We start from the raw sequence: 61984 nt of genomic DNA, 5'->3' as shown, positions 1-61984 counted from the left end.
CGGGGGTTCGGGCAACCTGTAGTGCAGTTTTAGGCGCTGCCTTCCTCCAGCCTGCAGGGGTCACTGTGCTCTGGAGGCATCCTTTCCTCGCCGTCAGTCCCGGAAGCCTGTGATCCTGGCCTGGCCTGGCTATGCTGTGTGTGGCTGCCCCTCTGCTCCTGTGAGCGGCCTCCCACTGCCTGAGCTCCAGACCCCCAGCCGCCATGCCGGGTCCGCAAGTCAGGAGCAGAGCTCGTGTGTAAACCGACGTGAACCTGAACCAGGGGTAACCGGGGGCACTTTTGATGGGACGACACATTGCCTTACCGGGGAGCGCTGACTGGAGGGGAGTATGGAGGGGGCACTGACTGGAGGGGAGTAGGGAGGGGCCAATTCACGGCCGGACTGTGCCTGTCGCTAATTGGTCGTGGCCAGCCTTGTTTTCCGTTACAGACACACAGACGCATAGACCCTTAGACGATTATATATATTAACATATACATGCAGGCTGTGCAGCTACACGGACATAAATTAAATATAGCTCTATCTGAACGCGTAGCATACAACACAGCCCACACAGTAGTATACAGCACAGCCCACACAGTAGTATACAGCACAGCCCACACAGTAGTATACAGCACAGCCCACACAGTAGTATTCAGCACAGCCCACATCTCCCCCTCTCCTAGAATGGCCCCACAGTCCATTAAAAAAACAACACATTCCTCACCTCTCCTCGTGCCCGCGTTGCTCCTTGCTCTTGTCTTGGCGGCTACCGCTGTGCTGCCTGGGACACAGTGAGTGCGCGATTATGTCATTGCGCACCCGAAGTGTCAGAGGCAGAGTGGGGAATGATGGGAGAGGGAGCGTCAAGTGATGCTCTCTCCTCCATTATTGATTTGAACTGTATTGGAAGACGCCGGTAGAGTTCAATGCGGCAGGGGAGTCGGGTACCCGGCTCCCTCTCCCTGAAGCCCCGACTCCCGTGCCCCGGCTCTCCGCACAAGCTGAACTCTGAGTGCTCGCACACAATAGGTCATCACAGGCTGGCGTCTTTGCAGCCCCCTCTGCCCTCCACTCTTTGCTCTCTCCCGGTCCCCGGCTTCCTCCCTGTCTCCTGACAAGGCTTACAACCTATAAAGTATGGTGGAAAAGACAATGTATAAAGGGGTTAAACACAGCTCTGGCGGTAGCAGAATTATTGACGGTTGTAGGCTTTTCAGGTTGTGCTTGGAAGCTTCAATCATGGAGAACAACATTAGAGAATATGCCGAGGTAGCAATTTCCCAAAAAATGGGGGATTCATGGGAAAGATCTTAGAGTAGATTGTGTGATGAGCAGACAACAGTAAGGCAAACTTGATTATTTCAAATATGTCCACTGTAAATCTATCAATGGCCCTTCAAACAACACAAAAAAACACTGTTCTGGTATGATGATAATCATACGTAATGAGGAAGAGATCCATTAAATTGCAACACAATAAATCTTTATTTAGAAATTCTACTAAAACATAATTAAAAATCACAGAGTTCCCAGTCAGGGGACTCTATACTAACCAGAATAATAAAGGCTAAATTGCTATATGAATATAGAAGAACATTCAGTAAGAATAGAAAGCTAATAAAATCAGCATCAAAAGATCTTCCACATAATTATAACAAATGGGTCAGAGAGTGCATCAAAGCATACGCACTGAATGCCATCAAACAAAGAAAAGCCTATAGCAATAAAACAATGCCAAACAAACCTGCTGTCAATATAATATACACACAAAGCACAAAATCACTTAATGTAATGATGTGGGCGCATAAAAAAATACTAGAAAATAGCTGTGTTGTTACTAATACCTTCCGTAATATGGTAAGTCTACCGAGATTGTATCCAGAAAAAAGCCTGGATAGAGAGGCGTCCACCTCACCCAGACATGTGTTTAGCCTCTTGCTTCTTCTGGGGGCATCCAAAAACTTGACAATGGCCATTTCAGGCAATTTGTATGAAACAAATGAAGAATTATACAGATTTGCAAACTTTTCTGAGTTAAAAAATGCTCTGAAACGGATTCTTGCAGAATGAAATCAATTTGGTAATCCCTAATTATTATTATTCATTTTAAAGCGCTGTTAATTCCCGGGTGTTGTGCTGTGCATGAACATGAAATGGGTTCACACGCACAATATATAAAAAAGCAGTTACAATTAAAGTGAACTAAAAGTCACAAACTGGCTCAGAGGTAAAGAGGACCATGTCCTCACAAGGCTTGCAACCTATAAGGCATTGTGGAAAAGAATCCGGTATATAAGGGGGTTGAAAAGCGGTAGTTGGGTGGTAGCAGAATTATTGACGGTTGTAGGCTTTTCAGGTTGCATTTGGAGGCTTCAATCATGGAAAACAATGTTACAGAATATGCCGAGGTAGCAATTTCCCCCAAAAATGGGGGATTGATGGGAAAGATCTTAGAGAGGATTATGTGATGAGCAGACAAAAGTAGGGCAAAGAAGGAAGGAGATCTTGTAATTTGTTTCAGTGGCTAACCAACCAAAAAAATAAAACAAAAAACTTTCTAGTGGCTCTTCCATCATCTGGGGATCACATACATCTGGTAGGTCCTTGGTATTACTCCATTTTTATTTGGTTCTGGGGTGATTTCAATATCTTCTTTGTCCATTACTGATTTCAGGTTAAATTTTTGCAATATGGTGGTAAAAAAGAGGAATATTTCCATCCGTGCCAGACCTTCTCCGATGCAACTCCTTTTGCCTGTAGTAAAGGGGTACCAAGTAACGATAATAAGAAAATCTGACATTTGTTGATATGTACTAAAGCAAAACGAGATCACAACTTTCATGAGACCTGGACACAAGTATTAATAATTTGTATTGTAAAGTGCAATACTTGTGATGAGATTTATCATCTTTTGAGTTTGATCCTAAAACAGTGCGAGATAAGACATTTGCCCCAACTGTATTACAAGACTTTTTTTTACTCTTTATTTTTGTTTTACAGTGAAAAAATTATTAAGGATCAAGTCATCGCACAGAGATTTCATATAAGTTTTGAAAAGTTCCCATGAGGAAACGAAACTGAACAATGAAAATACTCCCTTTATCATAACTACAAACTTCTGTCATGGTTTTCACTACTGTGTCCTTTCCGACGCCCTCTATATTCCAGTTTACACTGCCTTGCCTCTTCCATCAGTATCTATTGTTTAGATTTCACTCATCTTCTAGTGCAGTGTTCTCCAACTCTGGTCCTCAAGAGCAACCAACAGGTCATGTTTTCAGAATTTCCTTAGTATTGCACAGGTGATAATTGCATCACCTGGACAGGCAAGCATTCAATCACCTGTGCAATACTAAGGAAATCCTGAAAACATGAACTGTTGGTGGCTCTTGAGGACCGGAGTTGGGGAACACAGTTCTAGTGGCTTCATATTGGCTGCACTGCTAGTAGTTTCCATCGAAATCTACATAGTTCTTAAACAGGCAAGTACACATTAGTCAAGGTAGGCAATGTGGCAGCTACTTTTAGTTGGATCCCGTTACATCTACTACCCATTTGTTACCTCATTGAGGTCCAACCAGGACAATTCCATAGAGCAGTCGCTGGTGGACTATATAAATTCCTACTAGAAGAAGACACTGGTGTTAAAAGTTGGAAGTCATGTCTGAATTATGGCTAATCTATGAGACAACTCTGGTCACTTATCTCTGCTGGAAATCAATGCCGTTTTCAGAAAACAAAATAGGATTTCAGAACCAAATTCTAAAACTAGTGCACGGGCATAATGTGTAAACCCATCCTAAATTTACCTTACAGGTATTCGATAGCCAATACTTGTCTCATTCCTGGGTAAATGAGATGTATGATGCTTTGACAGAGTCAATGATTCTACTTGAACCTCCTACGCTACCGTCAGTTGACAACCACCATGATACTCTGTTGACAATTTTTTGTATGATCAAAGAGGTCAATCAGTATCGTGATTAAATTGTGCTGGAGAAATATCTGACAAAAGTAAGGAAGCCTGTGAAATTTTAACTAATGTAGCAAAAACATTACCTAATGAAAAAGGCACAAACGCTTCATTCTTCCGGAAGCTGCCATCATCGTTCAGAAAGTTTGTGGGATCAAACTGTTCTGGGTTCTTAAAATATTTGGGATCCCTCAAGACGGATGTCAGCATGGTAACAACTGTAGTGCCCTGCAAAACCAGAGAGTGAACTTTAGCTTAAAAACTTGACAACACCATAATTTTATAGGGTTTCTCATCACATGACGTTTTTCCTTTTTTCACTGTATTTATTGGTTACTCTCGTATTTAAGGTTTAGCTTCTTTGAACTTCATAAAACCGTTATATCTTTTCAGTATCAGTATATGTTATGGCTATATTTGGGACCCATAGTAAACATAAAAGATGCTGGGACCCAGTATTAGGGTAACAATTTATTGTTTCTGACCTTAGGAATGTGGTATCCTCGGAAAGTAGTATCTTGACTGGTTGCATGTGGAAGTCCCAAAGGTGCGATGGCTGCAAACCTCTGAATTTCATGTATAACGGCATCTGTATAAGGCATCTGGACTCGATCTTCTACAGAAGGACATTGATTCTGACCAATCACACGATCCATCTCCTCCTGAATCTTACCTTTGTGGACACATATACCAATTCATGGTTTGAACGGTATAAACAAAATATAAAATTGCTCTGTTACATATTATTGTTATGGTACACCTCTTATAGTAAAACGCAAAGGACATGGCACATGGAAGGTAGACATTCTGAAGTGTCCAAATCTACAAGGCTCTAGTTTGATTCTAACAGAAACTACCATTTCCTGGATTACCCAAAATAATTGAGGAGACATTTTATATTTAGATTTTTTACAAATTTAATAATGTCATTTTTATTCACATCTGATTATTTTCTAGGGACCCTTTTAATAAATAGGAACTGTCTATGTTGGAAAACCAGTTAACATATACCCTTCCTCCCCAAAAGAAGCCAACCCGAAATGCGCGTTGGGATAACCTCTCTCATCGGGTTGTATAAGAGAAAGTTGTTCATCTGTGTATTAACTGTGGCATTAAGCTTTGGGGATCCGGATTTTCTAACATGTGTTTCATATTTCATAGCCCCTATATGGGTATTGTCTTTAACTAGTATACTATTTCCTCTGATTTTTCTATGAATAAATCGTACACTAATACTCTGCAGGTATTTTGAGTTGTAAGGTTGGTTCTATATGTATTCAATGGTGTAAAGTTGTTCCTACATGCTTCACTCTGCCTACGTGTTGTACTCTGGACCATTAAAATAAAATACAATCTCTGATTATCTGGAATAATACCTTTTACCCTATTTGATGGGCATTATGAGTTTAATTCCATTATAACACTGGATCTCTCTTTTATATTTGTATTGTTAACTTAATCTAGGGCTTTGTATCCCATTATATTCCATTATGCCATCCTGGCCATTTGTACACAGGTGTCCATACATGGCAGTGTACACATTTTTGACTACATATTATTTAGACCTAGCCTTTACCTTTATGCTTCTTGTAGCAATGGAGTGTTTGTTCTCCCTGTTATCCATTTTAAAGATTTTATATACGATTATTCTCTCAATAAAATTTATTTCTATGTTTAGTCGCTTTGGCTTCCATGATTTTTTATTTTTTTACTAGATGGTGGCCCGATTCTAACGCATCGGGTATTCTAGAATATGTATTTATGTATATGGCAACCACATAGTATATAGCAAAGGCCACGTAGTATATAGGAGCCATGTAGTATATAGCAGACAAATACTACGTGGCCTGTGCTATATACTATGTGGCTGCTATATACATACATATTGTAGAATACCCGATAAGTTAATACAGGCCACGCAATATATAATAGTTGCCACGCAGTATATAACACAGCCAAGTACTATATAACACAGCCCACGCAGTATATAACACAGGTGACGTAGTATATAACACAGGCCATGCAGTATATAACACTGGCCACGTAATATATAGCACAGCCCACGCAGTATATAGCAGCCACGTAGTGTATAACAGTGCCCACGCAGTATATAACAGTGGCCACGTAATATAAAGCACAGCCCATGCAGTATATAGCAGCCACGTAGTGTATAACACTGCCCACGCAGTATATAACTGTGGCCACGTAATATATTGCACAGCCCACGGAGTATATCACACAGCCCACATAGTATATAACACTGCCTATGTAGTTTATAGCAGCCACGCAGTATCTAACACAGCCCACGTACTATACAGCAGTGTGGGCACCATATCCCTGTTAAAAAAATAATTAAAATAAAAAATAGTTATATACTCACCCCTGGGATCCACCGAAGCTCCGGCAATACGCGCGCAGCTGTTGCCATCTTCCGTTCCCAGGATGCATTGCGAAATTACCCAGATGACTTAGCGGTCTCGCAAGACTGCTAAGTCTTCTGGGTAATTTTGCAATGCATCGCCAGGAACGGAAGATGGCGACAGGCGCGAGCGGCTCGGCAGACTACGGAGAGTGAGAATAGCAGGTTTTTTGTTTATTTATTATTTTTAAAATTACATTTCTTACTATTGATGCCGCATAGGCAGCATCAATAGTAAAAAGTTGGGGAAACACAGGGTTAATAGCAGCAGTTACGGAGTGCGTTACCTGCGGCATAACGCGGTCTGTTACCGCCGGCATTAGCCCTGTGTGAGCGGTGACTGGAGGGGAGTATGCGGGCGCAGGGCAGTGACTGAGTAAGGAGCCGCCATTTTCTTCCGGACTGTGCCCGTCGCTGATTGGTCATGGCTGTTTTGCCGCGACCAATCAGCGACTTGGATTTCCATGACAGACAGAGGCCGCGACCAATGAATATCTGTGACAGAAAGAAGGACAGACAGAAAGACAGAAAGACGGAAGTGACCCTTAGACAATTATATAGTAGATTAACCTGGACACAGCATTTATGACTAGTAAATCCTAAACCCTCTGTTAATATGCTAAGACGCACTTACTTTCCACGTCTGGATATTTGAGCAGGTAGAGTAAACCATACTGCAACGTTCTGCTTAACGTTTCTATGCCAGCAAAAAAGAGGTCGATGACCGTGCCAAATAAATTGTCAAAGTGAAATTCGGTTTTCGTATTGCTCTTCTCCTGCAAAGTCACAGAATATTTGTAATTTTCTGGTATAGACAATGTGGTTGGATAATTTTATAATCGGCTTTGTAGATACTATGGAAACTATACTGTGCTCAGAATTATTAAGCAGCTTGATTCCTCACGCAAAATTAGCCCAAATGAGATTCAACTGACTCTGCATGGTCAGTACAATAACTCCATTCACTTCTAGGATTGTTACCGCCAATAGGTGGCACTAGAGTTCATGTCCTATTCCTCTCTGAAGGGTCAATTTGCATAATTAATTTCCCAAAGGAGCATGCATGGCTTATAAATCTCCCTACATTGACATGCTAGGCATGTCACTCTCTACAAGGAAAAATATTACCTCTTAAATCCTAGTTTTAAACATCTCATACAGCCAAATGTGATCTCATACTTTGCACTGACGAGGGGCAATACCCCGAAACACAGGTCTGTAAATTGAGATTCTGGTTGGGTTTTTATACCAAGTCACGTGGCAAGGCTCGTTAAAGAGTCCATATTGATTTTATGATTGTCACTTCCAATATCTGGCACTTGACTTCAAGTCCTCTTCCACTCTAAAGAGGCTATTTGCATTTCAAGTCAAACATTGTTACCAGTCTCCTGAAATTGCTAAGATCACAGAACCCTCAAAGGTATTATTGCAAATAGTAAACAGGGATGAATAGAGGTATAAATAGCAATGAGTAGCTATGACCCTTAAAACAAACGTTTAACAAAGAATCTAAAAAACATCTAAAGAAACCCTCAGTACACAAATGAAATAGACAATAACATAGTCTCAAATATAGATAAATGGATTTCTGGTTTGATAAACCAAATCCTTAAACAGTCAAAAGACTCCGATAGAAGGTCACTCCCTGTTTCTTCCTAAAATACTCCAAAGTATGTGGGGATAAATTTCACAATCACAGAAAGGACAAGTGGACTAGATTAGTTCTATGAGTGAGGTTCCAGGTACTACCACACAAGGCCTAGGACGACCTATGTATCCGCTACAACATCCCTACTTACAAGCGGAGGTTGGAAACCTAAGCAACTAGCCTACAAGTGTGGAAGTAATGCAGGACACCACAAGATATATCTGCCTGAGGCAGAGGAATAGAAGCAATGTGTATTAACATGCATCTTGACGATAAGTAACATTCGCCTTGATATATCATGTGGTGTCCTCCATTCCTTCCCCACCTGTAGCCTAGTTGATTATTGTCTAGTCTAGGTTCCCTACAGATTAATTAGCATAGGGCCTATAGGACAAGTGAGGGTGAGCTGCTGTGGAACGGGGGTGCCAAATATCATTTTTAGGGTGCTAACCTCCACTGGTAGGTAGGGAGGCTGTAGTATTATTAAAGAGGAGAAAGTTGGACCTTTTTGGCCTGAAGATGGAATCATAATCTACTACCAAACCTACTACCAGTTTTTTGAAGACACTTTTTTCAAGCTGTGGTACAGGGAAAACTCTGCGACTTTCAAGGAAACCATCATTTTTATGCAGGGCAAAGCTTCATCACAGCAGCAAAGTCTCCATTGATCGGCTGCCAGTAAAGACCTGAAATCATCACACTAGCGATTTTTTTATTTTATTTCAACACTGGAGTGCCCCTACTAATATAAGTTCCCTGACCCTGGTATTATACTCACCAGCCGCCGCCTTCAGTTGTTTCCAGTGCCCCTCCAGTCCCACGCTGTCACCTTGTGACCACAATTTATGATTGACCGTAAATCAGAAAGTAATGGTCACAAGCTCTCAATGAACAACGAGCTGACAGCACTCAATGTCTGGATGCATGTCCAAATGCTCCAAGGAACCCACATGGAAATCATTAGCCGGAATAAAAGTTGACAGCGTCCAATCAAAGGTGTTCAAACAAAGAATAGAGTTTTATTTCACCATCATGCAAATACAACGTTTCGACCTATTGAAGGTCTATCAAGTGCTTGATAAAGACCTGAAATAGGTCAATACTTTGTATTTGCATGATGGCGAAATAGAACTCTATTGTTTGATAGAACACTCTGGATTGGACGCTGTCTAATTTTATCCAAGCTCTCAACGTGAGTGTATAAGAGCCTGAACGATGTTCTCATAGACTTATATAGAAAAGTCACCTCCGGCTCGCTCAAGCAGAAACTCGAACAATAAACCAGGTCGCAAACTGCTGGAGACTGACCAGAGTGGCACCGATAACAGCAGAAGATGGTGAATGGTAAGTATAAGAGTAAATGCAGAGGCCTTAAATTAACAGTACCACTCCAATGCTGAAATAAAAAAAATAAAAAAAACCAGAGTGGTGCTTTAAAGATTAAATAGTTGTTAATAGTCATTAATGACACGGCCCCTTCCTCACTTGATCTAAACCCTATTGAGAACTTGTGGGTCCTTCTTAAATGGGAGATTTATGGTGAAGCAAAACATTCACAGTGCTTGAGAGATTATTATGGTTGGTGTAGCCCAAAAAGTTAACAAATCGACAGATTGAGAAATTGACAAACTACATGGATGGAAAGTTTATGACTGTTAGGTCAGTTTCACATTTGCGTTTAAAAATGCAGCGTTTTAAACGCAAACACATTTGGTGAAAAAACGCATGTAAACACATTTAAATGCTGCGTTTTTTTGACGCATGCGTTTTTGCATGTTTTAATACAAATGCGGCGTTTTTACGCGTTTACATGCGTTTGCATTTTTTAAACGCATGATGAGAAGAAAATCAACAAGAAAACTCACTATTAACAAAAATAGCTAGGGTTAGGGTTAGGGTTTGGATCCCTAGTAACCCTAGGGATCCTAACCCTAACCCTAACCCTACCCCTACCCCTAACCCTAACCCTAGGGATCCTAACCCTAACCCAAAGGGTTAGGGTTAGGATTAGGATCCCTAGGGTTAGGGTTAGGATCCCTTTGGGGTTAGGGTTAGGATCCCTAGGGTTAGGGTTAGGGTTAGGGTTAGGGGTAGGGTTAGGGTTAGGGTTAGGGGTAGGATCCCTTTCTAAATTTTATGGTGTGGGGTGGCTTATCAGTGTGTTTTCTTATTTTTTTAATAAAAATGCATGCGTTTTTAACGCAACCAAACGCATGTGCTTAAAAACGCATGCGTTTACATAGAGAGCAATACATTTTTTTGCCGCAAAAAAACGCCGCTAAAAATTACTACATGTTGCATTTCTGCAACACAGCGCATGCATACAAAAGACGCATGCGGCGGCAAAACGAGGCAAAAAGCATGCAAAAAAGCATGCATTTTTAATGTTAAGTATAGGAAAAAAACGCATGTTTTTTTGCGCAAAAACGCAGCGGCAAAACACGCAAATGTGAAACCAGCCTTATTGAAAAGAATATTGGTCACTGATGTTTTCTTTTGCAAATGTCAGAAATGTGTTATTGTACATTGAGTTGTTTAGTTATTATTCATCCTTTAACAGATAAAAATAATTCAGATGGGAAAATTTGCGTTTTTCATTTAGTTCCATAATAATTCTGGACACACAGATATTCTCTAAATATTGGATTGAACGATAGTTTAATTATTTTTCATTAAACTGCAACGCTATCAAAAATTCAAATTCAAATTGCCTAATAATTATGCACATAGGGTAGACTACCGGTATTTCATTTTTTATGAAAATCTTTATATAAAGTTTTATACATCACCTCTTCCATCTTCATTAGAAAGCAGTCAATTAAATCCCGTGGACAATTTGGGTCAAGAGTCGCTTTGTGATCTTCCAAGGACTCTGCAACAAAATGTTTTAGCTTCTCCAAATTTGTAAATATCTTTTGGTGGGGTCCGGGAAGAAGACTAATAAACTTAGGGAAGACATTAAGAAGCTGAAAAGTAGTAAACAAGAGGGTCACTAAGCGCCGTATAATAGATACAGCAGTTGATATTTGATCATTTAGCAATCCCTTCTATAGGAAATTGGTTCAACAGAGAGTTTACCAAGAGTTAAGAAAAATGTTGAAACTTACCATTCCCCAATTAGAAGACATAACTACGAACATTTCTTTTAGAAGGTTGAGAATGGTCATGAATTTGACATCTTCATAGTCAAAACGTTCTCCAAACACAATAAAGCAGATAATATTGGAGACAAACAAGGTCAGGAAATCTGTTGGGTCAAACTGGGAGCCTGCAAGAAGATGTTCATATCTGTTGAATCAATGACCTAACACAGATGTGTCATTCTTTATCTTTGCTGTTGGCTAGACATCCCGAGAGATGTGAGACCTGAAATGACCACCACCAGAACTCATGAGATGTCTATGTATGGCTATCCAGTTCTAGTGATATGTAGTGCCGCTTTGATATTTGGTTACCAGTTTGTTTTCCGTGAAATTGGTGTCTCTAATTGGAGATCATTTAGATTTTTTCTCATATCTTACTCTTACATACAGGCTGTACCTGGTACTGCAATTCAATCTCAATGTTCTCCTGAATAGTTGGGGTTCCGCAGTTAGGACACCCACAGATAGCACAGTGATGGATAGGCCATCAATGTATATTCTTGGGAAAAGCTCTGTAATGTTCCAGATAAATGAAGAAACATACAGTATATTATAAACCAAAATGTGATAATATAAAGTATTAGATTTTATATGGAGTATTTTTATAACATGATATCAGATCACTCCAGAATCCAAAATTGATAAATGTAAGTCATGCTTCAGCCTCTCTTCTCCTCCTCCACTTTTGTTTACTCACTTCCCTTCTTCTCAATTTCTTCCGTTATGTAATGAACTTCCTCTTGTATTCGTTCTTCAATGCTTCTCTTACCCATTCCAAAATTTCTCAGGGTAGAAAGAGAAAACCGGCGTAGCTGTGTACATCTCTCCCCATTGCTTAATAACACTCCTGAGATTAGGAGACAATAAACAAAGATATATACTGTACTTTAACAACAAGTAGCAATGCATTAACGCTTTCGCAACCTCTGAAGTACCTATATGTCATGGCTTGAAAGGGGTTCCCGACCCATGATGTACAGGTACGTCAATACGATCAATATCGATCGCAGCATTTGAAGGGGCTCTTCAAATGTGACATGGCATCTGCAATCTATTCCAGTCAATTTTGCATTCTAGAATTCAACTGGCGCGCCTTCCCTTCTCAGCCCTTCCGTGTGCCCAAATAGTCATTGTCTACCACGTATGGGGTATCCATGTAATTAGAATGAACTGCACAACAAATTGAATGTCCATTTTCTCGTGTTACACATGTAAAAATGAATTAAAAAAAATTGTGGGAAAAATGTATTTTTTCATTTTCACAGCTCAAGTTATAAAATTCTGTGAAGCATCTGTGGGTTCAATGTGATCACTACACCTCTAGATAAGGTACTTGAAGGGTGTAGTTTGCAAAATTGTGGGGTTCCACTGTTTGGGCACATCAGGGGCTCCGCAAATGTGACATGGCATCAGCTATTTTAGCCAATTTTGTGTTCCAAAAGTCAAATGATACTCCTTCCCCTTCCAAGCTCTGCTGTGCGCCCAAACTGTAGTTTTCCACCACTTATGGGGTATCGATGTTTTGTCCATTTTCTCCTGTTACCCATCTGACAATGCAAAATTAAGGTCTATAGTAACATTTTTGTGGGTAAAAGTTTAATTTTAATTTTATAGCTCTATATTGTTTTAATTCCTGTGACGCCTCAAAAAGGCTTAATAAACTTTTTGAATGAGGTACTGAGTACTTTCAAAGATTTTAAGAATTTTTAAAATTGGTGTCCCCTTTTGGTATTTTTTGTCACATAGGTCCCTCAAATTCTCTTAAAGTTAGATATGGTCCCTAAAAAAATGATTTTGTAAATTTATTTGGAAAAATTAGGAAATTGATTATACATATTTAATCCTTCCAATTTCCTAACAAAAAAATGTTTAAAATAATGAGGCTGATGTAAAGTAGACATGTGGTAAATGTGATTTATGAACTATTTTGTATGGTATGTTTATCTGGTTTCAGGACATAAAAATGAAAAAAGTTTGAAAATTGCAAAAATTTTTGACATTTTGGCAATTTTTTTGATATTTTCAGAAATAAATGCAAATCAAATGGTCCAAAATCGAGCAATATCATAAAGTACAACATGTTGCAAAAAAAATCTTGGAATCACTGGGATTTGTTGAAGCGTTCCAGAGTTATTACCTCACAATAGTGACACTGGTCAGAATTAAAAAAAAATTGGACTGGTCAGGAAGGTGAAAACAGGTTTTAGTGTTAAACCCTTCCAGATGCAGCCACTTGACGCTTTGAATGTTTCAATTGATATGTCCATTTGATAGCTACAGGTATTTTAGTAAAGAGCATAGGCTAAAGTGCAAAATTTTGATGGAAATTCTAGGCACAAAGTAAGACTAACAATAGGTGGCCTTGCAGCGCTGGAGTCATGGGTTCCAATCCCACCCAGGACAACATCTGCAAAGAGTTTGTATGTTCTCTCCGTGTTTGCGTGGGTTTCCTCCGGGTTCTCCGGTTTCCTCCCACATTCCAAAGACATACTGATAGGGAATTTAGATTGTGAGCCCCATCGGGGACAGAGATGACAGTGTGCAAACTGTAAAGCGCTGCAGAATATGTTAGCGCTATATAAAAATAAAGATTTATTTATTTTTATTTTATTTTGTACATTTTCAGAGAAGAAATTCGAGAATTTATTCAAGTAGAATTGGATTTTACTGGTATTAGACAAAAATTCACATTAGCCGTGACATTACGTTCGCATGTGCACAACCGTTCCATTGGAGCCATAAGTTTCAGTCTAATGTGAAGAGGCCTGAGGTTTCAGCATTTAAGGAGGTGACCAGAAGATGCGACAAAAAAATGGATGAGGGACTGTTCGGAGTGGAAGGCCTGAATAGGTGAGCATGTGTTTTGTTTTTTATATTATGGGCCTAACTGACACCAGTTCTACATTGGGGATGGCTATCAGTCAGGACCTCAGGGGTGAGGTTACAGATGCTCCTATGCATACCCAGGGTGGTGAATGAACCAGGGCTGGAGCCACCCCCCTTGACTCAAACCGGAGGGAATAAAGCTCATTTTGCCCCGCAGTTTTCAGCTAAGTGTGGGCACCGGGCAGGTGAATAACAATTAACCCACAGATTACCCACATATCCACAGGCTAATAGTGTTTTTCCTGGTGTGATGCAGTGACCCATGTTACAGCTAGGGGGCACTGTATGTTCTCCTCAGAATATGCACGGAGGCCTATTGAGGCCATGGGAATGCATGACAGCTGCAGACGTAACTGTGATAGTCAGACGGTAACCAGTGTCATTGTGAATGGCCGGTATGTGTCGCAGAGGAGATCCTCTGCAATGTAAGCCTGGAATGTTTTTGTTCTGGGACCTGTAGTCACACAAGTGATTGTGTAGTTTATAATAAGGGAGGCTTACAGGGTTAGTTGGAGAGCTGGGCGGGTCTGGCTAACCACACACACCTCCCACCTGTGGGAGAGGCTAGAGTGATAAAATGTGACTGAGGTTTGGTCACATGGTCAGTGTGCGAGGTCCTGGATGGCCTGTGTGTTGGGAGTAGGACTGGATTCCTGAAGAGCACATGGAGGTGCCATGGATCTGAAGGCTTGTGTGTTGGGAGGTCCTGTGTGTGGACCGGATCCGTGAATAGCAAACGGAGAGGCCGCGTACCTGAAAGCCTGTGTGTTGGGTGGTCCTGGGAGTAGGACAGACATCCTGAATAGCACATGGAGAGGCCGTGGACCTGGATGGCCTCTGTGTTGGAATGTCCTGGGAGTAGGACTGGATTCCGGAAGAGCACAGGGAGAGGCCATGGTCCTGCAGAACCTGTGATGGCTACTGTATTGGGGAAGCTACCATTCTTCTGTGGGTCTGGAACTGTTGGGTTGCCTGGTGAGCAAGGTATTGTCCAAGACGGTGATCCCAGTTAGGCAGCTTCCCTGAGAGAGAGGACTGACGAGGAGTCAGCGTGTGGAGCAGAAGCTCCAGTAAGGTAACTCCAGATAAAGGGGATTATGGGCAGAAGAGTATCTGCCAGCGGAACAGATTGTTAGTACCTATGATGCTCCATGGAATAATAATAATAATCTTTATTTATATAGCGCCAACATATTCCGCAGCGCTTTACAGTTTAAAGGACTGTCTGGTCTCACACGGTAACTGGACAAAGTGAGGTCAGGCGTGTTTAGAGACTGTAACTTAATGTCATGCTATGTGAGTAGAGACTTTGATACGGTGCACGGACACCCCCGGGAACTAGTCAGATTAGGACTGGCTGGTGTAGTGTCTGAAAAGTGATTGAAGCCATGTACTATGAACTATATGTGTGTGATGTGTAACATGGCGGTTTATGATGCCTAAATAAAAAGCATGGACTGTTTAATGGAGAAAAACATGCATGTGTGACTGAATCCCGTTGCTAAGCGAGTGTCCCCAGCACATGCAGTAAGCGCTGTCTTACACTGGTGACAAGGTCCCCTTAAGACAATCTAGTAGAAATGAGTGAATCACTTAAAATTCCCCCCAAAAAATGATTTACAGCAAAGAAATTAAAGAAAGATTTCAACAAGTGAAAAATCAACTTATATCTACCGTATAGTCCAAAGCAGGAATAAATCAAGATTAATTTAAATTTGATGCATATTATGGGTCGTCTATTAGCCAGAAAAATACATCTATGCCAGCCAGGAGCTGATTTCAGCCAAAACATCTGTCAGCTTTCCTTCCTATACTTTTTTTTTTTTACATTTTTTTGAAGGGTGGGTAGTAAAAATAGCACTTTTCAATTGTTCTTGTGTTTGTTTCTTGGGTTTTTCTGATTGATATTCACTATTTAGTATAAGTGACATTTTGATTTTTTTTGGCTGATCAGTAAGATTACAATAATACCAAATTCATATACTATATACATTTTATTTTTTTGCTCTGGCTTTTCTGCTTTTGCATTATCTTTGCCTGAGAGTCTTGGCTATTTTTCTATCAAAAACTAATTTTTCACCCCAGCTATGTAATTTTTTTTTTATAAGGCAAATCATGATACTGTGATATGTGTAAGAACTTGTTACTCACCTTAACTGTGATATGTTTACACAGGATCCTATCGACTCTGTGTAAGAACTGTTACTCACCATAACCATTAGTGATCAGTTGAGTGAATTCCAAGTGACCTCTCTTGCTGAACACATCGCCATTGTCTATCAAAGCCTCTTTCACACAATCATAACCAATAAGGACCACTGCAGGAGCGCTGGACAGGTAGACGGTGAACACCGGACCATAGGTCTCACCCAACTGGAAGAGCAACATCAAATCAATACGAAATTCACCCATCTACCCTATAGCACTATTATGAAAATATTGGCACAAGGATCACAAATTTATAACTAAAGATATTTTTGTAATGTATTTATGAATAAATTAGTTTAGCAGTTTATGTGAATGCCAGTATATCATAAAAAGAAAAGCATATAAAAAGTTACATTGCTACTGGATGGTTGGGAGGAGGGAGATGAAGCTGCAGTTTCTCTATGATATGCATAGTTTGTATGTTAGATGATTGTATAAGGGAATAGTGCAATGGAGCAGCTTGGAGTTTATTACTATAACACTTTTATATTTTTACCTGTGAAGCATTGTTGCATATGTTAGTGTGTTAGATATATTGTAATTAGAGAAAAGCAAATCGATTTAATGGCCATTAAATTCATGTAAAATTTTTAGGAAGTTGGTGACTTTTATTAAGACACCGGTCACTTTGCATGAATCATCTAAAATGGCCACCATTAGTTTACAGATTGTAGAAGATTGCATCAGCCTTGTAGTTGTCACATCACTCAGCCATTTAGGAGGGACTATAATAGCCTGTATAAAAGCATAAGCAGGGAATGCAGCCGACATTTAATGTTGAATCTGGAGTGTGAGAGGACGTCACATCTCATAAGTTAGACATACAGTAGTAATAAAGAGAAAGCCATAAAACACTGTAAAAACTTTCTCATTTTTCTTCAAAAAAAGGGGGGTGTTCTGGGTTAAAGAGGGTCCTTCCTTGAATGGATGAGAGGTGTTCCTGGGAAGGGCAAGGCAGACTAACCTATCCCCAGGAATGTTGCCAACTATATGAGCAGCAGTGCCAATAAGTGGGGTTAAGGTTAATCCCGATAACTCAGTGTGATTGTCACTTCATCTATGTGAATGCTGCAAAAGCTTGAGAAACAGTAAGTGGGAGAGGGACAAGATGGAGATTGGGGCAGCATTAAAGGGACAGTGCAAAAGGGGGCACATAATATTGAGGGCGGAAGTGGCAGTGTTGGTTCACTACAGCATGGGGGTTGTGTGGGGAAGTGGTAGCATGGGTGAGAACAATGTGATAGGACAGTGTGAAGAGGAGGCATCATTGGAAATGGGTGTGTGCAGATGGGAAGAGCACAAGGGAAAACTATGGAGAAGGGGACAAAATTGCAGTTTTATTCGCAGACATTACATATCATGAAAAATTTTCTTGAAGTTAACAACCCCTTAAATGTCCGCTGCTGCCTATGCACTGCTGCTGCAAGTGCTCAGAGGGTGCTCCTAGTCTAGCGCAAGGAACTGGCATCAGACTCAATGGCAAGGTGGCTAAAAACTATAGTGACACGTTTACGGCCTACAAAAAACGCAGCCATTAAAAATGGATTTTGAAGCTGAAATATTTTTTGGTATACCTTGTGAATGAGGACCTAGTGATATCAGAATGAAGCAGAAGAGTGGGATACTAGAATCCGTGTTACTGATGGACTTCTTGTGGAATAACAGAACAAGCCAATGGAGAGTTCTCAGATGAAATGTTCCGGAACGGATACCTTATAGAGAATACAAAAAGGTGTGTGCGTGGGGGGTATTCCACATTGATTGAATACAGAATGCAGGTAGGGTTACAATGCTGCTCAGTCACCTTACGGAAAACAAGGTTACTAGGGGAAAATGAGCTGGCTTCCTCCTTGGAGCCACCGACGTTCCGTCACGGATGTATTGAGCGGCTACAGTCACTCAGCACAAGCTCTAGGTTTGTCCAGGTACCTTGAATGGCAGCTTGCTCTGTACAGATGTATTACAGAGCGTACGGTCAATCAAAGAGCAGGAATTGTGACTTCACCAGATCCGTGCACGCCCACATGACTGAACGTCATCAGCTTCCAGAAGAAATAAGTCTTTTTTTCCAGCAGGTGATTGGATAGCATTGTAAAGCTATTATCCCAGCATCTTACACCTAAATCTGCAGGTTAATAACATTTTCGGGTCATGACGGGCTCAAATTGTATTTCTAAGATCTCTGCTCGCTGTCATTCAGTAGGAAGCGCCATTTTATGCTTCCAGTACATACAAACCTCACAGGCGTACCTCTCGTTACCGGATAGAGCTCCGATAGCCTTACTGCACTTGAGCTGGATTTATCACGTCCCAGTAAACTATGATTAAGAACAATCGAGTATGGATCACACCATTTTACAAAGCGTTAACGCCGCTCGCTGTCGCTTATGAATAAGTAAACTTTTGGACCTGTATCCTATGATCACCGCAAAGCCTGATTTTTTGTGATTCTCCCGCTACCAGATAAGATCCGAATGGTGCCAAATTAAAAGAATTTTACTGTATGTGATCAACGGAAATATAATAAATGAGGATTTTGTACTGACATTAGTGAGATCGTGGGTCATAATATTAATACTGCAGGACATATAGGGACATAGGACGTTTTTGCATACGTCATAGTACTTTTTGCATAACCTAGTGTGACGCTCGTCACAACTCATGGCCAGGCCGTGAATCAGCACAGTTAGACTTTCGGGGTCAATACCAAAAATCATGTAGTAAACCAAGGGAAAATATGAAGTCGTAAGTCAGGTCACATGCCAGGGTCAGAATACCAAAGAAATGGCAGATAAGCAAAGGGGTAATAACAAACGGGTAGTCTGAACACAGTCCAAAGGTTAGCAGCAGAATATCAGATGCAAAGGGGCAATAACAAATGGGTAGTCTGAACATGGTCCAAAGGTCAGCAGCAGCAGCACAAGATCAGAACTTACAGCACAGGGTACAGGCAAACACCAGAGAGCACTAGCTTAGACAAGCTTTTGACTGGCAAAGTTCTGGGCCAGACAGCTGCCATAAATAACAGGGCAATTTCCAAGAACATGGAGCACCTGTGGAAATCTCTGCCACTTCCAGTTAGATAGTTCAACCGAGCTGTCAATCAAATCACCGATAGCCCAGCACAGGATAGGATGACAGATCTGTCCATCACAGAGTCCCAGACAGTCTGAGCAGAGGAATCGTGACACCCGGACTCACCTTCATCAGAGACATAGGAATTTCTTTAGTGTTCAAATCCAGCAGGCTGCCCAATAAGGGCAGTGGTGGAGGTCCGGGAGGCATATTTTTCTGTCTTAGATTCCTCCTCCATGTCAAGAAATACAGAACGAGGCTGATCAAGACCACGAGGAGAAGAGTCCCGGATACTCCCAGTTCCATTGTGGCCAGTATCCTTTCTGTGTGAGATCTACTCTCAGGAACACAACAGACGGACAGGAAGTTTACATCTCTCCCTAGAAGGACATGGAATTAGTATAGTGTCATATGGGAACATTCATCATTTGCACTTTTTTCAATCCTTTTTTTTTCCATTTAAAGTTTATTTACGACAAATTCAGCAAAGTGGCATCCATGGTTTTTCATGAATTTTTGTGCAAAATTAAAAATGTACTTTTCTTTTCTTAAACCTTTTTTGCAACTCTTTACTGCAAAAAAAGTGTCACACAATTCGCTGAATATCGTGAAATTTAGGGTTGAGCGAAACGGGTCGTTAATTTTCAAAAGTCGCCGACTTTTGGCAAAGTCGGGTTTCATGAAACCCGATCCGACCCCTGTGCGGGGTCGGCCATGCGGTACGCGACTTTCGCGCCAAAGTCGCGTTTCAATGACGCAAAAAGCGCCATTTCTCAGCCAATGAAGGTAAACGCAGAGTGTGGGCAGCGTGATGACATAGGTCCTGGTCCCCACCATCTTAGAGAAGGGCATTGCAGTGATTGGCTTGCTGTCTGCGGCGTCACAGGGGCTATAAAGGGGCGCTCCCGCCGACCGCCATGTTACTGCTGCTGATCTGAGCTTAGGGAGAGGTTGCTGCTGCTTCGTCAGAAGCAGGGATAGCGTTAGGCAGGGTCCATTAACCACCAAACCGCTATCTTCTTTGTTTGTCCACACTTTTTATTTAATTTGTGCATCAGTCCACTCCTTATTGCTGCCTGCCATACCTGGCTGAGATTACTGCAGGGAGATAGTAATTGTTGGTCACTCCCTGTTTTTTTTTTTTTTTTTTTTTGTGGGAGATTAAGATTGACATTTCTGCTAGAGTGCCATCCCTGTGTGTGCCATCTCTCAGTCAGTGGGCCATAGAAAGCCTATTTATTTTTTTGCTTGATTTGGGTTCTAAAATCTACCTGAAAAAATCACTACATCAATCAGTGGGAGAAAAATATTGGCCTCAGGGCTTGTGTGCCACTCCTGACTCCTGTGTGCATCATCACTCACTCAGTGAGCCATAGAAAGCCTTTTTTTTTTTTGCTTTATTTGGGTTCTAAATTCTACCTGAAAAAATCAATAAATCAATCAGTGGGAGATTAATATTGGCCTTTGGGCTTGTGTGCCAGTCCTAAGCGTGCCATCTCTCTCTCTCAGATAGTGGGCCATAGAAAGCCTATTTATTATTTTTTTTATTGGGTTTATAAATTTTCCCTGAAAAAAAATAAAAAGTGGGAGATTAATATTGGCCTCTGGGCTTGTGTGCCAGTCCTGAGCGTGCCATCTCTCTCACAAATAGTGGGCCATAGAAAGCCTATTTATGTTTTTGGTTGATTTGGGTTCTAAATTCTACCTGAAAAAATCAATAAATCAATCAGTGGGAGATAAATATTGGCCTCTGGGCTTGTGTGCCACTCCTGACTCCTGTGTGCGTCATCTCTCACTCAGTGGGCCATAGAAAGCCTTTTTTTGTTTTATTTGTTTTCTAAATTCTCCCTGAAAAAATCATTTTATTTTATTTGGTTTCTAAATTCTTCCTGAAAAAATCATTTTATTCTATTATTTTTTTTCCTAAAGTCTCCCTGAAAAAAAAAAAAAATCAAATCAGTGGGAGATTAATATTGCCCTTTCTGCTTGTGTGCCAGTCTTGACTCCTGGGTGTGCCATCTCTCTCTCTCTCTCCAATTGTGGGCCATAGAAAGCCTATTATTTTTTTAGCTTGATTTGGGTTCCAAAATCTACCTGAAAAAATCACTACATCAATCAGTGGGAGATAAATATTGGCCTCTGGGCTTGTGTGCCACTCCTGACTCCTGTGTGCGTCATCTCTCACTCAGTGGGCCATAGAAAGCCTTTTTTTGTTTTATTTGTTTTCTAAATTCTCCCTGAAAAAATCATTTTATTTTATTTGGTTTCTAAATTCTTCCTGAAAAAATCATTTTATTCTATTATTTTTTTTTCCTAAAGTCTCCCTGAAAAAAAAAAAAAAATCAAATCAGTGGGAGATTAATATTGCCCATTCTGCTTGTGTGCCAGTCTTGACTCTTGGGTGTGCCATCTCTCTCTCTCTCTCCAATTGTGGGCCATAGAAAGCCTATTATTTTTTTTGCTTGATTTGGGTTCCAAAATCTACCTGAAAAAATCACTACATCAATCAGTGGGAGATAAATATTGGCCTCTGGGCTTGTGTGCCACTCCTGACTCCTGTGTGCGTCATCTCTCACTCAGTGGGCCATAGAAAGCCTTTTTTTGTTTTATTTTTTTTCTAAATTCTCCCAGAAAAAAATCATTTTATTTTATTTGGTTTCTAAATTCTTCCTGAAAAAATCATTTTATTCTATTAATTTTTTTTCCTAAAGTCTCCCTGAAAAAAAAAAAAAAAATCAAATCAGTGGGAGATTAATATTTACATTTGTGCTTCAGTGACAGTCCTGCGTGTGTGGCATCTCTCTTATTTGTTGCCACCAACAACAGAGTGTGTAACATTGTGCCTGATTTTCGTTGTGGTCTCACTCACCTGTAAAGGGGTAGCTAAATCATACTGAAGTTATAGCTCACCGTGTAAGTTGTGTGACAGCAACAAATACCGATAGTTTGTTTACGTTTTTAAAACAATGAGGAAGTCTGGTGGAAGAGGTCGTGGCCGGGGGCGTTCATTGTCAGCTGGTAATGAGGGTAGTGGTAGTGGTGGAGCATCAGCTGGTCGTGGGAAAAAAATATTGCACCTAAGTCTGGAGCTGTGGAGCCAGGTTCGTTGTCTGGCTACGCAAGGCCTCGAACGCTCCCTTTTCTGGGAGTAGGAAAACCACTTTTAAAGCCGGAGCAGCAAGAGCAAGTTTTGGCATATCTTGTTGACTCAGCCTCTAGCTCTTTTGCCTCCTCTCGTGAAACTGGTAAATGTCAAAGCAGCGCGTCGTTAGTGGATGTTCACGGTCAGGGACAAGTCGCTTCCTTGTCCTCTTCAGCAAAAACAACAACAGAGAAGAATGCAGCAGGCGACACAACGGGTTACTCCATGGAGCTCTTTACACATACCGTCCCTGGCTTAGAAAGTGAAGCAGTTAACAGTCCATGCCCATTACAAGTTGAATCTGACATGGAGTGCACTGATGCACAGCCACAGCCAGACTACTATGCTGGTCCTTTGACTCAGACCACAACATTGCCCTCGCAGGGTAATGATCAAGAATCAGACCCTGATGAGACTATGTTGCCCCATCACGAACGCTATACCACCGACCGACACGGTGACACAGACGAAGTTGCACACGAGCTACAAGAAGAGGTAATAGATGACCCAGTTCTTGACCCCGATTGGCAGCCATTGGGGGAACAGGCTGCAGGCGGCAGCAGTTCTGAAGCGGAGGAGGAGGGGCCGCAGCAGGCATCAACATCGCAACAGGTTCCATCTGCCGGGCCCGTATCTTGCCCAAAACGCGTGGCAAAGCCAAAACCTGTTGGAGGACAGCGTGGCCATCCGGTTAAAGCTCAGTCTGCAATGCCTGAAAAGGTATCCGATGCTAGAAAGAGTGCAGTCTGGCATTTTTTTAAACAACATCCAATTGATCAGCGCAAAGTCATCTGTCAAAAATGTTCAACTACCTTAAGCAGAGGGCAGAATCTGAAAAGTCTCAATACAAGTTGCATGCATAGACATTTAACCACCATGCATTTGCAAGCTTGGACTAACTACCAAACGTCCCTTAAGGTTGTAGCACCCTCGGCCAATGAAGCTAGTCATCAACGCAACATCCCTTCCGGCAGTGTAGGGCCACCATTTTCTGCACCACCTGCAGTATCTGTGCAGGTTTCTTTGCCAGGCCAAAGCAGTCAGGGTCAGGGAATCACCAGTTTCGTAGTAGGAAACACTGCATCTAGGGCACCGGCGGCAACAATACCATCTCCCACCGTCTCTCAGTCTGCCATGTCCACCGGCACCCCCGCTAGTTCCACGATCTCCAGCTCTCCAGTCCAGCTCACCCTACATGAGACTATGGTTAGAAAAAGGAAGTACTTAGCCTCGCATCCGCGTACACAGGGTTTGAACGCCCACATAGCTAGACTAATCTCGTTAGAGATGATGCCCTACCGGTTAGTTGAAAGCGAAGCTTTCAAAGCCCTGATGGACTACGCTGTACCACGCTACGAGCTACCCAGTCGACACTTTTTTTCCAGAAAAGCCATCCCAGCCCTCCACCAGCATGTTAAAGAGCGCATCGTCCATGCACTCAGGCAATCTGTGAGCACAAAGGTGCACCTGACAACAGATGCATGGACCCGTAGGCATGGCCAGGGACGTTACGTGTCCATCACGGCACACTGGGTGAATGTTGTGGATGCAGGGTTCACAGGGGACAGCAAGTTTGGGACAGTTCTGCCTAGCCCACGGTCTAAGAAACAGTTGGCTGTAGCCGTTCGCACCCCCTCCTCCTCCTCTTCGTCCTCCTGCAGAAGCGAGAGCTCGTCCACAGACCGCAGTCGCACAACCACTCCATCCGCAGCTGCCACTGTTGCACACCAGGTCTCCCATTATGGGGCAGCTACTGGCAAACGTCAGCAGGCTGTATTGGCTATGAAGTGTTTGGGCGACAACAGACACACCGCGGAAGTTCTGTCCGAGTTCTTGCAGAAAGAAACGCAGTCGTGGCTGGGCACTGTAGATCTTGAGGCAGGCAAGGTAGTGAGTGATAACGGAAGGAATTTCATGGCTGCCATCTCCCTTTCCCAACTGAAACACATTCCTTGCCTGGCTCACACCTTAAACCTAGTGGTGCAGTGCTTCCTGAAAAGTTATCCGGGGTTATCCGACCTGCTCCTCAAAGTGCGTGGACTTTGCTCACATATCCGCCGTTCGCCCGTACACTCCAGCCGTATGCAGACCTATCAGCGTTCTTTGAACCTTCCCCAGCATCGCCTAATCATAGACGTTGCAACAAGGTGGAACTCAACACTGCACATGCTTCAGAGACTGTGCGAACAGAGGCGGGCTGTTATGTTTTTGTGGGAGGATACACATACACGGGCAGGCAGTAGGATGGCAGACATGGAGTTGTCAGGTGTGCAGTGGTCGAAGATTCAAGACATGTGTCAAGTCCTTCAGTGTTTTGAGGAATGCACACGGCTGGTTAGTGCAGACAACGCCATAATAAGCATGAGCATCCCCCTAATGCGTCTGCTGATGCAAAGTTTGACGCACATAAAGGATCAGGCGTCTGCAGCTGAGGAAGAGGAAAGCCTTGATGACAGTCAGCCATTGTCTGGCCAGGGCAGTGTACAGGACGAGTTAGCGGGCGAAGAGGAGGAGGAGGACGAGGAGGATGATGGGGATGATTATATTTTTAATGAGGAAGCTTTTCCGGGGCCACTGGAAATTGGTGGCGCGGCAAGGCCGGGTTCTGGTTTTTGGAGGGACACAAGTGACGTGGATTTGCCTGAAACTGCCCCTCAACCAAGCACAACCGCAGATTTGAGAACTGGAACTTTGGCCCACATGGCGGATTATGCCTTACGTATCCTCAAAAGGGACACACGCATAACTAAAATGATGAACGATGACGATTACTGGTTGGCCTGCCTCCTTGATCCTCGCTATAAAGGCAAATTGCAAAATATCATGCCACATGAGAACTTGGAACTAATATTAGCAACCAAACAATCAACTCTTGTTGACCGTTTGCTTCTAGCATTCCCTGCACACAGCGCCCGTGATCGTTCTCACACGAGCTGCAGGGGCCAGCAGACCAGAGGTGTTAGAGGGGCAGAAATCAGAACTGGCGTTGGCCAGAGGGGTTTTCTGACCAGGTTGTGGAGTGATTTTGCTATGACCGCAGACAGGACAGGTACTGCAGCATCAATTCAAAGTGACAGGAGACAACATTTGTCCAGTATGGTTACAAACTATTTTTCATCCCTTATCGATGTTCTCCCTCAACCGTCATTCCCATTTGATTACTGGGCATCAAAATTAGACACCTGGTCAGAATTGGCAGAATATGCATTGCAGGAGCTTGCTTGCCCAGCAGCTAGTGTCCTATCAGAAAGAGTATTCAGTGCTGCAGGTTCAATACTAACAGAAAAAAGGGCTCGTCTGGCTACCCAAAATGTAGATGATCTAACCTTCATTAAAATGAACCACAACTGGATTTCGAAATCTTTTGCCCCACCTTGCCCAGCTGACACCTAGCTTTCCTATGAAAAGGTCTTGCCTGTGGACTATTCTGAATGCCTTTTCCAATCTCGTAATTTTCTGCACCTGATTGTCCAGCATACGACATGTTTACACCTCACTAAATGGCCAAACTCCCCACACGGGGCCGTGGTATCGACACTTGGCGACAGCACCCGTGAGAGTGCTGTTTGTCTGAAGAGGTGGGTGTGCCCGCTTTTGGTCGACGGCACTGCCACTGGGTCCCTCCTAGTACAATAAAGTGTCTCTGGCGGTGGTGGTGCGCACCCAACGTCAGACACACCGTTGTAATATGAGGGGCTCTGGGCCTGTACCGCCGGCCACAAGACAGTTCCCCCCCCCCAGCTCAAACAGTGCTCTACCACTTGCAAAATTATCTCACAGCTCCACCAATGTTTAGTCTATGCGCTGACATCCTTCAATGCCTGCCACTGACAATACCATTGTATTGACATTTTTGTTATGTTAGTCCTTCGAAGCCTGTCTGCGGTCACTCCTTCCACTATGCCTCCACTGACCACACCACTGCTGCCCGTGTACCCCTGGAACCAATTTAAAATTGCCTACAGCCATGTGTTATTATTTTAGGCCTTCGATGCCTGTCTGCGGTCACTCCTTACAATATGCCTCCACTGACCACACCACTGCTGCCCGTGTACCCCTGGAACCAATTTAAAATTGCCTACAGCCAGCCCAATTTTTTTATTTTAGGCCTTCGATGCCTGTCTGCGGTCCGTTCTTTCTACTACTACTACACTGACCAGGCCACTGCTGCCCGTGTACCCCTGGAACCAATTTAAAATTGCCTACAGCCATGTGTTATTATTTTAGGCCTTAGATGCCTGACTGCGGTCACTCCTTACAATATGCCTCCACTGACCACACCACTGCTGCCCGTGTACCCCTGGAACCAATTTAAAATTGCCTACAGCCAGCCCAATTTTTTTATTTTAGGCCTTCGATACCTGTCTGCGGTCACTCCTTCCACTAGGCCTCCACTGACCACACCACTGCTGCCCGTGTACCCCTGGAACCAATTTAAAATTGCCTACAGCCATGTGTTATTATTTTAGGCCTTCGATGCCGGTCTGCGGTCACTCCTTACAATATGCCTCCACTGACCACACCACTGCTGCCCGTGTACCCCTGGAACCAATTTAAAATTGCCTACAGCCAGCCCAATTTTTTTATTTTAGGCCTTCGATGCCTGTCTGCGGTCCGTTCTTTCTAAAACAATCCACAGCGAGGAGATTGGAACAAAACAAAATCCTCTAAACTGCATGCTTGCAAATGCCAGAAGCCTGACAAACAAGATGGAAGAACTAGAAGCAGAAATATCTACAGGTAACTTTGACATAGTGGGAATAACCGAGACATGGTTAGATGAAAGCTATGACTGGGCAGTTAACTTACAGGGTTACAGTCTGTTTAGAAAGGATCGTAAAAATCGGAGAGGAGGAGGGGTTTGTCTCTATGTAAAGTCTTGTCTAAAGTCCACTTTAAGGGAGGATATTAGCGAAGGAAATGAGGATGTCGAGTCCATATGGGTCGAAATTCATGGAGGGAAAAATGGTAACAAAATTCTCATTGGGGTCTGTTACAAACCCCCAAATATAACAGAAACCATGGAAAGTCTACTTCTAAAGCAGATAAATGAAGCTGCAACCCATAATGAGGTCCTGGTTATGGGGGACTTTAACTACCCGGATATTAACTGGGAAACAGAAACCTGTGAAACCCATAAAGGCAACAGGTTTCTGCTAATAACCAAGAAAAATTATCTTTCACAATTGGTGCAGAATCCAACCAGAGGAGCAGCACTTTTAGACCTAATACTATCTAATAGACCTGACAGAATAACAAATCTGCAGGTGGTCGGGCATCTAGGAAATAGCGACCACAATATTGTACAGTTTCACCTGTCTTTCACTAGGGGGACTTGTCAGGGAGTCACAAAAACACTGAACTTTAGGAAGGCAAAGTTTGACCAGCTTAGAGATGCCCTTAATCTGGTAGACTGGGACAATATCCTCAGAAATAAGAATACAGATAATAAATGGGAAATGTTTAAGAACATCCTAAATAGGCAGTGTAAGCGGTTTATACCTTGTGGGAATAAAAGGACTAGAAATAGGAAAAACCCAATGTGGCTAAACAAAGAAGTAAGACAGGCAATTAACAGTAAAAAGAAAGCATTTGCACTACTAAAGCAGGATGGCACCATTGAAGCTCTAAAAAACTATAGGGAGAAAAATACTTTATCTAAAAAACTAATTAAAGCTGCCAAAAAGGAAACAGAGAAGCACATTGCTAAGGAGAGTAAAACTAATCCCAAACTGTTCTTCAACTATATCAATAGTAAAAGAATAAAAACTGAAAATGTAGGCCCCTTAAAAAATAGTGAGGAAAGAATGGTTGTGGATGACGAGGAAAAAGCTAACATATTAAACACCTTCTTCTCCACGGTATTCACGGTGGAAAATGAAATGCTAGGTGAAATCCCAAGAAACAATGAAAACCCTATATTAAGGGTCACCAATCTAACTCAAGAAGAGGTGCGAAATCGGCTAAATAAGATTAAAATAGATAAATCTCCGGGTCCGGATGGCATACACCCACGAGTACTAAGAGAACTAAGTAATGTAATAGATAAACCATTATTTCTTATTTTTAGGGACTCTATAGCGACAGGGTCTGTTCCGCAGGATTGGCGCATAGCAAATGTGGTGCCAATATTCAAAAAGGGCTCTAAAAGTGAACCTGGAAATTATAGGCCAGTAAGTCTAACCTCTATTGTTGGTAAAATATTTGAAGGGTTTCTGAGGGATGTTATTCTGGATTATCTCAATGAGAATAACTGTTTAACTCCATATCAGCATGGGTTTATGAGAAATCGCTCCTGTCAAACCAATCTAATCAGTTTTTATGAAGAGGTAAGCTATAGGCTGGACCACGGTGAGTCATTGGACGTGGTATATCTCGATTTTTCCAAAGCGTTTGATACCGTGCCGCACAAGAGGTTGGTACACAAAATGAGAATGCTTGGTCTGGGGGAAATTGTGTGTAAATGGGTTAGTAACTGGCTTAGTGATAGAAAGCAGAGGGTGGTTATAAATGGTATAGTCTCTAACTGGGTCGCTGTGACCAGTGGGGTACCGCAGGGGTCAGTATTGGGACCTGTTCTCTTCAACATATTCATTAATGATCTGGTAGAAGGTTTACACAGTAAAATATCGATATTTGCAGATGATACAAAACTATGTAAAGCAGTTAATACAAGAGAAGATAGTATTCTGCTACAGATGGATCTGGATAAGTTGCAAACTTGGGCTGAAAGGTGGCAGATGAGGTTTAACAATGATAAATGTAAGGTTATACACATGGGAAGAAGGAATCAATGTCACCATTACACACTGAATGGGAAACCACTGGGTAAATCTGACAGGGAGAAGGACTTGGGGATCCTAGTTAATGATAAACTTACCTGGAGCAGCCAGTGCCAGGCAGCAGCTGCCAAGGCAAACAGGATCATGGGGTGCATTAAAAGAGGTCTGGATACACATGATGAGAGCATTATACTGCCTCTGTACAAATCCCTAGTTAGACCGCACATGGAGTACTGTGTCCAGTTTTGGGCACCGGTGCTCAGGAAGGATATAATGGAACTAGAGAGAGTACAAAGGAGGGCAACAAAATTAATAAAGGGGATGGGAGAACTACAATACCCAGATAGATTAGCGAAATTAGGATTATTTAGTCTAGAAAAAAGACGACTGAGGGGCGATCTAATAACCATGTATAAGTATATAAGGGGACAATACAAATATCTCGCTGAGGATCTGTTTATACCAAGGAAGGTGACGGGCACAAGGGGGCATTCTTTGCGTCTGGAGGAGAGAAGGTTTTTCCACCAACATAGAAGAGGATTCTTTACTGTTAGGGCAGCGAGAATCTGGAATTGCTTGCCTGAGGAGGTGGTGATGGCGAACTCAGTCGAGGGGTTCAAGAGAGGCCTGGATGTCTTACTGGAGCAGAACAATATTGTATCATACAATTAGGTTCTGTAGAAGGACGTAGATCTGGGGATTTATTATGATGGAATATAGGCTGAACTGGATGGACAAATGTCTTTTTTCGGCCTTACTAACTATGTTACTATGTTACTATGTTACTATGTTACTACTACTACACTGACCAGGCCACTGCTGGCGGTGTACCCCTGGAACCAATTTAAAATTGCCTACAGCCATGTGTTATTATTTTAGGCCTTCGATGCCTGTCTGCGGTCACTGCTTCCACTAGGCCTCCACTGACCACACCACTGCTGCCCGTGTACCCCTGGAACCAATTTAAAATTGCCTACAGCCAGCCCAATTTTTTTATTTTAGGCCTTCGATGCCTGTCTGCGGTCCGTTCTTTCTACTACTACTACACTGACCAGGCCACTGCTGCCCGTGTACCCCTGGAACCAATTTAAAATTGCCTACAGCCAGCCCAATTTTTTTATTTTAGGCCTTCGATGCCTGTCTGCGGTCCGTTCTTTCTACTACTACTACACTGACCAGGCCACTGCTGCCCGTGTACCCCTGGAACCAATTTAAAATTGCCTACAGCCATGTGTTATTATTTTAAGCCTTCGATGCCTGTCTGCGGTCACTCCTTCCACTAGGCCTCCACTGACCACACCACTGCTGCCCGTGTACCCCTAGAACCTATTTAGAATTGCATAGAGCATCCTTTTTTTAATAGTAGGCGCACAAAGTCTGTCTGCGGTTCACTATTGAAATTGTCCTCCACTGCCCAGAGCACTGCAGCTTGTGTACCCCTGTAACTTTTTTCTGCTGCAGTGAGCCACATTTTTGGTTTGAGTCCTACTACCTGTGTCTGTCTGCGCCACTCAATTCAGCTGTGTTCCTTTGAAAAAAGCTGAGCGTCAATAGTCTTGTTTTCAGCCTCTAGGAATTTTAAAACTGCATTGGGTGTACAACTTTGGTAGGGCCTACTAACGGTGTCTGCCTCCCCAAGGTGTTCCCCAGGTTTCCTCTCCATTGATCAATCTTCATGCTCTCGTTTAGTAGTTGTTGGAAACTACGCTGCATTAGGCCTACAAATTGGGTATGGGGTGTAGAGAGATGGTGTGTTCCACTCCAAGGTGTTCTCCAGGTTGCCTTTCCTGAGCTTCAATCTTCATGCTCTCGTTTAGTAGTTGTTGGAAACTACGCTGCATTAGGCCTACAAATTGGGTATGGCGTGTAGAGAGATGGTGTGTTCCACTCCAAGGTGTTCTCCAGGTTGCCTTTCCTGAGCTTCAATCTTCATGCTCTCGTTTAGTAGTTGTTGGAAACTACGCTGCATTAGGCCTACAAATTGGGTATGGGGTGTAGAGAGATGGTGTGTTCCACTCCAAGGTGTTCTCCAGGTTGCCTTTCCTGAGCTTCAATCTTCATGCTCTCGTTTAGTAGTTGTTGGAAACTACGCTGCATTAGGCCTACAAATTGGGTATGGGGTGTAGAGAGATGGTGTGTTCCACTCCAAGGTGTTCCCCAGGTTTCATCGCCATTGGTTCGATCTTCATGCTCTCGTTTAGTAGTTGTTGGAAACTACGCTGCATTAGGCCTACAAATTGGGTATGGGGTGTAGAGAGATGGTGTGTTCACCTCCAAGGTGTTCCCCAGGTTTCCTCTCCATTGCTTCGATCTTCATGCTCTCGTTTAGTAGTTGTTGGAAACTACGCTGCATTAGGCCTACAAATTGGGTATGGGGTGTAGAGAGATGGTGTGTTCCACTCCAAGGTGTTCTCCAGGTTGCCTTTTCTGAGCTTCGATCTTCATGCTCTCGTTTAGTAGTTGTTGGAAACTACGCTGCATTAGGCCTACAAATTGGGTATGGGGTGTAGAGAGATGGTGTGTTCCACTCCAAGGTGTTCCCCAGGTTTCCTCTCCATTGCTTCGATCTTCATGCTCTTGTTTAGTAGTTGTTGGAAACTACGCTGCATTAGGCCTACAAATTGGGTATGGGGTGTAGAGAGATGGTGTGTTCCACTCCAAGGTGTTCCCCAGGTTTCCTCTCCATTGCTTCGATCTTCCGGCTCTCGTTTAGTAGTTGTTGGAAACTACGCTGCATTAGGCCTACAAATTGGGTATGGGGTGTAGAGAGATGGTGTGTTACACTCCAAGGTGTTCTCCAGGTTGCCTTTCCTGAACTTCTATCTTCAGGCTCTCATTAAATTGTAGTTAAATGGAACAACTGCATTTGGCGTACTAGTTGGTTTGGGGCCTACTATCGGTGTCTGCCACTCCTTGCTGTTCTCCTGGTTTCCTGTCCTGAAATTCCATTTTCAGGCTCTTGTTAAGTAGTTGTTAATGTTAGACTGCATTTGGCCTACTAGTTGGGTTGGGGCCTACTATCGGTGTCTGCCACTCCTTGCTGTTCTCCTCAACTGAACAAAGCTGGGCCGCCTGTTTACTACGGTTGCCAATTTTGAACTGCATGTCGACTACTTACTGATTTGGGCCTACTCTCTGTGTCAGCCTCTCATTCCAGTTGTCCTCCACTGCAATGCCCCCTGGTTAGTCCTGTGTTACCAATTTTGAACTGCATTTAGCCCACTTTATTCTTTGGGCCTATATCTGTGTTTCCTCCTCATCCTGCCCATTGCCCAGCCAGTGATAGATGAGTCTGCTGGTACATTGACCCATAACGCAAAATTCCCCGTGCACGCTACACAGCAAGATTGTGACCCTGCTGAAAGTCAGGTTCCTCTTCCCGCATACCATACCACCTTACACGGGGACAAAGAGGTGCAGATGAAAGTGCAGGTTCCTTCATCAGGTGGGGGGAGGAATACTAGTTGGCGACGTCACTGGCACAGGGCCTCTCATAGTACGCAAAAGTGTTGCTGCCGGTGGGAGGCGCCCCCGCCGTGCAAACACACCGCTGTACTTTGAGGGGCCCTGTGCCAGTGCCAATTCCAACGAGTGGGCCCCCCTGCTTGCTCAGGATCACAGCACTTGCAAAGTTTAAATACTTACCTCTCCCTGCTCCACTGCCGTGACGTGGTCCAGATTTACTGGGCCCACTAATTACTTGAACCAGCCCTACCCCCCACAACTTTAGCCAAATGACCACCAATTTCAAATGCCTTCCAATTATTATAAAGTAAATTACGATTGACAAGCTTCTTTAACAAGAATGGATGTTTTTGCCATTAAAATGGGCAGTGTAGGTGTTTTCCTGGCCTCCACTCACTGCCGACTATGCTCCCCCATTGACTTGCATTGGGTTTCGTGTTTCGGGCGATACCCGACTTTTCGCGATAATCGGCCGATTCCACTCGACTCGACTTCTAAGATAGTCGGGTTTCGCGAAACACGGCTCGACTCTAAAAAGGTCAAGGTCGCTCAACCCTAGTGAAATTTGCTCAAAAATAAACAGTGAACATAAAATAAAACTCCTGGGAGGGAGAAACTAGAGTAAATTTGTGCCAAAGGTTCAACTTTTTAAAAAGTTGCAGTTCATAAATCATCCAAAAATATCTGGAAAACCCAAAACCTTGTTAATAATGGTGAACATACAGGAAAAAAATTAAAAAAAAGTTGAACAAGTGTTCCTGGAATCCGCCTGTAAAAGGCTCCATATGCACATACCATTAGCATGGGTCATCAATATTGAAAACTAGAGGGTGGCCCGATTCTAACGCATCGGGTATTCTAGAATATGTATGTAGTTTATTTATGAAGTTTTCAGAATAATGCAATTTATACACAGGATTCGGCCGGCCGGGCACGACCAATTAGCGAAGCCTGGTTCAAATTCCATACCAATTCGCGGCCGGACTGCACCGGTTGCTGATTGTTCGCGGCTGGGCGTGACCAATCAGTGAAGCCAGGGCCTGCTCCAGATTTTTGAGGGCCCCGGCCGAAAGAGTCTCAGTGGGCCCCCCTCTTAAACACATACCACGATTCATGATGCACAGATACCGCAGAGAAATATAGCACAGCCAAGTAGCATACAGCCCATGTAGTATATAACACAGCCCACGTAGTATATAACACAACCCACGTAGTATAGAACACAGCCCAGGTAGTATATAACATAGCCCACATAGTATATAACACAGCCCACGTAGTATATAGCACAGCCCACGTAGTATATAGCACAGCCCACGTAGTATATAGCTCAGCCCACGTAGTATATGGCACAGCCCAGGTAGTATATAGCACAGACACGTAGCATATTGCCTAGCCACGTAATATATTGCACAGCCATGTAATATATTGCACAGCCATGTAATATATTGCACAGCCACGTAGTATATAGCACAGCCACGTAGTATATAGCACAGAGACGTAGTATATAACACAGCTCACGCAATATATAACACAGCCCATGCAGTATATAAAACAGCCCACGTAGTATATTGCCTAGACACGTAATATATTGCATAGCCAAGTAGTATATAGCACAGAGACATAGTATATAACATAGCCCACGTAGTATATAACACAGCCCATGCAGTATGTAACACAGCCCATGTAGTATCTAACACAGGCAGCATCAATAGTAAAAAGTTGGTCACACAGGGTTAATAGCAGTGTTAACGGACTGCGTTACACCGCAGCATAACATGGTGTAACGCAGCCATTAACCCTGTGTGAGCACTGACTGGAGGGGGCACTGACAGAGAGTAGGAAAGGGCGAATTTACGGCCAGACTATGCATGTCGCTGCAGCGACGCTGGATTTCCGTGACAGACAGACAGACAAACAGACGGAAGTGCCCTTTAGACGATTATATATATATATATATATATATATATATATATATATATATAGATAGAGGTCTAGTGGTCATCCTATGCCCGGCATTCCCCCTCCCCCGGTCGTCTGTCATCCAGCTGGACAGCATGGCTCCATGAACTTTGACATGAACCGCAGCTCAGCTCCTTTTCTCTTGAATAGTGGAGACACTGGTGTCTTTTATCCATCTGTTATGTTTACTTCTAGCAGGGCTGCACATGCAAATAATGGGGCCCCATAGCAAAAGTCTAAATTGGACTCCCCACATTCCTCCCCCCCCAAAAAAAAAAATAATTGTGATATTTAGCAGGATCACAGAAGAGCACATCTCACAACAATGCAGCCATTACAAAATAATTTTCCTCCTATTAAATCCCCCACAAAGCATGATGCTCACAAAAGTGTCTCCCCAAACACAGTATGATATCCTCACAGTGAATTCCTACAAAGTACCCACCAGGTGCACAGTTTGATTACCCTACATTACCCCCAACCTGCAAAATATGGTGTCCCCAACACAGTATGACACCCAGACATAGCCCTCCAAATAGTATAATGATCCACACATAGCCCTCCAAACTGCATAATGACTTCTGCATAATCCTCCAAATAGTATAATATACTGCACACAAAATAATGTACCCCAAATTGCCCTCCAAATAGTATAATGGCCCCCACATAGCCCTCCAAAGAATATAATGACCCCCTCATAGCCCTCCAAATAGTATAATGGCCCCCACATAGCCCTCCAAATAGTATAATGGCCCCCACATAGCCATCCAAATAGTATAATGGCCCCCACATAGCCCTCCATATTGTATAATGACCCCCACATAGCTCTCCAAACTGCATAATGACTTCTACATAACCCTCCAAATAGTATAATATACTGCACACAAAATAATGTACCCCACATAACCCTCCAAATAGTATAATGGCCCCCAATTAGCCCTTCAAATAGTATAATGGCCCCCACATAGCTCTCCAAACTGCATAATGACTTCTACATAACCCTCCAAATAGTATAATATACCGCGCAGAGAATAATGTACCCCAATAGCCCTCCAAATAGTATAATACCCCACTCATCCTATAGCCCCACAAACTGTATAATGACCCCCACATAGGCCTCCAAACAGCAGAATCACTGCTATTGACTTAGAAAAAAATATTTTGTATAAATGCTCACGTCCTCTCATCCCCCCACTGCTCCGATCTCTGCAGCGCATGTGCTGAACGCTCTGTGTTGCTCGGCCAGACACGCAGGGAGAATGATGGAGGAGGGAGATGACTGCTCCTTCTTCCACCATTGCTTTCCGCTGTATTGGCTGGCACAAGGCCACCTGACTCATTGGCTCCATGGCGGCCGTGTAGTCTGGTACGCCACTGGTTTATAGGAAAGCTGGATGACATCTAGTATTGCTTCATTCCAATCTATTATTGTCTCCTTATCTAGAAAAGCTCCCGTTGAGTCTACACCTTGCTGTACAGATTTGGCTTTCATAACCCTGGGGGAGCTGCCCGACAACTCACCCCCATGAAAACTGCTATGGTGATGGCCACATTGGTGTCACTAGTGATGAGCGAATGTGCTCAATACCCCTCAAAGGAATACTCCGCATGGCGGCATGCTCTGGCACAGACAGATTGAATGTTAAGGCTGATGCCCTCTCTAGTAGTTTTTCGCCTGATTCTCCTGTAGTCCTTGAGCCGGTTGGCATTCTTAAGGAGGGGGTGATTCTTTCTTCTATCTCCCCTGATTTGCGGCGGGTGCTTCAGGAATTTCAGGCTGATAGGCCTGACCGCTGTCCAGTGGGGAAGCTGTTTGTTCCTGATAGATGGACAACCCCCACACGAGGAAAGGGCTCAACGTTTTGCTAACCGCCGTCGGTGTGTTGGTCCCCGGCTTCATGTGGGGGTTATCAATTCCCCCCACACGAAGCCGGGGACCAACACACCGACGGCAGTAAGCAAAACGTTGAGCCCTTTCCTGAGACAACGTCAAATTGTCCACCACACAAGTCCAAATCTGCTGCAGCCTGTCCACCACAGAATCAACACCAGGTGTTATCTGATCGTGTTCAGCGGGCTAACCGAGAGTCTTCGGCGTGCTTTAAAACTATGCTCATGTCTCGTGGATGTTTAACAGGATGTGTTACGGCTGTTGAACAATCGCGAGACATGCAGCCGCGGGGACTCAAACATAGTATTCGAGCACGCCGAAAACACTCGGTTAGCACCCAAGCACGCTCAGATAACATCTAATCCGAGCACATTCGCTCATCACTATTTGTCACCCGACTTTCCCAATTGTAAAAAAAAAAAAGAAAAAGAACAAAAAAACCGTACTCATCAAGTTTATTCACTTTTCTATTTTTAGAGAAAATGCACGTCCGCCCGGTGTCATATTTCCTTCAGTCGGGTTCTCACCAGTGAGCTCAGGCTAAAAACCTCCATATAGATCTGTATACACCACACACCCACATCCCAACCCCCACCATGACACAGCCTGGGGGTATTGTTAAAGTATAAGCAGCATATAAAAGGACATTCTTTAAAAAAAAATGTTATCGTAAGATCAGACTCGTATCTAGCACTATAGAACAGGCTGCAACATCTAATAACATTATGGATTGCATTCAATGGAAAATCAAGCAGATATGGAATTTATGGTGCAGCGCCTAATTAAGATTCTTCATGTCAGATAGGAGGATTTCTAAAATAATAGAATGAAAAGAAAAAAGGAGAGAAGAAGCGCTCACCTGGATCTCTGTCTCTGTGCCAAGGAAATGTTACCTAGGAGGAGTAATGTCTCCTACAAGCTGCAGGCTTTGTGAACTATGTCCTCCCTTGTGTTGTGTCTGCCGCCCTTTCCCATCTGATTAGGAAGCAGCATTATAGATTCTATACACTGTAGGGCTGCTCCTCTCCTCTGTAGGAAACCGATTCAGTCTGCTGTATGTGCAAAAGTGAAACCACCCCCTCTTCCCTTCATCACATCATCTACTTTTTACTTTATCCTATGCTGTTTATGTTGCTTCTTTTCCACTTTTTTTTACATAGGATATTTTTTTCCCTTCCTTCAGTATTTATAAATACTTTTGTGTTTTCATTTTAAGACCCAAATTCATTTTTTTAGGTTTTTAGCCACATGTAAAACATAAAAAGTAAAAAATAATCAAACTTTTTGTTGTGCGCTTCATATATTAGTATTAACTTACAGCCAACATCTAGTCGCATTGGTTTCTGGTCACAAAAAAAAAAAATTATATATATACAGTGGGGCAAAAAAGTATTTAGTCAGTCAGCAATAGTGCAAGTTCCACCACTTAAAAAGATGAGAGGCGTCTGTAATTTACATCATAGGTAGACCTCAACTATGGGAGACAAACTGAGAAAAAAAAATCCAGAAAATCACATTGTCTGTTTTTTTTATCATTTTATTTGCATATTATGGTGAAAAATAAGTATTTGGTCAGAAACAAAATTTCATCTCAATACTTTGTAATATATCCTTTGTTGGCAATGACAGAGGTCAAACGTTTTCTGTAAGTCTTCACAAGGTTGCCACACACTGTTGTTGGTATGTTGGCCCATTCCTCCATGCAGATCTCCTCTAGAGCAGTGATGTTTTTGGCTTTTCGCTTGGCAACACGGACTTTCAACTCCCTCCAAAGGTTTTCTAAAGAGTTGAGATCTGGAGACTGGCTAGGCCACTCCAGGACCTTGAAATGCTTCTTACGAAGCCACTCCTTCGTTGCCCTGGCGGTGTGCTTTGGATCATTGTCATGTTGAAAGACCCAGCCACGTTTCATCTTCAATGCCCTTACTGATGGAAGGAGGTTTGCACTCAAAATCTCACGATACATGGCCCCATTCATTCTTTCATGTACCCGGATCAGTCGTCCTGGCCCCTTTGCAGAGAAACAGCCCCAAAGCATGATGTTTCCACCACCATGCTTTACAGTAGGTATGGTGTTTGATGGATGCAACTCAGTATTCTTTTTCCTCCAAACACGGCAAGTTTTGTTTCTACCAAACAGTTCCAGTTTGGTTTCATCAGACCATAGGACATTCTCCCAAAACTCCTCTGGATCATCCAAATGCTCTCTAGCAAACTTCAGACGGGCCCGGACATGTACTGGCTTAAGCAGTGGGACACGTCTGGCACTGCAGGATCTGAGTCCATGGTGGCGTAGTGTGTTACTTATGGTAGGCCTTGTTACATTGGTCCCAGCTCTCTGGAGTTCATTCACTAGGTCCCCCCGCGTGGTTCTGGGATTTTTGCTCACCGTTCTTGTGATCATTCTGACCCCACGTGGTGGGATTTTGCGTGGAGCCCCAGATCGAGGGAGATTATCAGTGGTCTTGTATGTCTTCCATTTTCTAATTATTGCTCCCACTGTTGATTTCTTCACTCCAAGCTGGTTGGCTATTGCAGATTCAGTCTTCCCAGCCTGGTGCAGGGCTACAATTTTGTTTCTGGTGTCCTTTGACAGCTCTTTGGTCTTCACCATAGTGGAGTTTGGAGTCAGACTGTTTGAGGGTGTGCACAGGTGTCTTTTTATACTGATAACAAGTTTAAACAGGTGCCATTACTACAGGTAATGAGTGGAGGAAAGAGGAGACTCTTAAAGAAGAAGTTACAGGTCTGTGAGAGACAGAAATCTTGATTGTTTGTTTCTGACCAAATACTTATTTTCCACCATAATATGCAAATAAAATGTTAAAAAAACAGACAATGTGATTTTCTGGATTTTTTTTTCTCAGTTTGTCTCCCATAGTTGAGGTCTACCTATGATGTAAATTACAGACGCCTCTCATCTTTTTAAGTGGTGGAACTTGCACTATTGCTGACTGACTAAATACTTTTTTGCCCCACTGTATATATATATGGAGCGCCCCCAGATGCAGGGCCACGGGTTACTCGGTACCGGTCCTCCCTGTCTTAGTTCTGGTGACGTCACGGTGGCTGGACCCGGTCCGTGATGCCACCTGTGGTATTCGGTCAGGTCGACTGACGCTGCTCGGGGTCCACTGTGGTGATGTGATGGCAGCTAGATGGCATACCTTCCCACAGGTGAAGTGAGTCCCCAGGGCTTCCCAGTAGTGTAGGTGGCGATGGTGTGAGGTACAGTCAACAACGAGGACACAGGGTTGCAGTCTCTTTACCTCTTTACTGGTTACTTCAGGATCCTCAATCCAGAGCACTATCAACCGGGCTGTCTGAAACCGGCCGGTCCGAAGGCACATCCAGAGTTCCCTTTGCAGGTGGAAATCGTTGCCTACCACACACCTGTGTGTTGTAGTGCTTCCCTGCTGAGCATTCGGGATAGTCCTCACAACTTCTGTTCTCGTTCTTTCTGGTTCTTTCTCGTTCTTTCTATTCTATTCTCCGTCCCCCAAGTTTGTTATGGCTAGGACGCACCCATTTGACGGGAAGGCTCGGAGCTATTCTGGGACCCTAGAGACGTCCCTCTCCACGCTTGCCCCCTGCTTAGGTGATGTATGGTAGACAGCCAACCTATAATTAACCGTCCTGCGGTATTTGAAGTAAGGCATAGAGTCAGTTACTTCCTCGGTGTTCCGGTCACCGGCTACGCGCCTCAGTAGAATGTTGCCGTTTTTGGGGCACGACTCCTACTGGCTCTCCTTTGTGCTTGATCTCGTTTCTCACTGTCCACAATATCCTTCGCTTTGTGTCCTTTCCTTAGATGCCGCCGCAAGGTAGTGCAGGCGCGGCTCTGTAACGATCTGTCTTTGTCGCTAAGTCCCTGCCAGGTTCCCACGCCTGACAGTGACCCCTCTGAATCTTCCCCGCAACACCCCCTGCCACGGGATGTTGCCTGGGCAAAACCCAGCCAGCTTCTGCCTATCTTCCTGTCCAACCCCTAGTTTTACCAGTGTGAGGAGTGGCCTAATAAATAAAACCTTTTGCTCCCCCCAGTGGCCGGTGTGTGAAGTGTAATGTGTGCTTGTGATACCTGGTCATGTGCCATCAGACGTACCATCACTCCCCTTAGTGGCAGAGCGACACTACTGCAACGACCAGGTCTCTGGGGCACTGCACTCTCCCCGGTTAAATCCAGTACTCCTGGACTGGGAAGAAGAACAACAATACATGTTAGCAAAAGACATGCACATTTTTGAAATGCAAGGAACAAATAAATATAACAATGCTTCCCTTTATGGGAGGTGAGGACACTTGAACGTTACAAACGAAAACAAGGTTAAATATTTTAAATAACACTCTGACTATAAATAACTTCTGGTACCCTGCCGGGTATTCTACTAAGTGCAAATTCTGAACAGTAATTTAACTTCTCCTTTAAGGGAGTATAGGCTGAACCCACTAAAGGCTTACTATAAAATACTATAATACAAACTTAACTTTTTCTTTATTTTTCTAACTTCACAAATGCAGGACCGCCTAGCTCCTTGTCTGGGCCTACTGCCATTGTTCTTCTATCAGCGCAACCAACGATCTCTCTATGGTTCTCAGGAGGACTCTCTAACCCCTATGGGTTCACGGTGTTGAAATTCGGCTTCCAACTTTTCCTGTCCTCAATCTCTATTAACATTATTAACATTTCCTAAGTCTCAACATTATTACAATTTAACTTTCTTAAGGCAACATTATACTTAAGTGCAACATGTGAACATTCCCTTTAAGAGGGAACCAAGTCTCCTTGAGGTAGTGCAGATTCTCTCTATCTGCAAGTCCATTAGAAAGCAAGAACTTCTGTGCTGTATTCAAAAACAGTCTCTTCACAAAGCCTTCTTTCTTTGTAAAACCAGTAGAGGGCACCTTTAAAAAGGTGCAAACTATTTACAAAACAGTTTGTGAACCATTCACCGTCCTTGATTCGGCAGTCTGTTAAACAGTGATGAACTTGTGCAAAATAAAACAATAGGGATCCCGGGTAAACAAAGAGACCCCTTTAAGGATTAACCCTAGACGGGTTCAAGTAGCAAAAGAGCAGGAAGTCAAACAGTTAAAAACCTATATACAGTTTCAGGTTTCCGAGGTTTACTTTGATTCTGGTGGTTGTAGCTCCGCAGGCAGCAGTGGGCGGGGCTGTCCACCCGGATACCTGCGGCTACCAGGTGTGGTTCCAGGGGCTCCTTCGCTCCAGGCAGGGGTCTGGGTGGCTACAGTTCTGGACCCCGAAACGGCCTGGGTACTAGCCATCACTGAGGCCAATCCTTCGGCTACCACGGTGGTAGTGGTATCAACGGTGCAGGTTGTGGTCTTGACAATGGTGCACGTCGGGGTAACCACCGTAGTCTTGGTAGTAATGGTAGACCGGTCACAAGGGGGCTCCTTTGCTACGGGGGATGGCTTTACCGGCACTTTAGTCGGGTATGTCACGGGGCCTCGTCGCTTTTGGACATTCAGGGCAAACCACCCCTTTCCCCCAAAGTGCCGGGTGTAGGTGACCTCGTCCCTTTGGTTAGAGATCCCGGTCCGGGTGGCCTTCTCTGAGATGGGACTCCACATCCCTCCGGTTCACAAAGACCTCCGCATACAGGCCCGACTCTTTAATAAAGCCCCAGCCCCCACGAAGTTTGAAGTCGATGACGGTGCCCTGCCTGCGCGGGGCCTGGTGGGTGGTGTGATCCTTGTGGGCCCGATCCTTCACCGCGAGGTCCCACTGGTGGTGGGCCTCTCGCCCGGCCTGATACTCCCTCTCCTTCTTCTCCCACTGTCGGTCTAGCTGGATCTGATATTCTTCCCAGATGAGGGCCTCCACCATCTCCCCTTCCTGTGTCTTCACCCCGGGGAACCCCATGAAGTCGGACCCTGGGTTCACCCAGCGGCACACTGTGCGCTCCACATAGACCTCGCCTGGCATGGTGATCGGCGAGATCAGGGCTTTCAGGAAGTGCTCCATACCCGTGGCCTGATCACAGGGCGGAAGGCGCTGGAGTGTATGGGTCCCAGGGAGAGGGGGTACCGCGACAAGGCCTATCAACAGGTGCTCCGCTAGCAGGGAGGGGTCGGCGGACTCACTGGCCGGTACGACTTCCTCCATCGCAGCTTGCTCCGGTAGCAGCAAAGGAACCGATGTCGGGGGGACCTCCGCCGGCGCCTCCTGGCACGAGGCCTTGGTCTCCATCCGCAATTGGAGGAGCTGCTCCATCAGGTCCTCCATCTCAATCTGCAGGAGACCGGTCCCAACCGAGGAGATCTGGCTGTTGGGCTCGTCCGGGTAGCTAGGGGAGTCCTCTACTTCCACCCCGCATTCTGGGTCTGAGCGACTGGCCATGGCGTCCTCCATGTGAGTCACTTCCTGGTCTCTTTCCCGCACTCTCCTTGGTGGGCGGTTCCGTTTTCTTTGTCTCCGCCCTCCATTGAGAATCAGGAGGTGGATCTCGGCCGCTGACGGACACGTCCTCAAGGTACAGAAATATTTAGACTGTTCGGCCATTGCTTTTTGTGCTTCTCCGTTCTTTCACGCCCACAACTCCATGCCCTTCTTCTTCTCCTGCGCTCCTCGTGGCGCTATAATGGCGACGGTTTTGGCGGGAATTTTTGCGGCAATCAGCAATGCACAGTATTTGCAACAAGTCACAGTTCAAGCACAATTCTAACACAGTTCCAAGGCACACATGACCCAATTCTTCAGGCTTAAGTACGATCCTGTTCGTGACACCAAGTTGAAGCGCCCCCAGACGCAGGGCCGCGGGTTACTCGGTACCGGTCCTCTCTGTCTCAGTTCTAGTGTTGTCACGGGGGATGGACCCGGTCTGTGACCTTGCTAAGGGGCGTCCAATAAAAGGGTGAAGGAAGTTGTTAGGTGTTTGTGACGCCACCTGTGGTATTCGGTCAGGTCGACCGACGCTGCTCGGGGTCCACTGGGGTGATGTGATGGCAGTTAGATGTTATACCTTCCCACAGGTGAAGTGAGTCCTGTTATGACCTGGTGGTTAGGAGCACCCGGAATGACCTGATAATTAAACCTCATACAGGACGAGCTCTGGGATGTGGGAGCTCTGCTGACCGCAAGCCCTAATCCTATCACACACACTAGAAATAGCCGTGGAGCGCTCCTGACCAGACCTAGGCGCCTCGTCACAGCCTAAGAACTATCTAGCCCATGAGATAGGAAATAAAGCCTACCTTGCCTCAGAGAAATTCCCCAAAGGTAAAGGAAGCCCCCCACATATATTGACTGTGAGTAAAGATGAAAGTCACAAACGCAGAAATGAAACAGGTTTCAGCAAAGGGAGGCCAGACTTACTAAATAGACAGAGGATAGGAAAGGTAACTTTGCGATCAGCACAAAAACATACAAAAGACCACGCAGAGTGTGCAAAAAAGACCTACGCACCGACTCACGATGCGGAGGGGCCACTCTGCATCCCAGAGCTTCCAGCTAGCAAGACAAAATCATGAAAACCAGCTAGACAAGAAAACAGAGAACAAAATAAGACTATAAGGTACTTAGCTTCTGCAGGAGAAGGCAGGTCACCAGAGAGATCCAGGAGCGAACTGAACGAATGCAAAAACATTGACAGCTGGCATGGAGTAACGATCTGAGAGGAGTTAAATAGAGCAGCCAACCAAAGGATAAACCACGTCACCTGTGTAAGGAACCTCAGAAGCAGCAGCTTCACTCATAGCCACCAGAGGGAGCCCATAGACAGAACTCGCCGAAGTACCATTCACGACCACAGGAGGGAGTTCGACAACAGAATTCACAACACTACCCCCCCTTGAGGAGGGGTCACTGAACCCTCACCAGAGCCCCCAGGCCGATCAGGATGAGCCAAATGAAAGGCACGAACCAGATCGGCAGCATGAACATCAGAAGCAAAAACCCAGGAATTATCTTCCTGACCATAACCCTTCCACTTGACCAGGTACTGGAGTTTCCGTCTCGAAACACGAGAATCCAAAATCTTCTCCACCACATACTCCAACTCCCCCTCGACCAACACCGGGGCAGGAGGATCAACGGAGGGAACCATAGGCGCCACGTATCTCCGCAACAATGACCTATGGAACACATTATGGATGGCAAAAGAAGCTGGAAGATCCAAACGAAATGACACAGGATTAAGAACTTCAGAAATCTTGTATGGCCCAATGAAACGAGGCTTAAACTTAGGAGAGGAAACCTTGTAAGGAATGTGACGAGATGACAACCAAGCCAAATCCCCAACACGAAGTCGGGGACCAACACAACGCCGGCGGTTAGCGAAACGTTGAGCCTTCTCCTGGGACAATCTCAAATTGTCCACCACATGAGTCCAAATCTGCTGCAACCTGTCCACCACCGCATCCACACCAGGACAGTCCGAAGGCTCAACCTGCCCTGAAGAGAAACGAGGATGGAAACCAGAGTTACAGAAAAAAGGAGAAACTAAAGTAGCCGAGCTGGCCCGATTATTAAGGGCGAACTCAGCCAAAGGCAAGAAGGACACCCAATCATCCTGATCAGCAGAAACAAAGCATCTCAGATATGTCTCCAAAGTCTGATTAGTTCGTTCAGTTTGGCCATTAGTCTGAGGATGGAAAGCTGAAGAAAAAGACAAATCAATGCCCATCTTAGCGCAAAAGGACCGCCAAAACCTCGAAACAAACTGGGAACCTCTGTCCGAGACGATGTTCTCTGGAATGCCATGCAAACAAACCACATGCTGGAAAAACAATGGCACCAAATCAGAGGAGGAAGGCAATTTAGACAAGGGTACCAAATGGACCATCTTAGAGAAGCGATCACAAACCACCCAAATGACCGACATCTTTTGAGAAACAGGGAGATCAGAAATAAAATCCATGGAAATATGCGTCCAGGGCCTCTTCGGGATCAGCAAGGGCAAAAGCAACTCACTGGCACGAGAACAGCAGGGTTTAGCCCGAGCACAAGTCCCACAGGACTGCACAAAAGAACGCACATCCCATGACAAAGAAGGCCACCAAAAGGATCTAGCCACCAAATCTCTGGTACCAAAGATTCCAGGATGACCAGCCAACACTGAACAATGAATCTCAGAGATAACTCTACTAGTCCATCTATCAGGGACAAACAGTTTCTCCGTAGGACAACGGTCAGGTCTATCAGCCTGAAACTTTTGCAGCACACGCCGCAAATCAGGGGAAATGGCAGACAAAATTACCCCTTCTTTAAGAATACCCGCCGGCTCCGGAACACCCGGAGAGTCAGGCACAAAACTCCTTGACAGGGCGTCAGCCTTCACATTCTTAGATCCCGGAAGGTATGAAACCACAAAATCAAAACGGGAGAAAAAGAGCGACCATCGAGCCTGTCTAGGATTCAACCGTTTGGCAGACTCGAGATAAGTCAAATTCTTGTGATCCGTCAAGACCACCACACGATGTTTAGCTCCTTCCAGCAAATGTCGCCACTCCTCGAATGCCCACTTCATGGCCAACAACTCCCGATTGCCCACATCATAATTGCGCTCAGCAGGCGAGAATTTTCTAGAAAAGAAGGCACAGGGTTTCATCACCGAGCCATCAGAACTTCTTTGCGACAAAACAGCCCCTGCTCCAATTTCAGAAGCATCAACCTCAACCTGAAAAGGGAGCGAAACATCTGGCTGGCACAACATAGGGGCAGAAGCAAAACGACGCTTCAACTCCTGAAAAGCCTCTACAGCCGCAGAGGACCAATTGACCACATCAGCACCTTTCTTGGTCAAATCAGTCAACGGTTTAGCAATACTGGAAAAATTAGCGATGAAGCAACGATAAAAATTAGCAAAGCCCAGGAACTTCTGAAAGCTCTTCACAGATGTCGGCTGAGTCCAATCGTAAATGGCCTGAACTTTAACAGGGTCCATCTCAATAGTAGAAGGGGAAAAAATGAAACCCAAAAATGAAATCTTCTGAACTCCAAAGAGACACTTTGACCCCTTCACAAACAAGGAATTCGCACGAAGGACCTGGAACACCATTCTGACCTGCTTCACATGAGACTCCCAATCATCCGAAAAGACCAAAATGTCATCCAAATATACAATCATGAATCTATCCAGGTACTCTCGGAAGATGTCATGCATAAAGGACTGAAACACAGATGGAGCATTAGAAAGCCCGAATGGCATAACCAGGTACTCAAAATGGCCCTCGGGCGTATTAAATGCCGTTTTCGATTCATCACCCTGTTTAATTAGCACAAGATTATACGCACCACGAAGATCTATCTTGGTGAACCAACTAGCCCCTTTAATCCGAGCAAATAAATCAGACAGCAGCGGCAAAGGATACTGAAATTTGACTGTGATCTTATTAAGAAGGCGGTAATCAATACAAGGTCTCAAAGAACCATATTTCTTGGCCACAAAAAAGAACCCTGCTCCCAATGGTGATGACGACGGACGAATATGACCCTTCTCCAAGGATTCCTTTATATAACTCCGCATAGCGGCGTTCTCTGGCACAGATAAATTAAACAAACGGCCCTTAGGAAACTCACTACCAGGAATCAAATTATTAGCACAGTTGCAATCCCTATGAGGAGGTAGGGCACCAGGTTTGGGCTCTTCAAATACATCCTGGTAATCTGATAAAAACTCAGGGACTTCAGAAGGAGTGGATGGCAAAATTGACAGCAATTGAACATCACCATGTACCCCCTGACAACCCCAGCTGGACACAGACATAGATTTCCAATCCAACACTGGATTATGGACCTGTAGCCATGGCAACCCCAAAACGACCACATCATGCAGATTATGCAACAACAAAAAGCGAATATCCTCCTGATGTGCAGGAGCCATGCACATGGTCAATTGAGTCCAGTACTGAGGCTTATTCTTGGCCAAAGGCATAGCATCAATTCCTCTCAATGGAATAGGATACTGCAAGGGCTCCAAGAAAAAACCACAGCGCCTGGCAAACTCCAAGTCCATCAAATTCAGGGCAGCGCCTGAATCCACAAATGCCATTACAAAATAGGACGACAGAGAGCAAATCAGAGTAACGGACAAAAGAAATTTAGACTGTACAGTACCAATGGTGGCAGACCTAGGGAACCGCTTAGTGCGCTTAGGACAATCGGAGATAGCATGAGTGGATTCACCACAGTAAAAACACAGCCCATTCCGACGTCTGTGTTCTTGCCGTTCAGCTCTGGTCAAAGTCCTATCACACTGCATAGGCTCAGGCCTATGCTCAGAGAATACCGCCATATGGTGCACAGTTTTGCGCTCAAGCATGCGCCGATCGATCTGAATGGCCAAAGACATAGACTCATTCAGACCAGCAGGCATGGGAATTCCCACCATGACATCCTTAAGGGCTTCAGAAAGACCCTTTCTGAAAATTGCCGCCAAGGCACATTCATTCCACTGAGTAAGCACAGACCACTTTCTAAACTTCTGACAGTACACCTCAACTTCATCCTGACCCTGACACAAAACCAGCAAGATTTTCTCTGCCTGATCCACTGAATTTGGTTCATCATAAAGCAATCCAAGCGCCAGAAAAAACGCATCAACATCACGCAATGCAGGATCTCCTGGCGCAAGGGAAAATGCCCAGTCTTGAGGGTCACCACGTAACAAAGAAATAATGATTTTTACCTGTTGAACGGGGTCACCAGAGGAGCGGGGTTTCAAAGCTAGAAACAGTTTACAATTATTTTTGAAATTCAAGAACCTAGATCTATCCCCAGAAAATAAGTCAGGAATAGGAATTCTAGGCTCTAACATAGGATTCTGAACCACAAAATCTTGAATGTTTTGTACCCTTGCAGTGAGATGATCCACACAAGAGGACAGACCTTGAATGTCCATATCTACACCTGTGTCCTGAACCACCCAAAGGTCTAGGGGAAAAGAAAGACAAAACACAGTGCAAAGAAAAAAAAAATGGTCTCAGAAGTTCTCTTATCCCTCTATTGAGATGCATTAATACTTTGGGCCAGCTGTACTGTTATGACCTGGTGGTTAGGAGCACCCAGAATGACCTGATAATTAAACCTCATACAGGATGAGCTCTGGGATGTGGGAGCTCTGCTGACCGCAAGCCCTAATCCTATCACACACACTAGAAATAGCCGTGGAGCACTCCTGACCAGACCTAGGCGCCTCATCACAGCCTAAGAACTATCTAGCCCTAGAGATAGAAAATAAAGCCTACCTTGCCTCAGAGAAATTCCCCAAAGGTAAAGGAAGCCCCCCACATATATTGACTGTGAGTAAAGATGAAAGTCACAAACACAGAAATGAAACAGGTTTCAGCAAAGGGAGGCCAGACTTACTAAATAGACAGAGGATAGGAAAGGTAACTTTGCGATCAGCACAAAAACCTACAAAAGACCACGCAGAGTGTGCAAAAAAGACCTACGCACCGACTCACGGTGCGGAGGGGCCACTCTGCATCCCAGAGCTTCCAGCTAGCAAGACAAAATCATGAAAACCAGCTGGACAAGAAAACAGAGAACAAAATAAGACTATAAGGAACTTAGCTTCTGCAAGAGAAGGCAGGTCACCAGAGAGATCCAGGAGCGAACTGAACGAATGCAAAAACATTGACAGCTGGCATGGAGTAACGATCTGAGAGGAGTTAAATAGAGCAGCCAACCAAAGGATAAACCACGTCACCTGTGTAAGGAACCTCAGAAGCAGCAGCTTCACTCATAGCCACCAGACGGAGCCCATAGACAGAACTCGCCGAAGTACCATTCACGACCACAGGAGGGAGTTCGACAACAGAATTCACAACAGAGTCCCCAGGGCTTCCCAGTAGTGTAGGTGGCGATGGTGTGAGGTACAGTCAATAATGAGGACACAGGGTTGCAGTCACTTTACCTCTTTACTGGTTACTTCAGGATCCTCAATCCAGAGCACTATTAACCGGGCTGTCTGAAACCGTCCTGTCCGAAGGCACATCCAGAGTTCCCTTTGCAGGTGGAAATCGTTGCCTACCACTAGCGCATGTGTGTTGTAGTGCTTCCCTGCTGAGCATTCGAGATAGAACGAGAACAGAAGTTGTGAGGACTTTCTCGTTCTTTCTATTCTCCGTCCCCCAAGTTTGTTATGGCTAGGACACACCCATTTGACGGGAAGGCTCGGAGCTATTCTGGGACCCTAGAGACGCCCTCTCCACGCTTGCCCCCTATGTCTGCTTAGGTGATGTATGGCAGACAGCCAACCTATAATTAACTGTCCTGCGGTATTTGAAGTAAGGCATGGAGTCAGTTACTTCCTCGGTGTTCCGGTCACCGGCTACGCGCCTCAGTAGGATGTTGCCGTTCTCGGGGCACGACTCCTACTGGCTCTCCTTTGTGCTTGATCTCGTTTCTCACTGTCCACAATATCCTTCGCTTCGTGTCCTTTTCTTAGATGCCGCCGCAAGGTAGTGCAGGCGCGGCTCTGTAACGATCTGTCCTTGTCACTAAGTCCCTGCCAGGTTCCCACGCCTGACAGGGACCCCTCTGAATCTTCCCCGCAACACCCCTTGCCACGGGATGTTGCCTGGGCAAAACCCAGCCAGCTTCTGCCTAACTTTCTATGCAACCCCTAGTTTTACCAGTGTGAGGAGTGGCCTAATAAATAAAACCTTTTGCTCCCCCTAGTGGCCGGAGTGGGAAGTGTAATGTGTGCCTGTGATACCTGGTCAGGTGAACTCCTTTAGTGCCATTAGACGTACCATTACTCCCCTTAGTGGCAGAGCGACACTACTGCAACGGCCAGGTCTCTGGGGCGCTGCATATACATATATATATATATATATATATATATATATATAGACACACATATATATATATATATATATATATACATATATATATATATATAAACACATAGGACTTGATTTATTATTGCATTTGCATCTTTTGTGGGGGGGTTTTTGCAATTTCCTCCTTTTGTTAATCAGCACCCTATTCTTTTAAGAGCCTATTTTATACATGATCAAGGATCACCTGTTTTTTTGTTATTATTTTCGCCATTGTACGTGTGGTTTTTAGCAGATACATCAACTTTTTAAAAAGTTTTTTAGTAATGTAGTCCAGTCCTCTGCCTTCCACTCTGGAGTGATTTTTGCTGAAAAGTCACAAAGCAGAACAAATAGAAAAATGAAGAGATTGTTGATTTTGCATACAAATCATGAGCCACATGCATCATTTTGAAGAATTTGCTGCAAAATATCAGTGAAAAACACAAGAAAAAAAAACGCTCAATAATAACGGGTCCATTGAATAAAACCACTTAAAGAAACAACTTTAACCGTTTGATTCGTGTTAGCTGCACTGCAGCCAGGTGCAATTTTTTCTGAAACTCTGGCTTTTCAAGGAATAGAGGGACAAGTTGAAGATCCAGGAATTTCTGTTGTCTCATACGTCCTGAAGCTTCACAAAACTGGCTAATTTTGCTTAGGATCATGTGCGGATGACTGGTAACATAGGTATTCGGATGCAGTGACACAGAAGCGCAGAATAGGGGTTATTATTATTATTATTATACATTTTTATAGCGCCATTTATTCCATGGCGCTTTACATGTGAATACGAGGCAAATATAGACAAATACATTAAACATGAGCAGGTAACAGGCACACGGGTACATAAGGAGAGAGGACCCTGCCCCCGAGGGCTCAAAGTCTGCAGGGTATGGGTGATAAAACACTAGGAGAGGGTAGGGCAGGTTGCGCGGCGGTTCAGTAACTTCAGGATCACTGCAGGCTGTAGGCTTGTCGGAAGAGGTGGGTCTTCAGGTTCTTTTTGAAGGTTTCTATGGTAGGCGAGAGTCTGATGTGTTGGGGTAGAGAGTTCCAGAGTATGGGGCAAGCACGGGAGAAGTCTTGGATGCGGTTGTGGGAAGAAGAAATGAGAGGGGAGTAGAGAAGGAGGTCTTGAGAGGATCGGAGGTTGCGTGTAGGTAGGTACCGGGAGACCATGTCACAGATGTATGGAGGAGAAAGGTTGTGGATGGCTTTGTATGTCATTGTGAGGGTTTTGAACTGGAGTCTCTGGGCGATAGGAAGCCAGTGAAGGGCTTGACATAGGGGAGAGGCTGGGGAATAGCGGGGAGACAGGTAGATTAGTCGGGCAGCAGAGTGTAGGATGGATTGGAGCGGTGCCAGAGTGCTAGAGGGGAGTCCAGAGAGTAGGAGGTTGCAGTAGTCGAGGTGGGAGATGATAAGGGCATGCACTAGCGTTTTTGCGGTGTCGCGGTCAAGGAAAGCACGGATCCGGGAAATATTTTTGAGTTTGAGACGGCAGGAGGAGGCAAGTGCTTGGATATGTGGCTTGAAGGAGAGGGCAGAGTCGAGGATCACCCCGAGGCACCGGGCGTGTTGGACTGGGGAAAGTGAGCAGCCATTGACATTGATGGATAGGTCTGGTGGAAGTGTAGAGTGAGATGGGGGAAAGATGATGAATTCTGTTTTGTCCATGTTCAGTTGTAGAAAGCGAGCAGAAAAGAAGGCTGAAATAGCAGACAGACAGTGCGGGATTTTGGTAAGTAAGGAGGTGAGGTCAGGTCCGGATAGGTAGATCTGCGTGTCATCAGCGTAGAGATGGTACTGCATACCGTGGGATTCTATGAGCTGTCCCAAGCCGAAAGTGTAGATGGAGAAGAGTAGGGGTCCTAGAACAGAGCCTTGAGGAACACCGACTGACAAGGGGCGAAGTGAGGAGGTGGTGTGGGGGAGGGAGACACTGAATGTTCGGTCTGTCAGATATGACGAGATCCAGGAAAGGGCCAAGTCTGTGATGCCAAGAGATGAGAGAATTTGTAGCAAAAGGGAGTGGTCCACAGTGTCAAAGGCAGAAGACAGGTCCAGGAGAAGGAGGACAGAGTAGTGTCGCTTGCTCCTGGCAGTTAGTAGGTCATTGGTGACTTTAGTTAGGGCAGTTTCAGTTGAGTGATGGGAACGGAAGCCTGATTGTAACCGATCAAAGAGGGAGCAGGAGGAGAGGTGGGAGGACAGTTCAAGATGGACGTGTTGCTCCAGCAATTTGGAGGCATAAGGGAGAAGAGATATCGGGCGATAGCTAGACACAGAGAATGGGTCGAGGGATGGCTTTTTGAGGATGGGTGTGATCTTGGCATGCTTGAAGGATGAGGGGAAGACACCTGTTGTGAGTGAGAGGTTGAAGAGGTGCGTTAGGGTTGGGATGAAGACCATGGAAAGGTTAGGGATGAGGTGGGATGGGAGCGGGTCAAGCGTGCAGGTGGTGAGGTGTGATCTTGACAGGAGGGTGGAGAGCTGATCTTCTGTCATGGTGGAGAAGCTGGTTTTGGAGGAGCAGGGTTGAGCAGCTAAGAGGGGCAGTGGGCGCTGTGGGCCAAAGCTTTCTCTGATCGTATCGATCTTCTGTTTAAAGAAAGAGGCGAAGTCTTCAGCAGAAATGAGGGGGGAGGGAGGAGGTGCTGGGGGACGGAGTAGAGAATTGAAAGTGTTGAAAAGCTGTTTAGGGTTGTGAGACAGGGAGGATATGAGAGATGAGAAGTAAGTTTGTTAAATAATTATTCACTTTATCAATACAGGAATAACCTCCTCGCAGGGAGAAAACAAGGGAAATTCAGATAAAGGGCTGAGGGTTAAACAAGATAGTAATAACAGGTCTGCAAAAAAAAATTTTTCAAGAGCGGTTTTGGTTATTCCACGTAATCTTTATGTTTTTAAGTGCGCTGAATCCGGAAATGACCTCCATTTTGTCATAGGACATCACGTTTTCTGACAATTTATGTAACTATGTTAAATAAGACAATACCTCAAAATAAATGAAAATAGACTCAAAATTAATTTTTTATTGCAAATGTTTCATGAAAATAATTTTTTACCTGCAATGAGCTCACTATCACACACTAAAATCGATTCTTCTTCTTCCCTGTGAGGCTTCTCTTGGTACATTTACGCTTGTGAGTAGCATCTGGAATGTCTCCCTCAGGGCCGGACTGGCCATCTGGCAATTCTGGCAAACGTCAGAAGGGCCTGTCTAGTCATGGGCTGCCTTGTCTGCTATGTTGTTAACCAGAGGTGTCAAACTGCATTCCTCAAGGGCTGCAAACAGGTCATGTTTTCAGGATTTCCTTGTACTGCACAGGTAATAATTTAATCACCTACACACATAATGAATACAGCACCTTGTGCAAAGATATGGAAATCTTGAAAACACGCATGGTTTGCGGCCCTCGAGGAATGCAGTTTGACACCCCTGTTGTTAACAGAATCAGTGTACTCAGGACACCCATACTGCTAAGAGGTGTGACAGAGCACAAAATCGCTGACTCCGTCAATTACCCCAGCAGCCCATGGGTGTTATCATAAATCTTGGTCTTGTAGTAAATCTTGCTTTCCTCCATCCAGGGTAATATTAGTAATATGTCCCATCTGGTTCATGAGGATGGGGACAACATGGGAGTGTGTGATTTCAAATGCCAGGGCTGAATTTCAGCCCCAGTCCGTACCTGGTCTCTCTTAAGCGTCCAACAGTAGTCTGCCATCATTGTAATGCTCCATCTTCCCTGGTATCTTCTTTCCATGTCTTTAATGTCCTGGTGGAATCGTTCACCTTGCTCTTCACTCACAGCTCCCAAATTTTCATGAAACTTGTCAAGGTGAGAATGGAGGAAATGCACTTTCAAACTCATCAGGCAGCCTAAAGCTTGAAATGCTTTCAGCATTCGTCCGACGATTTTTTTGTAGTCAGGGTCTTTGTTATTGTCTAAAAATTTCTCTCTGACCTCTTTAAATGCAAACCACCCTTCTTTTTGAGGATATTCACCACAAATGTAACAGAAACTGTCAGGCGAATTAATACACTTCCGCTGAGCCATAATGCTAATTTTGGGAAACACGGTTGAATAGGACTAGCTAACACAAACTGAGATGAAAAAGTGTGAACAGGTGAGAACCAACATTAAGCAATTGAATCAAGCCCGAGCATGTCAGAGCCTGCTCGTTCAGCTTGCAACATGTTGATGCTGGTTTCATTAGCTCACTCTGAAAGTTCTTTTCTTTGAAAGTTAAATATTTTTTTCATTCTAGATCTTCAATGCATTGATGCGAATTAATTAATAGAAATTTTGACTTTCAAAATCCTAAAAAAAAACATTAAAAAAATACCAAAAATTGAGAAAATGTACTAAATTTGAAGAGAATTTTGCATTTTGTGGCAAATCCTGACGTCCAGGATTTTTTTCAATATTTTTTCATTTTCAGTACACCAAAATACATGGAACTTAGATGAAAATAATCAAACAGCTTTTTAGTCACAGACCTGTGTAATTCAAATTAACAGTCTATCAGTCTCACTTATCGTGACTCGGTTGGCAATTCCTCTCTGAGTCCGATGGCTGTTTGGCTGCCGGCTGAGGCCAGTGCAAATTCTTCCGGGTTCCCCGCCTAACAAACGCACCCTTAGTCTATCACGCTGCCTGTCAACCGGGAGTCTCACACAACAATCTCTTCACTCGGCCTGCTCTGCGGTCTGGAGTCTTACACAGCAATCTCCTTTCAGCATGCTCTGCCCTTCACACCTGTCGACGCACCCTGGTCCTTCATACACTTGTCCTCTTTCTTTGCCTTGTGGCCCAACGCTATCTGCAGTGAGCCGCAGGTCCTCACTCTGGCAGGAACTCCCTCAATGCCCCATCAGTACTCACAGCCCAGTCTTCTCCCTTACAGACTCAAACCAGACAGAATACACGGTATGACTGAAATACACGTCATAAGGAGTTTGCAGAAGGACTAGGGGTCTTAATGATTATAGAATCATAGAATCTTAGAGTTGGAAGAAGCCTCCTGGGTTATTGTGTCCAACTCCCTGCTCAATGCAGGATTCGCTAAACCCTCAGTTCCATCACTCTCATTCCCTTCTTTTGAGGTCCACACCATCAGGCTCTTCCGTTCCCTCTCCCTCAGAGTAGCTGCCATATACCGGCCCCCAAGCTCACCCACCCACTTCCTGGACCATTTCTCTGCCTGGCTGCTGCACTTCATGTCCTCAGAACTGCCAACCCTTATCCTGGGAGACTTCAACATCCCCACTTCCACATCTGCATCCCAGCTTGCATCACTAACCACTTCTCTAGGCCTCTCACAGCTCTCAACCTCGGAAACACACAGACGGTAATACCCTTGACCTGGTCTTTGTCCAGCTCTGTTCAATCTCCTACCTAGATAACTCACCACAACATTCTCTCCTTCATGCTCACAATTCCTCGCCCAGCCCACATTCAGAAATCTACATGCTATTAACCCTCATACACTTTCAGACTCCATACCCTCATCATTGTCCCCAATCTTTTTCCTGTCCTGATCTGGCTGTACATCCCTATGACGACACTCTTAGAAGCACCGTTGACCAAGTAGCTTCCCTCCTTCCTAATATCCGCTCCCAGACACCAAGCGCAGTGACTTCCATACCTCCCTGCATTTCCTCTGGCTCACTCTAGACATTCGATGCCATCACAAAAGTAGTCTTCCAGCTCTTCTCGTCTGACTACATGCACTACTGACCCCATTCCCTCCAGTCACAACTCACCTAACTACAATCTTTAATCTCTCCCTCTCCTCTAGCATTTTCCCCTCCTCCTTCAAACATCATTACTCCATTACTAAAGAAACCCGCCCTTGACCCATCCTGCACAAACAGTTACAGACCAGTCTCCATTCTCCCCTTCATCTCGAAACTCTTGGAGCACCTCATCTTCTCCCGCCTTACCAGTTACCTCCACTCAATCTTAGACTTTTCACAGTCCAGTTTCCGCCCCCTACATTCAACAGAAACTGCACTCAAGGTGACCAACGACCTTCTGACAGCAAAATGTAAAAGGTGACCACTCTCTTCATTCTTCTTGACCTTTCGACTCTTGACCACCCTCTCCTCTCTAGGCTCCAGTAACTAAGTATTAAGCACACTTCTCTCTCTCCTGGTTCTCTTCCTATCTTTCTGACCCCTCCTTCAGTGTTCTGTTTGCTGGCTCCACTTCCTCTCTGTTGGGGTACCTCAGGGCTCAGTCAATGGCCCCCTTCTCTTCTCCCTTTACACGGCCCCAATTGGACAGACCATCAGCAGATTTGTCTTTCAGTACCATTTTTATGCTGATACACAACTATACACGTCATCCTCCGACCTTACCCCCGCTGTTCTACAGACGGCCAGTGACTATCCGCCGTCTCCAATATCATGTCCACTCTCTGAATCTCACCCTCTTCAAAACTGAACTTCTGCTCCCGCCATCTACTAACCTCCCTAAATCTGCCATTTCCCTCTCCATGGGCAGCACCATAACAGCCAGTCAGCAGGCATGCTGTCTGGGTGTTATGTTTGACACCAATCTCTTCTTCACATCCCATATGCAATCTATTGCTGCTTAGTACTTACTAGGGTTGAGCGACCTTGACTTTTTTAGAGTCGAGTCGGGTTTCGCAAAACCCGACTATCTCAATAGTCGGGTCGAGTGAAATCGGCCGATTATGATGTAAAGTCGGGATTGACCGAAACACGAAACCCAATGCAAGTCAATGGGGCAGCATAGTCGGCAGTGAGTGGGGGCCAGGAAAACACCTAGAGTGCCCATTTTAATGCCAAAACCATGCATTCTTCTTAATGAAGCTTGTCAATCTTAATTTCCCTTACAATAATAGTTAAGGTAAGGTAAGTATTTAAACTTTGCAAGTGCTGTGATCCTGAGCAAGCAGGGGGGGCCCACTCGTTGGCATTGGCACTGGCACAGGGCCCCTCAAAGTACGGCGGTGTGTTTGCACGGCGGGGGCGCCTCCCACCGGCAGCGACACTTTTGCATACTATGAGGGGCCCTGTGCCAGTGACGTCGCCAACGAGTATTCCTCCCCCCACCTGATGAAAGAACCTGCACTTTCATCTGCACCTTCCTCTTTGTCCCCGTGTAAGGTGGTATGGTATGCGGGAACAGGAACCTGACGTTCAGCAGGGTCACAATCTTGCTGTGTAGCGTGCATGGGGAATGTTGCGTTATGGGTCAATGTACCAGCAGACTCATCTATCAGTGGCTGGGCAATGGGCAGGATGAGGAGGAAACACAGATATAGGCCCAAAGAATAAAGTGGTTTAAATGCAGTTCAAAATTGGTAAGAGGACTAACCAGGGGGCATTGCTTTGTTCAGTGGAGGACAACTGTAATGAGAGGCTGACACAGAGAGTAGGCCCAAATCAGTAATTAGTCTAAATGCAGTTCGAAATTGGCAGCAGTAGTAAACAGGCGGCACAGCTTTGTTCAGTGGAGGAGAGCAGCAAGGAGCGGCAGACACCAATAGTAGGCCCCAACCCAACTAGTAGGCCAAATGCAGTCTAACATTAACAACTACTTAACGAGAGCCTGAAAATGGAATTTCAGGACAGGAAACCAGGAGAACAGCAAGGAACGGCAGACACTGTTAGTAGGCCCCAACCCAACTAGTAGGCCAAATGCAGTTGTTCCATTTAACAACTATTTAACAAGAGCCTCAAGATTGAAGCAATGGAGAGGCAACCTGGGGAACACCTTGGAGTGGAACACATCGTCTCTACACCCCTGACCCAATTTGTAGGCCGCATGCAGTGTTGTTTTCAACAACTACTAAACGAGAGCCAGAAGATTGAAGCAATGGAGAGGCAACCTGGAGAACACCTTGGAGCGGCAGACACTGGTAGTAGGCCCCAACCCAAGTACTAGCCCCACTGCAGTTAGATTTACCAAAAAATACTAAACGAGAGCCTGAAGATCAAAGCTCAGAAAAGGCAACCCGGAGAACACCTTGGAGCGGCAGACACTGGTAGTAGGCTTTAAACCCAAAATTTTGGTCAATGGAGTTTATAAAATGTTCCAGGGGTACACAGGCAGCATTGGTGTGGTAAGCGGAGGACAATTTCTATTTGGGACTGCAGACAGACTTAGTAGGCTGTCCCCTGTGGACCATGCATCCACAATATTAACCCAGTGCGCCGTAATGGACATGTAACCTTTCGTGGACATGCCTACTGGTCCATGCATCTGTTGTCAGGTGCACCTTTCTACTATTAGATAGCCTGAGAGCATGGACAATGCGGATTTTTACATGATGGTGGAGGGCTGGGATGGCTTTTCTCGCAAAAGAAGTGACGACTGGGTAGCTCTTACTGTGGTACAGCGTAGTCCATCTGGGCTTTATAATTATAAATAAAAGAAAAAAAGTAGGCTGTAAGCACTTTGAAATAGGTTCCAGGGGTACACGGGCGGCAGTGGACTGGTCACTGGAGGACTAGTGGAAGGAGGGACCGCAGACAGGCTTCGAAGGCCTAACATAAAAAAATTGGGCTGTATGCACTTTCTAATTGGTTCCAGGGGTACACGGGCAGCATTGGTCTGGTCAGTGGAGTAGTAGTAGAAAGAAGGGACCGCAGACAGGCTTCGAAGGCCTAACATAAAAAAATTGGGCTGTAGGCACTTTTAAAGGGACACTGTCACCTGAATTTGGAGGGAACAATCTTCAGCCATGGAGGCGGGGTTTTGGGGTTTTTGATTCACCCTTTCCATACCCGCTGGCTGCATGCTGGCCATGCGGTACGCGACTTTCGCGCCAAAGTCGCGTTTCAATGACGCGAAAAGCGCCATTTCTCAGCCAATGAAGGTAAACGCAGAGTGTGGGCAGCGTGATGACATAGGTCCTGGTCCCCACCATCTTAGAGAAGGGCATTGCAGTGATTGGCTTGCTGTCTGCGGCGTCACAGGGGCTATAAAGGGGCGTTCCCGCCGACCGCCATGTTACTGCTGCTGATCTGAGCTTAGGGAGAGGTTGCTGCCGCTTCGTCAGAAGCAGGGATAGCGTTAGGCAGGGTCCATTAACCACCAAACCGCTTGTGCTGTAGCGATTTCCACTGCCCAACACCACCTTCGGTGTGCAGGGACAGTGGAAGCTACATTTTTTTTTTCCCCCTCAGCGCTGTAGCTCATTGGGCTGCCCTAGAAGGCTCCCTGATAGCTGCATTGCTGTGTGTACGCCGCTGTGCAAACCAACTGCTTTTTTCAAAGCACAAATCCTCTTGTTCCTTCCTTTCTGCACAGCTATCTTTTTTGTTTGTACACACTTTTTATTTAATTTGTGCATCAGTCCACTCCTTATTGCTGCCTGCCATACCTGGCTGAGATTACTGCAGGGAGATAGTAATTGTTGGACACTCCCTGTTTTTTTTTTTTTTTTTTTTTGTGGGAGATTAAGATTGACATTTCTGCTAGAGTGCCATCCCTGTGTGTGCCATCTCTCACTCAGTGGGCCATAGAAAGCCTATTTATTTTTTTGCTTGATTTGGGTTATAAAATCTACCTGAAAAAATCACTACATCAATCAGTGGGAGAAAAATATTGGCCTCAGGGCTTGTGTGCCACTCTTGACTCCTGTGTGTGCCATCTCTCAGTCAGTGGGCCATAGAAAGCCTATTTATTTTTTTGCTTGATTTTGGTTCTAAAATCTACCTGAAAAAATCACTACATCAATCAGTGGGAGAAAAATATTGGCCTCAGGGCTTGTGTGCCACTCCTGACTCCTGTGTGCATCATCACTCACTCAGTGGGCCATAGAAAGCCCATTTTAGTAGTAATTGAAGGACACTCCCTGTTTTTTTTTGTTTTTTTTTGTGGGAGATTAAGATTGACATTTCTGCTAGAGTGCCATCCCTGTGTGTGCCATCTCTCACTCAGTGGGCCATAGAAAGCCTATTTATTTTTTTGCTTTATTTGGGTTCTAAATTCAACCTGAAAAAATCAATAAATCAATCAGTGGGAGATTAATATTGGCCTCTGGGCTTGTGTGCCAGTCCTGAGCGTGCCATCTCTCTCACAAATAGTGGGCCATAGAAAGCCTATTTATTTATTTTTTTTTGGTTTTATAAATTCTCCCTGAAAAAAAAAGGGAGATTAATATTGGCCTTTGGGCTTGTGTGCCAGTCCTAAGCGTGCCATCTCTCTCTCTCTCTCTCTCAGATAGTGGGCCATAGAAAGCCTATTTATTATTTTTTTTATTGGGTTTATAAATTTTCCCTGGAATAAAAAAAAAAAAGTGGGAGATAAATATTGGCCCCTGGGCTTGTGTGCCACTCCTGACTCCTGTGTGCGTCATCTCTCACTCAGTAGGCCATAGAAAGCCTTTTTTTGTTTTATGTGTTTTCTAAATTCTCCCTGAAAAAATCATTTTATTTTATTTGGTTTCTAAATTCTTCCTGAAAAAATCATTTTATTCTATTATTTTTTTTTCCTAAAGTCTCCCTGAAAAAAACAAAAAAAATAAATCAGTGGGAGATTAATATTGCCCTTTCTGCTTGTGTGCCAGTCTTGACTCCTGGGTGTGCCATCTCTCTCTCTCTCTCCAATTGTGGGCCATAGAAAGCCTATTATTTTTTTAGCTTGATTTGGGTTCCAAAATCTACCTGAAAAGATCACTACATCAATCAGTGGGAGATAAATATTGGCCTCTGGGCTTGTGTGCCTCTCCTGACTCCTGTGTGCGTCATCTCTCACTCAGTGGGCCATAGAAAGCCTTTTTTTGTTTTATTTGTTTTCTAAATTCTCCCTGAAAAAATCATTTTATTTTATTTGGTTTCTAAATTCTTCCTGAAAAAATCATTTTATTCTATTATTTTTTTTTCCTAAAGTCTCCCTGAAAAAAAAAAAAAACAAATCAGTGGGAGATTAATATTGCCCTTTCTGCTTGTGTGCCAGTCTTGACTCCTGGGTGTGCCATCTCTCTCTCTCTCTCCAATTGTGGGCCATAGAAAGCCTATTATTTTTTTAGCTTGATTTGGGTTCCCAAATCTACCTGAAAAAATCACTACATCAATCAGTGGGAGATAAATATTGGCCTCTGGGCTTGTGTGCCACTCCTGACTCCTGTGTGCGTCATCTCTCACTCAGTGGGCCATAGAAAGCCTTTTTTTGTTTTATTTGTTTTCTAAATTCTCCCTGAAAAAATCATTTTATTTTATTTGGTTTCTAAATTCTTCCTGAAAAAATCATTTTATTCTATTAGTTTTTTTCCTAAAGTCTCCCTGAAAAAAAAAAAAATCAAATCAGTGGGAGATTAATATTGCCCTTTCTGCTTGTGTGCCAGTCTTGACTCCTGGGTGTGCCATCTCTCTCTCTCTCTCCAATTGTGGGCCATAGAAAGCCTATTATTTTTTTAGCTTGATTTGGGTTCCAAAATCTACCTGAAAAAATCACTACATCAATCAGTGGGAGATAAATATTGGCCTCTGGGCTTGTGTTCCACTCCTGACTCCTGTGTGCGTCATCTCTCACTCAGTGGGCCATAGAAAGCCTTTTTTTGTTTTATTTGTTTTCTAAATTCTCCCTGAAAAAATCATTTTATTTTATTTGGTTTCTAAATTCTT

General features: G+C 44.4%; 1 protein-coding gene across 2 annotated transcripts; it reads right to left on the bottom strand.

Annotated features, from left to right (window-relative positions):
- Window positions 1-1446: 1446 nt before the first annotated feature.
- On the bottom strand, window positions 1447-37622 carry LOC138661779 (cytochrome P450 2C8-like). Of its 2 annotated transcripts, none has more exons than XM_069746689.1 (10): window positions 37436-37622; window positions 19464-19717; window positions 16265-16427; window positions 11866-12015; window positions 11133-11293; window positions 10815-10991; window positions 7012-7153; window positions 4444-4631; window positions 4045-4186; window positions 1447-2739 (listed from the first exon to the last, which is right to left on the bottom strand). In XM_069746689.1, exons 2-10 carry the CDS (start codon window positions 19641-19643, stop codon window positions 2558-2560), a joined length of 1485 nt encoding a protein of 494 aa, XP_069602790.1. In that variant the 5' UTR covers window positions 19644-19717; window positions 37436-37622; the 3' UTR covers window positions 1447-2557. The 2 variants fall into 2 exon arrangements, with proteins under 2 accessions (XP_069602790.1, XP_069602791.1); XM_069746690.1 differs by having other exon boundaries at window positions 19464-19671; window positions 37436-37613.
- Between the last annotated feature and the right edge of the window lie 24362 nt (window positions 37623-61984).

The sequence above is a fragment of the Ranitomeya imitator genome, chromosome 2, assembly GCF_032444005.1.
Source record: "Ranitomeya imitator isolate aRanImi1 chromosome 2, aRanImi1.pri, whole genome shotgun sequence".
Lineage (NCBI taxonomy): Eukaryota > Metazoa > Chordata > Amphibia > Anura > Dendrobatidae > Ranitomeya > Ranitomeya imitator.
Note: the sequence above shows the minus strand (reverse complement) of the source record. Positions and strands in the feature narration are given on the sequence as shown.

What these genes read in the sequence shown, in the direction of transcription:
- LOC138661779 (XM_069746689.1), bottom strand. Translation starts at nt 19,643, where the DNA reads ATGGAACTGGGAGTATCCGGGACTCTTCTCCTCGTGGTCTTGATCAGC. An exon ending in TTCCTATGTCTCTGATGAAG is followed by an intron (nt 16,428 to 19,463) that starts GTGAGTCCGGGT and finishes TTGCTCTTCCAG; the next exon opens with TTGGGTGAGACCTATGGTCC. An exon ending in GAGGATACCACATTCCTAAG is followed by an intron (nt 4,187 to 4,443) that starts GTCAGAAACAAT and finishes CTGGTTTTGCAG; the next exon opens with GGCACTACAGTTGTTACCAT.